The sequence below is a fragment of the Mercurialis annua genome, linkage group LG1-X (assembly GCF_937616625.2).
Source record: "Mercurialis annua linkage group LG1-X, ddMerAnnu1.2, whole genome shotgun sequence".
Classification (NCBI taxonomy): Eukaryota; Viridiplantae; Streptophyta; class Magnoliopsida; order Malpighiales; family Euphorbiaceae; genus Mercurialis; species Mercurialis annua.
This window is the reverse complement of record NC_065570.1, coordinates 69,622,177-69,683,124: the sequence shown is the minus strand read 5'-3', so window position 1 is coordinate 69,683,124 and position 60,948 is coordinate 69,622,177. Positions and strand designations below refer to the sequence as shown.

Here is a 60,948-nt window from a genome sequence, read left to right as displayed (position 1 = left end):
AGTGTGCTTAATAATAGTAATTGATTTGTTATAAATCATTGATTCATTTTGTTTTGTAGTATACTATTGGTCATTACTTGGTATACCGTTAGTAGCATTTTTGTACAGTTGTTATTTTGCAACTATTGTTGACAATCAATGAATAAATATGTTGTTATTGAAGCGAATTACTGTAAGATGTGTATTTCTCAACTATTGTATAAGTAAAATGATTATGTTAAATAAATAATCATGTGGTTAACCAAACAATGACCACCTAGTATTTACTAAAAATACAAGTTCATTTATACTATTATAAACTTATGTTATGTTAGAAAAGTTATCCAATGGTTAACCAAACAATGACCAAATATATACTGATAAACAATTGATATTGTTGGTATACCAACATATTACCAATTATAAATCTGAGAGTATAGCAAACACAATTAATTAAAAAAACTATCATGAATTAAGTAACATAAAATTAAAAAAAAAAAATCTATTATATCAAATAGTAACTGATGGTGTATTTTTGTGTTACTTATTTTTGTGAATTAAGTAACACAAAAATAAACAAATTTAACTGAACAATCAATGTTAATGAATGTTAAAGACCTGTTACAAACAAAATCATAATTAAACAAATAAAAAATATTTCAAAATAACAACTCATTTCATAAAACTCCAAAGTAGATACTTGTATGCAATCTGTTTAATCATTTCTTCGGTCTGCCTGCCTTCAGTTTCAATTATGGTTTAATCATTTACACTCCAAAGTAGATACTAGTCTGCAATCTGTTCAATCATTTCTTCGGTCTCCCCGCTTTCAGTTTCAGTTTTGGTTTAATCATTTACGCCCTCAAGATGGATAACTTTAACAGCAAAATGATCTGCAAGTTTAATATAATACTCCCCCGGTCCTACATTCAAAGCATTTATATAGACAAAAAATAAGTAAATACATATTTCAAAATGAAATCCGAATAACATCGTTTAGGTGAACCAGTAGATACCAACTAGTGTACCATTAGTAATAGTTATAAAACAGTTTTCGGCCAATGGTTCACCAAATAAAATGCTAACATCAAAAGCAAAAATTGATAAAGTAGGAAATTTCAAATATCAATGGCATAGATCATAAAAAAGAAAAAATAGCTACAAGTAAAAAATAAGTACAAACACTTTATAATTGCATTGGTTATTCTTAAACATATTGTTAGGAACTAACTAGACAACTGAATCACAAAAAACATACTAACAACAATTCAAATTTAAAATCAAATAAAAGAAACACTAATTAACCAATAGTCATCTGCTGGTTAACTATAACTCACTAACAATTAATAGTATACAAAAGAAATTAATATAGCACAAATAATTACACTCACTAATAAAAAATCATAAATTAATTACATTAAACAAAATCATAAATAAATATAAACATAAACTAAATATCAAACATATACAGTTTAAGAATCAAACAAAGACAATATAACAAATCAACATAAAAAGCAAACCTAATCAAACACACATTTAAAAAACAAACACAGAATTAAACTAAAGAAAATCAAAAAACAATACTAAAAATTATGAAAAATAAGAAAAATACCTTCGGCGAATCATTAGTATGAACAGTAGTGGTCTTGCTTCTATTGATGATTTTGAAATCTTCAAAATCACTATCTTCTTCATCACGATTACGGACTCTACGATTCTTAATGGATGACCGAACTTCAAAAAAATTTAGTAATCGAAAACTTCTTCGTTAGGAATTCTTTTGAGACTGACCTAGTTGCTACCACTGCAAAATTGTGATTTAAAAAAAAAACTGATTAGGAAGTTTGATTGAGGGTTTCCAGTTGTAGAGAGTGGAGAAAATAATGGAGAAAATCTCGGTTTCCTTTCAAAATTCAAATTGAATCAAAGACATGCAAAGTGATGTATATTATCTCTAACTGTATTTTTCAAATTATGAAAGTATAATTTTGAGATAATGAAAGTTATAATTGCGAATTAAAAACATAAAACCGTAACTTTCAAAAGAGAAAAGAAGGCCCGTAGTTCTGAGAATAAAATAGGCTAAGCCCGTAATTGGTCTAAAAATCTCTACAAAATATTCAAAATGCTTACTAAAGGCTTCTTTAAATAAGTACCCTACATGACTATAATTAATTAGATTTTTACTGTTGACCAAAAAAAAGTTGATGACATATTTTTTAAGTTTCTAAATTGCACAAATAACTTTATGATATTTGAGGATTACTGTCAACTATAAAAAAGGAAGGAAGTGGTTAAAAGAATCAAAATCTCCTACAAAATCTCAAAGCATAAATATATAGCAATTAATATTCAAAAATCTTTAATAATCCTTAATTATAGTAATTGATAATTTGAATTATATGCCATAAACGGAAAAAGGGAAATAAATAAATAAAATAATTAAAAAAATGAAAACAACAAGCATTTGAGAAACAAAAAAATCCAGCAAAACAAGAAATTTCATCAACTCATCATAAACAATCAACAAATATGAATACACAATATAAATTCATTTATTTGTAAAAGAAAATTGACATACTGTCAGTTTACATGTAGTTAACCATTAATAAATTAAATTTAATAAAAAAACTATTAACATCATAAAATCATTTTCAGATAAATCTAACAATAATATATCTTAAAATTAACAGTACACCAAATTAGTTACCTGTCAGTTAACCAGTAATCACTTATTAGTTAACTTTAACTAATAAAAAAAGATACTTAACATTATGTATTCATGTTTTAGATAATTAACACAAGTATAGTTAACTTATAGCTAACTGTTAGGAAACATATAATTACCCCCTAATTATTTTCAAAATTATTCAAATATAACAAAAAACAACTGAACATCAAATTTCAATTATTTTAAAAATAATCATACGTATAAAAATAACTGTTAGTTAACTATTAATCACAAATTAGTTAACTGTAATTAAAAAAAATTATCAATATATATTCATGTTTTATATAAAAAATAATACAAAGTTAGTTAACTATTAATTAACCATTAGAAAACATATAGCTAATCTTAATTATTTTTACATCATTGCTAATATCCCAATTACAATAAAAAAAGACAACAGCTTCCAGCCACCGCGCCTTCGTTCATCGTTCGCCTATCTTCGTCCCACTCCAACGACTGCTTTCTTCGTTCAACTCAATCCGCCTTCGTTCATCGTTTTTTTCATCAGTTTGACAGAAAAAAACTGCAATATAAAAAATAACAACGACGATTCAAAAACATTAGAAATGCTTGCAGAATTAAAGTTTCTGTTATAAGTTAACTAATAATGTACTAATAGTTACCTAATGGTTAACTAACATGGATACTGAGTTGCTTCGCGGACCTGATCCCCGATTCCGATTTGTTCATCATGGCGGCAGAAGGTCCTCCATCTGTAATTTTCTAGAAACGGAAAACTCTAAACAGAAAAAGAAGCGAAGATGACCGGTACGAACAAGGCGGCGCCAGATCTGAATGTAAAGAAGAATATGTTGATGTCAGAGGGATAGGTTGTGGGTCGCCGGATCTGAAGAAGGAGACGCTTCTATGAGTGGACTGTGACGATGGTGGCAAATTGCAAAGGGTTTATGGCGGCGTGGCGGACTTACTACGGCGGGCAACATCACAAATAACAACAATTACAAACATGGAATCGCACCAAAAAACAACAAAAAAAAAACAAAAAAAAAACTTAAACTTACCTTGACAACCATTAGATCATCACCATTAGCTTTCTTTATTTGATCTCGGCACTGAAAAGTTTTTAGTTTGAGATTTTTTTGACACAGATTTAGTGGTTGCCATTGTCAATTGTTTTCAACACAAATTCAAACTAAATGAGATTGATTTTGGTAATTGGATTAATGGTGAGGGTTAATGACGAGATTAATGGAAAAAATCTTTGAGAATCACAATCAAAGATACATGCAAATTATTTCCTAAATCAACAACTGTAATCTTGCATTTTATAAAGTATTAAAGTGAAAGAAAAAAGGTTAGAAATCAAGTAAATTAATAGACCACCGTAATTGTAAAAAGAGAAACTATCAACCGTATTTTTTAGTATAAAATGGTCAAAGACCGTGAATGGTCTAATTTTCTCTAAATAGTATAGATTAGTAAACAAATATGAGGGAAGTCCTATTCATCTTTTAATCCTCACATAAAAAATCATCCTTTCACACCTCACATAACACAATTTTCTTAGAGGAATAATATATTTGTATAGTTCGTCCATTAATATTTGGAATTAGTGAGAAAAATCATATACCTTACCAATTTTAATATACCACATAAAAGAAAAAAAAATTGGTTCATACTCTTTTTACATTCTAATTGTTTCTTCTATAAATACTAACTTCAACATTGAAACAAATGATTATGATTTTTTTTATTTTATTTTTGGTCTCAGGTCTTATATTTGTATCGAGATTACCTGAGTAATGTTGTTAATTTAGTGTCCGAGCAATCATAGATGAATTTCAACAATATTTTAGTATGTTTACAAAGTAAAATTGTTTTTTTATCATTGAGGAAAAAAAGTGTTCGTGGGAGAATTGAATTCACGATTTTAATAAAATTACTTAACATTTATAACATTTGAGCTGTAATTTATAGAAAGTAAAATGATATTTTTTTATATAAATAGAATTTCGATTACTGGAGTCTCAATTGTTAAATGTTAGTTATAGATGTGGGGTTGAACGCACCACCTGATGATACACTTGGGTTTTAGCCATCTAAGCCCTCATTGGAAGTATATTAGTAGCACATAGTCTTATCCCTATAAATTTTGGACTTTTAATTTAGGTCTTATTACTTAAAACCACCCATCTTGTAATTTTTTTCCATTTATATCATGACCTAGGAAAATTGTCAATTGTACCATATTTTTGAATTTTATGTTTCATCTCTACCTAATGAGTTGAATTGACCTATTTTCTTTTGAAAAAGAGTTTACATTAGTCCTTTATTTTTAACATATATTCTAATAAAACGTTAATGTTAATCATTTATATATTTTGCTTTTAATATTTTCATGTTTAAATTAATTAAATTATCAAAAAAAATTCTTTTGGGTACAAACGAAACATAAAAATCGAAAATAGGGTACAATTGAAAATTTTCCTAAGGCATGGTATAAATGAAAAAAAGTTATAAGGTGAGTGGTTTTTAAGTAATTAGACCTTTAATTTAAGCTAATGTTCAATGTGAGTAGTTTTGTTTTTTAAGGATGAAGATTCCGACAGTGCCAAAAAAAAGTGTCAATTTACTTTTAGTTGTTGGTTTTATAGTACTATTTACAGAATTTATTCGTACGATTTTTTTTTTAATGTGAAGGAGTCCTTAAAAGTTCCAATGATTATTGATTTGATAAATATTTAACATATTTTACTACAATTAACATTCAATAGTCATGAAATACAGTAAGACAAACAAACCATACAAGTTTTTACAAAATTAAGGACGGTACAAGAAACATTTCACGGCAATTGCTCCATGTATTTAGGGTTGTGATGATTAATGAATAATGATAACCAAGATCAACTAATAATTAATTAATTATTTACACACAAATACTTAATTAATTAACTAACATAATTAGGTAGGGAGTGATGATGATGATGGTGGTTGTTTGCATGAGCTACCTGATCTTCTTTGTTGGAATATTTGGTGTGATGGAAGGCATAATAATATCCTCAAGAACCAAATGCAACTGTAATTGCTGCTGCTGCTGCTGCTGCTTCCTCTTGTGTGTAGTCCCTATGTCCATGTTTTGGGTCTTTCTTTTTCTCATGCTTCTCATGCTCATATGTATCCAATCTACCATTTAGGACATCAATTAAATCTCTTAAAATAATTAATACTTCTCGTAAAAAGTTATAACAAGAAATACATATATTTATAGTCATGTTTTATGCTTCAAATATTTGCGATTTTAATTTTATTGATTTTGAATGCGAACATTTATGCCTTTCTTTTAATTACAAGAATTGATTATAAAATTTGATAACTAATGCAATATGTCCTATGATATTTTTAGGCCGAATGTCTTAAAAAACCATGGATTAAAAAAGCTTTGGACATGCCAAGAAAATTAATTATCAAGAGATGCTGAACCACACGTACATTCCGATGAGTTTGACGTTGTAAAAGTTATGCAAGGAACCTCATTTTCTTTGGTAAAGGTGTAACGAAATGCATGGAGTTTTTGTATCTTAAAATGTGTGTATTTTCAGTTAGTAGATATCACAGCTGATATGCTAATTAAGCATTGACAGTCACACATATAGAACTAGTCATGTCTATGTCAAATGAAATATAAAACAGAATGGTAAGAATTCATCCAGACATCATTCACATATAATGAAGAAGCAAACATAGAATTAGGATTGAAGATAACCAAAATCAAAACTTTATTTCTCTGCTACAAGTTCCAGATTTCACTGCTTAAAGCCATAAATGTGAGCTGATCTGTGTGTATCATTCACAGGCAGAATAACCTACCAGTCAATGCCGAAGCAGAACAAAAGCCATACTAGTCTACTACTACTGCTACTAAACCCTTACTGAAAAACTACAATCAAAAGCTTGTGTAATTCCAAACTACTTGTTTCAACCAATCAAAACATGATAAACTGATGATTCCAAGACTCACATCTCTAACCTTTTATTGAGCTGATTCAGAATTTAACTCCTCAATTTGATCCCACAGCTCATTTATCTTCGACTCCATTGCCTTGTAATCGTCCCCTTCCTTGAGAATCAGATGATCTCCTTCTCCGAAATTGAGTCCAGATGTTTCCAACAGTTCATTCACCTCCATCTCTAATTTCTTCAATACTTGTTCACATCTTTTTATGTCATCGGCTATCGGTAATGCAAATCCAATCTTTGAATTAGGAAGTCTTCGCTGCATCCAGAAAAGCTCCAAATAGCAGATTTCTCTCACTAATAAAAGAATAAGTTCGTCACTGACATCTTCTTCAAGCTCTTCATACTTATTCTTGCTTATTTTCATATCTGCTGTGTCAAGTAATTCGAGAAGCCTCCCAATCACCACAGAACACTCACCTTCAGAAACCCATTTGAGTGTATCTCTAACAACTTTGAATTTGGCCATTACATCATCATCTTTTGACATCAAGAACATCAGAAATATAACCATTTGAAACAGATTCTTCCCATGCTCGATTGCTCTGCCCTTTAAAGATTTCAAAAGCTCATAACCAGAATCGGATTTATCAAAGTCTTTGAAGAAATCAATGAAACTCATCTTGTCGCTTTCCTCTTTGTCAACAATATCATTGATCTTGAAATCTTGAAGATAGTCTTGATGATCTCCTCCATGCAACAGCGCATGAATCTTGAGTCGGAGTCCCTGAAATATGTTACTCTCTACAGATTGCGATGACTTGAAGCTGATGATCTTCTGATGGAGTTGTTTGATGTTGCCATGAAGAGGTGCACTGAATAAGGCTTTCAGATTCTGAGAAATGTCTTGTTTTTCCTGTGGAACAGTTTGGCCCATTACCTTAACAAACAAATCAATCAAGTCTTTGCGCGTCTTCTCACCATCTTGTATAGTTTGCATCAGAGCATTTAGCCGATCAGATTCACTTTTCTGCTTCTTCTGCAGTGCAGTGTCATTCTCTTTACTAGAAGAAGCAGACTTATTAGGTTTAGGATTCTCTTTATCTTCTTTCTTATGATCCATTTTTGATAGCATCAACAGCACAAAAAGAACCCAAATGACAGAAATCAAAATAACAAGCAAAAGAAATCAAGAATCCAAAGAAAATTTTAGGGCTTTTCTTGATTTTGGGAGAGAGATAGGCGTCAAGGTTTTGTGGGGTTTTGGAAATAGAGTTTGATTCTGTTTAAGAGACTCGTTCAGTTGATATTTCTGTTAAGGGCGGTTATCGTAGGTAAGGGGAAGTGATCATGTCACATGCGGGTCACCGTGAATTCTTTCTTGGGTATATTTGCAGGTAATCAGATCAGACTTACTTCATAAATTTCATTTGGGCCAATTGTATTTTGAGGAGCATTTGGGCCAATTGTATTTTGAGAAAGCTCAATTTGTTTTTTTTTTTGGGCAAAAAGTACATATTAACTCATGTAGTCCCAGCTTATGAGTATTTAGGCTCTTGAGGTGAACTGTTACTCAATTAAACTCCTATGGTAATCAAAAATGGTAAAAAAAACCACACAGTTAACTCTGTTAAATTTTTTATTTCTTTAAACTAAAAAGTGCAAATAATCCCTTGTGGTTAAAAATGACTATAAATTTCTTTCTTAAAAAAATTAATTATTTTGTTAATTATAAAATTATTTTAAATTAATGACTATTTTTTTATTTTTTGAATTTATTTTACTATAAAAAATTTATTTAAAGTTATTTTTTATTTACAAAAAGTTAAATTATTTATTATAATTACTTAGCATATTTTTTTTAATTACATAAGTATAAAATTAATTGTAATTATTTAATATATAATTATACTACATTAAAAAATTATTATTATATCTTAATTTTAATTTTTTTTTCCTATTGAATAATTTTTTTAATTACATAACTATAAAAACTTATTATTATATCTTAACTATACTACATTAAAAATTTATGTATGTCCCAATTTTTTTTCTTATGATGGATCAGATTCCTAGTTGTCATTTATTATTTAATGGGTGATGGGGTAATCAAATATTAAATTGGGACATAAATAAATACAAGATTAGCATCTGTGAGTCACTAGATGTTAACCATTTCATTAAAGTAGGAGTAGATCCATCTTCAAAGATGCCATGAACTCAAAACAAATTTATATCTTTATGCTTTTTGTCTTATTTCTAAAACTCACCTCACTTCTTGTATAAAAGACACATACTGTTGTTGATTAGATAGACAACAAATTTCTTGATCTCAAAAATTGGAGTTTGAAAATGGTAAATTTATCAAAGGAAAAACTTATGTTCCTGATAGAAAACAAGTATGATATTATGATGGTTGCATTCTTAACAATAGCGGTATTTGCAGTCTTGAGAAAAGCTTGGAGAAAAAAGATGAGTTCACAAGACAACATTCCTGGTGGCCTTGGCTTACCTTTTGTTGGTGAAACCTTTTCTTTTCTTTCTGCTACTAACTCTACAAAAGGATGCTATGATTTTGTCAGACTTCGACGAAAACGGTTAGTCTTTTTTTTAAAAGATTATAGCATGGATTCCAACTTACTGATTACTTGAATCTTTATCAAACAGGTATGGAAAATGGTTCAAGACAAGAATGTTCGGGAAGATCCATGTATTTGTTCCGACTACAGAAGCTGCAAGAAAAGTGTTTAGTGGCGATTTTAGTGAATTCAACAAAGGATACATCAAATCAATGGCAACTGTTGTTGGAGGGAAGAGTGTGTTTGCTGTACCTCTTGAGAGTCATAAAAGGATTAGACACGTTCTGTCTGCGCTTTTCTCCATGCCTTGTTTATCCAAATTTGTCCAAAAATTTGATCACATGCTCTGTCTCAGACTGAAGAATTTACAAGAAAGTGGAAAAACCTTTGCTGTTCTTGACTTCACCATGAAGGTAACTCATGTTCTATTCTAAATTTCCTGTTAATTGTTGTTGAATCAAGTGATTGTATCTCCTGCAAAGTTGTAATCTCTAGCATAGAAGTTATGACTCTATTCAGAAACTAATTAATGCTTCATGATCTCTTTAAGCAGCTCACTTTAGATTCAATGTGTGATATGCTGATGAGCATTACAGAAGAATCCTTATTGCAGCAGATACTCAGAGACTGTGCTGCGGTTTCTGATGCCTTGTTATCTGTTCCTCTCATGATTCCTGGCTCTACCTACTACAAAGGCATGAAAGTAAGTAAACTAAACATTATACCTCTTATATTTTTTCAAATTAGTCCTATCTTGTAAATGCTCAGAGTCTGTTCGAATTACTGTCAATTTGTTCGAGAACTTATCCAGTCCTATATTTTTGGGAGCGCTTCTAAAACTACAAAACCGTATATTATTTATAACAATCCTTGTAAACAAATGTTATTTTGCATTTTCTGCCTCAACTTTTTTCGTTTCAGTATTTACCTTTCCTGTGACAGAAACATTATATAAATAGTTGATCAAAAAAATGGTGACAGGCAAGGGAAAGGCTAATGAAAATATTTGAAAAGATGATTGCTAGACGGCGGAACGGGGAAGAGTATAAAGATGACTTCCTGCAGAGTCTGTTAGAAAAAGATTCAAACTCATCAAATGAAAAGCTTGATGACTCGGAGATTATGGATAATCTGTTAACATTACTCGTTTCAGGACAAGTTAGCTCTGCAGCGTCCATGATGTGGAGTGTCAAATTCCTGGATGACAACAAACAAGTCCTTCACAAGCTTAGAGTATGATTTATTTGTACAGATCAACAAATATATAAAAAAAAGTCTTTAAATGATTATAAGCCTGACATTTTTTATGAATTTACAGGAGGAACAGTTGGAGATTACTCAAATTTTGCAAGGAAATACAGTTTCTATAGAAGATTTAAACAAGATGTCCTATTGTTACAAGGTTAGACCATGAGTTTTAAGTTAATTGATCGATGTTTCATCAGAAAACGTAATATGCGTTGTTGACATTTTGAAGAACACACACAAAAAAAAAACAATAACTGTGCAGGTTGTCAAAGAATCATTGAGAATGTCAAATGTTGTGCTGTGGTTTCCCCGAGTTGCACAAAATGATTGCACACTCGACGGTACTATTTACTTTCTTCGAGAGGATATAAAAGTTCAAATCTTCTCAACTTTTAATAAATTTAATCAAAACTTTTAATTTTGACATAAACTTTAGTTCAATTTCAATTATTGACATAATAAATGTGTTCAGTTTATGAGATAAAGAAAGGATGGAATGTAAATGTGGATGCAACTTACATTCATTTTGATCCAACATTGTACAAGGATCCTTTGCAGTTCAACCCTTCAAGATTTGATGTAATGTTTCTTGTTTATTAGTTCACTTTTCTTCTTTATATATAATGAGATAATTAAATTAAGAGTTGTTAATTTTGGATCCAGGAACTACAAAAACCATACAGTTTCATACCTTTTGGAGCTGGACCGAGGACTTGCTTAGGAATAGAAATGGCAAGATTGTCTATGTTGGTGTTTTTATACAGGCTCACCAGCCAATACCAGTAAGTATCCTCTTGCTATATTATACTTCATTCATAATGCACATAAAAATTATCAATTAAACCGATCAAATCAAATCAAATAGTATGCGTATGTTTTGTCTGAGCCGTGCAGAGTTTAATTATTTATTAATAAATTAATTGTATTATTTCATGAAAGGTGGACAATTGTAGATAGAGACCCAAGCCTTGAAAAGACTACGCATGTGCCCAGACTGAGGAGTGGGTTGCCTATAACCTTGAAGCCCCTTCAAGATTAAGACTATGATCAACATTTCTATGTAATCACAATGTTTAAAAGTATTATGATCTGTATTATATTCTCTCTATATATAACAATATATGGAATTCGTGCCATTCGAGGCTATACCACTTCGTGTCGCATAGCATTTCTCGGCTGCATAAACATGAACCATATATTTTCGGAAGCAATAATGGAAGTTAGCAACAGAAGAAATTAAGGTCTGGAATTATGAAACATTTATGCTGCAGTGTAATTAAGGTCAAGAATAAAAGATGGTCGTAACAAGCACCAGTAAGAATAACATAAATACCAATGAGCTATAGAAATGGTATAAGCGTTGTGCAGCAAACTGTTATGTCGTGCAGTGGCCGACCCAAAAATATTTTATAAGGTGGTCAAAATTATATTGAAATTTTATAAGATGAGTAAAATTGACAACAAATATATTTTAAGGTGGACAAACTATATAATTTAAGGTGAAAAAATTATATTTTTCAATTCCATGTTAACGTTTTTTAAAGGACTCAAAATTATAAGATGAGCAGTTGACCACCATATGCTCTTCCTAGGTCCGCCCTTGATGTCGTGGATTCAATTTCTCCCACAAACGCTCCCATCAATCATCAAAAATTATTAGATTATTACAAGATGAACTGACAAATAATGTTGTGGTTATAATAGATTTTCATAACTATAAAATAAAGTGGATCCCTAAGAATTGAAAAGAGCTAACCTGGTTATGGCGCCAGAGCAGGAACTGAAAGCTCTTCTTTTTGAATCGAAAAGGAATTTATATGTATATGACTCGGCTGTTGTACACCATGTCGTTTTGATTTCTCTTGTGTTCGTGGCATAACTCATTCTAAAGTCCCTCTATTTTTATTTATTTGACTTTAGATCCTTATACTTTTATATGTAGAGATTTAGTCCATGCATTTTTTATTTTCTGAAAAGGGAAAACTGTACAATTTTTTTATTTTGTATTATCATATTTTTATAGTTTGGTTAGTTTTTATTAATTAAAAAAATTAAAATATCTCAAAATTGAGCGTCAAAATTTCTAATGGCAACAAACAAATTATGTACAAATTTAAAGTAAAATTTTACTCTACATATCAACAAATTTATAGAAAAATGTTTGAATAATGATCCGAAATTAACCAGCAGTTAACCCCAAAATATTTTAGCTCTAGGTAGAAATAAACTCGAGTAGCCCCAAAAAATTCGATATGTTGCTTTGTTTTTCGCCAAACTACTTGATTGCCCGTATTTTGTACACAATTTACCTACAATAACACCACCTTTTCAAATAGGCTAATAATCTGCCACGGCCCCTAATTTTTGGGGTGCCTTACAACAAACCCCATTTATATTTAAAAACAATCAGTAAATCCCCTAATCTTTGTGGCGGCGCTCGCTAAATTCCATGAGGACGAAAATGTCACGACCCGATTTCTCGAGCCGCGACCGGCGCTAGGGAATGGGAATTGTAGTTCCGAAACCCGTAACAAGCCTGAAATTTACTAAAACTTTTTCGCAATTATCATATAAACCTTGACCTTACAAACGGAAGCATTTAACAAAACAAAGATACATTTATATACACTAGTAAAGTCTTACAACTTGCTCGGGCTTATCGTTTCCGTATCAGGTACGTACTAGCCCGGCATAAACTACTAGTGTCAAAGTCACTTCACGGGTATCTACCTCCGTGGAACAAATACAATAATCGTAGCCAACAAAGCGTATATTTAATGACAACAACTATAGACATCATGAAAACATGTTAATATGCTAGGCCACGACACCGGTCAGAATCACACTACTGCAGCAACTACGAAAGTCGGGACTGAACATAGCCCAAAGGAACCTCTGGTCAAAGACGGACTTCTAGCCACGTCTAGAATCTAGGCACCTGAAAAACACACTATTTGGGGGTCAGCTATTAAGCTGAGTGAGTTATACTTTACTTACCATATTATCAAAATAAGCATCGCACTTAAAATATTTTTTAAAACAAATATATACAATCACATTTTCAAACCATTCCAACATATATAATCACAGCAATTGCAAACAATTCACTTAAGACAAGTATTTGATCCGATCGAAACCTTAATCTTAAACTCCTTAACCTCTCCTAATCCGAATCATATTCGAATCATATCGTCAGAGTGGCCGGGTCCCGAGATAGTTCGACCGAGTTACCCGCTACCACGTGGCATAGTCCCGAGATAGTTCAACCGAGTTACTCATGCCACTGCTTAATCCCAAATTGTGGGTCCCGAGATAGTTCGACCGAGTTACCCACCAGATACAGGTCCCGAGATAGTTCGACCGAGTTACCTCGTATCTGCCACAATTATAATCCTCCTTTCCGATACCCAAACATATTCCATTTCATAATCATAAATATGATCAATATTTAATGAGCTCATATCAACGTATCTATGTACGAATATCTAGACTTTCATAAACACCGGTGATCACACGGCCTATTGACGCCCAATAGGTAGCTCGTTTCTTCGGATCATATACAAACTCACATTGGCAAATAATCGACAAGTCTTAAGCAAAGTAATACAATTCATACATCAAACAAGTCAATCCAATACAATGTAGTTCACTCCATAAACAAACAAATTGAATATAATTCAATCATATACCAACAATCCAAATCAAACAATTCAACTCAAATAACTAATGCGATGCATTTAATAATAATAATATATAGTATATATAAAATAATTTTTAATACGATAATAAGAGTGAGTAAAATATACTCACCGCTTGCTATCCATAACCTTCGATAATAGTTTAGCGATGTCGCGTTTTGTAAGTTCCGGGTTCCATTGGTAGTCGCCTCGTCAAGTCTACGCAAAGTCGATAATAGCTTGAATCAATAACAATCTAACTATAATTAGTTAATCCAAAACTAGGTTTCTAGCCAACTTCGGCTATTGAAACCGTTTACTTAAAACAGTCCGACCACTAAATAAAATTGACATTCTTAATGTTCAGAACGTCGCCTACAACTTTCATTTAGGTCTCGGACTGAGATAAGTACCCGAAGATGTCGGAATTTGGCTCTAAAGTTAATAACTTGGGGCTGTCCAAATTTCAGAGCTGCTATACGCAACATAATGTTCTGAATTATTTGAGCCATTTCGAGGCCAAACTAGCAGAAACTTAAACTTAGACATTTATAGACGACATCCTTAAGTTTCCGTACCAACAAACGGAACTTAATTTGGAGCTATATAGCTCGAGATATTGCCCTTGCAATATGGCTGTTTTGCAGAACAATTTTCTGCAAAACGTCAAACTAGTTTACGTAAACTTATTTCGCAACTATAACATGTCAATACTAAGATCTTAACAAAATTATTATCTTGTGTCAATATAATGCAGCCCTCATAAACAACCATGAACACTAATAATCCTTGGTCTATAGATTAGTTTCAAACTCATTTTACATTAACACCGATTCTAGCTTCGTAGTGTTACGTTTAAACTCAAATCAAATACGTTCTAACTTCGGGGGAAGGAAAGTTCAGCCTCTTATTCTTGCCACCATACCCTAAAACATACACAACTCTCATAACTCTTACAACTCACAATCAATCCATCACAACTCATAAATTTATCTCATAAATACCAATTTTAGCATTTGAATCAAGTATCATCATTAAAAATCAACAAAACAGCCCCTATGTTCTGTAAACCGTAACTGAGAGTTGAGTTTTTTACCTTCAGATGTTAGTCTAGATCAGTAGGAAATTCTTCCCTCGTTCCAACGCCGCAAAAATCGCCCAATTCCGATATCAAACGAAGAATCTACAAGCTTTCAAAGATTTTTGAATCAAAACTCCATTCTTAAAATTCTAAATCGTAAACAGCCCTATAACCGAAAACCCTAACCAAAAATTGAGCTTTTTACCTTAAATTGATGAGTTAGATCAGTAGAGAATCTCTCTCTCGTTCCGTTGCCGCAAGAATCACGCGAATCGGACGAGAAACGAAGCTTGTAGGTGGATTTGAATTTTTGACATGAAGTAGGAGGAAGGAGATGAAGATGAAGCCTATCTCTACTCAATTCTGGAAATATGAAGTTGTGGTGATGATATTCATATGTAATAGCTATATATAGCATGTCAAAAATATCTCCTTAGGTCCTTTAAGTTGCCACCTCCATTCGTTTCGCTTTATAACTTTTCTTTCGCTCAATTAAGTCCATTAATCCGTTAATCATTCGATCTCGAGAAATTTTTGTATTATTTATGTCCAAATAAATAATATCACCTTAGTATCTCATAATTCTATTTCTGTAAGTTTATTTTAGCAATTTCCGGCTAAAAACGCTCAAAATTCAATTTTGAGCTAAAACGCACTTTTTCCAACTTTTTTGTCCAAATCTCATTTTAGTACTTATCGATAATCAATTTATCGATATTATTTTTATAAATACTAATTCCCCTCAATTATTTATTTAATTTCTATTTTCCGGGAACTAAACGCTTATTTTCCAATTTTGAGCTAAAGTGGACTTTTAGCCACTTTTCTCACATTTATCCTTTCAACCCAGTTCCATTTTCCTTGTGGAATATTATTATTAAAATTCCAATGTCGACCTACTCGGGTCTTCTTTTATTTAATTATTTCTCAATAATTCCCTTTTTGGCCGCTTTAACTGTTTAAATTTGGACACGTTGCCTGCCTTAGCAACGTCAAACATACGGGGTATTACAGAAAATACCCCTGCCGCCGTCTTTTTTGGTCAACTGACAAAAAAAATATTTGGTTGCGCCACGTCACCAAACCCTAAAAAATTAAAACAGTCAAAATAACCCTAAAACACCCAACCCAACCTAATCCAACCCAACCCAATCAAACATAATCCAATGAAATCCAACCAAACCCCTTCACCCTAATTGCCACCCACCTAGAGGTGGCCATGGGCCGGGTCAGCCCGTGAACCGGTCCAAACCCGGCCCGGTCAAACCCGGCCCGGAACCGGTCAAACCCGGAACCGGACTAAAACCGGCCCGGAACCGTACAAAGGGCGGTTCCAGGCCGGTTCCATATTTGTTAAACCGTGAACCGGCGGTTCCGGGTCAGAACCAGCGGTTCAAGGGTCGAACCCGTTGATAAAAAATATATATTGTATACTAAAAATATATATTATATCTTTATCATATAATATATTTACTTTTACAATAAAATATATGTTATATTTATGTTTTAGTTAAATTTTTGGTTAATATTTTAATTTTTTTTAAAAAAACTTTATTTTCTTGTAATACTATCTCTGTGAGTTATTTTATTGTTAAATTACATTTTTTAGTAATTAAATTTTAATTTTATTTTTAATTTTTTTTCTAAACCGTCCTAAACCGGAACCGAAACCGGAACCGTCCGGTTCCGAACCGTCATGAAACCGTCTCTTAGGCGGTTCCGGGCCGGTTCCACTTTTTCTTGAACCGTGACCCGGCGGTTCCGAACCGGAACCGCCGGGTTATGAACCGTGGCCACCTCTACACCCACCACCCCACCGTTCTCCGGCCACCACCATCCGCCGCCGCACGACCGGAATTTTTTTAGCTGTCTTTCAACGAAGAACATATATGAATTGTTTTTCGTTGAAGAACAGACATGGATCTGTTCTTCGTTGAAAAATAGACCCAGCGTTGAAGAACATATGACGTTGTTCTTCATTGAAGAACAGGACCTGAAACTGTTCTTCAACGAAGAACAGATTAAAAAAGATGGAAAAAAAAATGTCGGTCGTGGCGGCGGCGGGTGGTGGTGGCCGGAGAACGGTGGGGTGATGGGTGACGGTTAGGGTGAAGGGGTTTGATTGGATTTCATTGGGTTAGGTTTGATTGAGTTGTTTTAGATTTGGTTGGGTTGAGTTGGTTGTTTTAGGAATATTTTGGGTGTTTTAACTATTTAGGGTAGTTTGGTGACGTGGCGCAGTTAAATATTTTTTTCTCAGAATGTCAGTTGACCAAAAAATACAGCGTCAGGGGTGTTTTCGTCCTCAGGGGGTTTAACGAACGCCGCCACAAAAATCAGGAGGTTTACTGATCGTTTTTAAATATTAAGAGGTTTGTTGTAAGGTACTCTAAAAATCAGGAGCTGTAGCAGATCATTAACCTTTGAAATATGTTATTTCAATGGATGTCAAAACTAATTACATTTAAAACATAATATATATAATATGCGTATCAATAAAAAAATGTATTTTTATTTTTAAATCAATCGAAATTAGAATCATAAATTAGAACTAGCCCGTTTCCAACCGATTTGGACGGTTCCAAGCAGATTTCATCAAACGTGGAACCGTCAAATATCAGTTCCAAATCAGAATCGTGATTCAGAAACCGTGATCGCTCGTACTACATGAATGAATCGTGGAGTTTGTAACAAAATATCTTTAACATTTTAAATTGTAAAAATAAAAATTTTATAAGTACCATATCCTACTTGTGAAACGCGATTAATAAAAAAAAAAATCAAAGATGAGTGAAGTGAGGAAATACATAGGTAAACTGACACAACCGTCGTACATGTGAAAATTACCCACACATTTGCCAACTGAAGAATTACACATTTCTGTATCACAGCCACTCTCACTTACAACATTTCCAAACAACATTGTCCTGTCATTCTCACGGTACGCCTCTTTATAACTCCTCACACATAGATCTCACAGCAATCTTAGCTTTTCAATTCCTTTTTGCAAATTCTTTTGTTACCTATTACTCCTGCTTCCTTTGATTTATCTGAGATCTGTTTTGTTTTTCTGTCATGACCCATCAAATTGTTTGATTTATAGATGCCAAAGATGCCATCTTTTCAGGATTCTGTTATTTTGGGCATGATTTGAATTGAATCTTATATCTAATTTGGATTTCATGTAGATGGGATTGTGAGCTTTTGAAGTGAAGGTTTGGAGGAGAAAATTGGGTTAGAAATGGCACCAGTAGCTACTGATACGAAAGCAACAGTGGATGCAGCTGCATGGATGTTCAATGTGGTTACTTCTGTTGGCATTATTATTGTCAATAAAGCCTTAATGGCCACTTATCATTTCACCTATGGTGGGTGCCTCTTCTTTCCATTCTTCTTTGCTTTTATTTATGACCGAATTCGCAGCAACTGATCCAAAGTTCACATATTTTGATTCAAATAATGCTTTCATGAATCTTAATGCCTCAGCTTAGCTAAAAATATTGATCAATATTTCCTGTTTAAATGGGACTATGCTCCTTAAATTCTGTACAACGTTGAATCTCATATTTCTATCTGTTTTTATGTACATTCATTCATATCATTAAAGCGCAGAATAGCATTTAGATTACGAAGGCATCGATTAGAGGTAGTTAGGTAAGTCATGCATAGCTTTATTGTTGGGTCACATTGAAAAAGTGCTCCAGATTTTGCCTAATCCACAATTTAATTATGACGGGCTCATTCTCATTTCTCATGTCATGAAACATAATGCTATTGATATTTTTTTCCTCTGTCATAAATGACCACCGCTTTTCTTGTTGATATTTTTTCTTCTGTGATAAGCTAATGAAGAGAAAGATGTTATCACTTATCATTATGCTGTCATGTTTTAGTATGTACCAATTTAAGTTTAATGCTTATCATTTGTTTGTTCACATATTTTGTTACTTATGATTTTCTGCAGCTACGACACTAACTGGTTTACATTTTGCTACCACAACCTTGTTGGCTTTTGTTCTAAGGTGGCTGGGATACATCCAACCCTCTCATCTACCTATCTCAGAGCTTTTGAAATTTGTCGTGTTTGCAAACTTCTCAATTGTTGGAATGAATGTTAGTCTTATGTGGAACTCAGTGGGATTTTATCAGGTAAACTCTTCGTTGCGCTGGGATTTGTCATTGATTTCATCGTCATGCATTGAAATTTTACATCAATATGCTATCCACTGCCAGATTGCAAAGTTGACTATGATCCCTGTGTCCTGCCTTTTGGAAGTGTTGTTGGACAAGATTCGGTACTCTCGAGACACAAAGCTAAGCATATCAGTTGTTCTCTTGGGTGTTGCTGTTTGCACTGTCACAGATGTAAGCGTTAACACCAAAGGTTTCATTGCTGCTTTCATTGCCGTTTGGAGCACTTCTATGCAACAGTATGTAAGTTGTGTACTCAATAATTTCACAGCAAGTGATTATTCTATCTTAAATTGTCCGATTTAAATGTAATAGATGTGTGTATCTGTTTATTTACATATTAGTACTGTCTTTCAACTTAAAGAAGCTTTAGAAATTGTACTAATTAGCAGTGATTTAACTTATTCATTTGTTCAAAATTTTATCTTTTGATTCGTGAATCTTATCTTGTAAGTGCTTTTGATTGTTTATTTGCAGTATGTGCATTACCTTCAAAGGAAATATTCACTTAGTTCTTTCAATCTACTCGGCCATACTGCTCCAGCCCAAGCTGCATCACTGCTGGTTTTAGGTCCCTTTTTGGATTACTGGTTGACAAACAAAAAAGTCTACGATTATGCTTATAGTATAACCCCTGTGGTGAGTAACTTAATAAAATTTGATTTTTTTTTTGTTTATGTATATATCTTCTTACCTTGGTTGTTATCCTCATGGCAAGTAGATTGATTAGCTCAAACTTTGATGACTTAATTATTAAAAAATGGCACGAGGATGTGTTAAAAGTGTAGGTGCATAATGCTAGGGATTAAGGGAGGTGATTTCGAGCTCCTTAGTTTTCTTTTTTCATATCCCAAATGTCTAGCTTGCATGCTTATGACTTCATTTGTGCTTGTTACCCTGTGTTGCTCGTGAACTCCAGACCCGGCTGTAAATATAGGCTTGCAAGCCAGAAGTGAATGCATTCTGTCTGAACTTTCACAATTTAGGATGCTAAATTTGATAGTTTTCCATAGTTGTGTCTTCAGTTGTGGATTGGCTAAAATCCGATGCCGATGTTTTCTCACACAGCCTGCGAAGCAAAGAATATGCATTTTCACCAAGAAACAAAATTAAATAGTAACAAACATCCCACCTGGTTTGTATTGGTTGTAATTCCTTGCAGCCTTAGTCAAGTCTTTCTCTTAAAAGTACATTATCAGTGTTTGAAAGTTCTTTTCTTTTTCTTTCAGTTATATTCGTCTCAATATTTATGCATCAGTTTCCCTGTGAAAATATTTGAACATTTTTAATGATTTTTCATAAATGCCACACAACTATTTACTAGTCAATTTTGTAAGCTCTTAACGATGTCATTTTCTTGGATACCACTTGATGAAATGGATTGACATGCACTATTTATGAAGTAATATATATCCGTACTAGGGTTGTAACTGAGCCGAGGCAACTCCGAGTTACTCGAAATCAACTCGAGTTTGAGTTCGAGCTACTCGAGTCAACTGCCGAGTGGAGTTCTAGTATCAAGATACTTTGCTCGACAGACTCGCTAGTTTAATTGAGCTTGATTTTCAATTATTTTATCGAGTTCAAACTCCTAAAACAAAACTTGATTAAGTTAGAGTCGAGTTTTGAGTTTTGAATCAATAGTCTAGAATTTTGAATTGTAGAGTCTACCGGTGTTTCGTCTCGACTCAGCTCAATTACACCCACAATGCAGCTAACTGCATCTCTTCCATTTGGAATTTTGCCAAAAGAAACAAACTTGAATTCACAACTTGCTTTTATTGACATGCCATCCTCAGCTCTTACCTTGGTTTACATAAACTACTCGCTAATGATTCTGTCATCTTGATTTTTCACAGATGTTCATTATTTTATCATGCACCATTGCTGTCGGGACCAACCTTAGCCAGTTCATCTGCATAGGCAGGTTCACAGCCGTGTCGTTTCAGGTCCTCGGTCATATGAAGACAATCCTCGTATTGATGCTTGGTTTTACCTTCTTTGGGAGAGAAGGCCTCAATCTACACGTAGTTCTGGGAATGATAATAGCTGTAGTTGGAATGATTTGGTACGGAAATGCCTCGTCGAAGCCAGGAGGAAAAGAGCGCCGGAGCATTTCGCTACCTACACAGCAGACTGCAAAAACAACAGAATAGTTTATCAGAATCCGGTGAACATGACGGGGAGGTATAAGCATTTCAGGTAGGATACGTCAGAGCATACAAGTACAAGAGCTGCTAATTTCAGAAACTATTTGATCATTTGAGAGCAGTAAACTCAAGTTTTCGATTCTAATTTATTTCTTATTGATTCTATTATTCTCAGATTCCCCTATATTGAGTTCAATCAAGGGGAAAACGAAAGAGAGATTCATGCATAGGGTTAGGCTGCAAAACAAATTTCTTGTCAGGAATATAAGAGGTGATAATTAATATTAAAAGCATAAATTATCTTTCTATTTGAATCTATCTATTTAGAGTTTATCAGTTCTATCATAGTAAATATAAAAAAATAACATTTTCTGTATTAGAGTTATGGAAATAAAAAGAATATCTGCAGATGTTGTGCAGCATTCTTAATCAATTTACCTTGTTTTTAAAAAAATAATTAGAACAATTAATCTACCTTTCGTGGCCGCAAAATGTTGTAATATTCTCACGCTACCGTTTAAAGAAATAAGACCAGTAGTTGTTATCCATTTTTTTCACCTAGGGGTTGTTAGAATACAACCAATCTATCTTATCAAATTCATTATTTTGCATGTTGAATTTTGTCAATAATGAGAGTTTATTAATGATAATTAATCTAAACCTTTTTCGGAATGTTATAAAATAGCCTAAAATTTGATTTTTTAAATGCGGTTTTTTTGAAAAAAGTTATTATTATATGCTTCATATTTTCACTTTATATTAGCGAAGTATGTGCAATATATCTTTTTATAGGAAAAAATAAAAATGTGAAAATTGCAATTTTTTATTTTTTAGATAAAAATATATTTTTGAGCTTAAATCATATTCTTTAAAATTAACGAAAGAAATTTGGTAAAATTCTAACATTTTTTACACTACGTTATTATATTGGATGTGGTGATTAGTAGTTGATAGTGAGAAATTAACGTCCATATACATAAGGGTTATCTATAATTTAACTGAGAGTAAAGGATAAGTTGATCTTTCAATTTGTGATTCGGGCTCAAATTACTCTTTTCCATCATTTGAATTCAATTGTTTGAATTAATTAAGGATAATGTTTTTTATTTTTGGGCAAATTAAAGATAAAAATATACGTTATGAACAAATTCAGGGATCAGAATGATTCGATATTGTTCTTAACGATCTAAAAATAAAGAGTATTATCTTTAGTTGACCTAAAAATATAGTATTGTCTTGATTGATTATAATAGCTGAAAGTGAGTTATTTGACCCGAAATTATAAATTCAGCAATCAAATTGACTCTTTTCTTTGCTCATCTAAAATATTGAATATAAGAGGGTCAAGAGAGAATATAAATAAAAAAAAGTTCATTCATGAGTAACTACTGTGACATATCAATATTAGGTACGAACTCGGCCTACAAAGGTACAGAATTATACTAGAAATATAATTAGAAGTTTAAAAGCTTTAAAGATAAAAATTTATATTTCATGTGACTCTACAAACAATTTAAACAACTTAAAATTTATTTTCTCTCTGAAAAACATAGCTGCTTATAAATACGATTGTAAAAGTTTGATTGAAAAATTGATTGAAATGCACTTTGTTATCGAACCAATTAATAATTTATTTTTTATTTGTCTGTGTCATGTCAAGTGATGGAGTTCAGTTTTCGAATTTCTCCAATTTTTTTACAAATGTAACTGTTTCATATTCGATTTAATGAGATTTGATGATAAAAAAATAACCACTTATCACCGACATTAAATTAATCTTAAGAAATATTAGGAATCAAGTGCATGAAAAGTACCACTAATTAGCAATAATATGTCGAAATGGAAATTAGGTTAACCGATATTTAAATTTGTGATTCCGAATCAAATAACTAACTCTAAGCTATTTTGATCAATTAAGGACAATATTTTTTATTTTTATATTAATTAAGGACAAGATCATACAATATAAACAGATTCAGCGACTGAAATGATACAATTTTACTATCCCTAACTGACCTAGAAGTAAAAAAATTTGTCAATTGATAAAAATAAAATCAAAGTGAGTTATTTGATTCAGGATCATAAATTTAGGGACCGAGTTGACCCTTTGCTCAAAACTGTAGTTACTTACAATTAACAACACACTCATCTACGTGTCACCAAAGCTTAATCGTCATCATCAAATTTATAAATCAAACCGACGTAGTTTTAATCAGGCTAATAAACTGCATCTCACCCCTATATTACTTACCATGCATCTCCATCTTTTTGTCCTTCCCTATTAAAAAACAGAGACCCCCACAAAACACACAACACAGAAAACACTATGTTTCTCTCTATCTAATTTATTTAATAGTTTTGGAAATTAAATTGGGTGAATTAATTGTAATTATAAAAGTGTTTAAATCGGTGAAAAAAGTGAGTTTTGTTGTCGGTGTTGTTGTTTGAAGAGATGGGGAAGAAGAGAAAATCAACAGCGACGAGTCTAGACGAGGTGGATCGGACTATGTACGCGTCGTTTTGTAGCGCTGCTAATTCTTTATCACAGCTTTATACCCAGTCTATGAATCACCAGAAATTGTCCTTTCAGGCCGGTGAAAGACACGGTCTTGTAAGTTTTTAATTACCCCTCTATCCTCTGCTATTTCGTTTAAGTTTCTGTTGTTTTCTGATTTTGGATTTTGTTTTTATTGTATTGAGTATTTTAGCATGTGGGTTTTGCGGGGTTTTTGTTTTAGGTTCAAAAGTTTTTAGCTTTTTGTAAATTTTTATAATTTTTGGTGGTGCTGTTTGATTGATTCTAATGATTCGATTATCACGCTCTTTTAAATGTAACGAGTGACAGAATTGTTCAATTAATCGATGTTCAATGTGTTATATTGATAAAATAATTGGTTGTTTTATAATTTCTAGGTGTGTAAGCTTTGTTTTTTTCAGTGTTTGATAATTGGGTTAATGATTTTTAAGCTTGAAATTATGAAGAATGGAAGTATTATCTTTTAAGAACTTGTCTGTATTTGAAGTTGCTTGCCTGAGTTATTTTTGTTTGTATAATTCAGACTTTTGTGGCTGTTAAATCGAGTTTTAGACTAATGGTTGTACCGGAAGTTTTATAGAGTAATTTAATTTTGAATGATGATATGTCAGAGCAAGCTTAGTTGGAGTCTGTTGTGAGATGTTTTTGCAGAGAGTTTTATTCTTAATGATCCTAGTGTCTTAATGCAAATTTAAAGATAAACAGTCATTGGTTGTCTTTAAAGGAGAACTTGCTATTTATATAGTTAGGTGTATTAATAAATTTGTAAAATCATTTTAAATTACTCATAAATCTAAATTAATTAACATTCTAAGTTTACCTAAATCGGATCAAAATATTCTAGTGCTCAAGCTCAAATGTGCTATTACTCAAGCTTGGGTCCTGTAGCTTACAAGTAGTTTTACCTCTTTGCATTCCTTGTTCCAGCAGTGTTGCTTTGGCACAATAGGTGTATCATGTATGTTGAAGTTAAAGGGAGGTACACACATTATCCTAGACTGGAAAAAGAATTGAGAAGCAACCTTTATTTCATTCTTCTAGACATCTTGAATAGCTTTGATTCGTACATAATGTTTGACTGACTTTTTGAACTTGCACATTTCTTTTTCTAGTTCCTACCTAGCTCTCAATTGGAATATGTAGTGATTATAGGATGGATTCTAATGAGACTAAAATAGAACTTTTTCCGTAAGTACTTCGGGGTATCATATAGTTTTTATTATGGAGGTCTATTATTTAGCACTGATTCTGCTCTTTTGGTGTATTCAGCAATAAGTAGCTGTCACTTTTTGATGTGTACTATGCATTATTAGCCGCACATTTTATCTGATTCTATTTAATTTTCTGACATGCCATATTCACGTTGTTTTCAGGAAAAACTTTATCAATGGATTTGGAGACAACAAGAGGGAGGATCAAGAGTGACTACAGTTGATATACTCAATTACATTCAGGTGTGGTTATTTATTTAAATTTTTCTGTTTTTGTTCTTTTGACTTTATGTTTGGGTGGTAATTATGAGTCATAGTTGCATTACCTCATACCTTCTTCGTTTAATATCTGATGTCTGTTTTTCTGCATTTATATGTTTGTTTAAATTATTTTGACACTACACCTAGCTATGGATGTATTGATATCAAAATTAAGTTTAAAATTACACTTCTTTTAATTACATTTGTTTTTATGTAATCATAATTGCATCTTCATAGACAAAACGGGTACTTATAGCTCTTACTTGGATTATTGTTATTTTTTTATTATTAATGCAGGATTTTATGCAATTTACTCTAGGTTTAGAATTAAGGAGAACCCCGTTGGCCCGTTATATAATATCATGTGCCTAAATACAACTAAGCTTGCACTACAACATCTGAATTGTTTTCTTGTAATATGCCCACGACTATATTAATAGTACTGAAGCAAAGCATACCGTGCTGATTTTATATTCAGATATTGGCTGTTGTTTGTTATTGCGGAGCTGATTATGCATGTATTGGGTTGATTATCATCTTTGCCTGAAAAATGCAGTGTAGCGTGATTTACTGATTCAGAATTTTAAGTATTGAGCGAGCTTGTGCCATTGTTTATCTAACAACACATGTAATGATTCCAAGTATTTTCTGTGACTGGAAACATTGAAAAGGTAGGTCATCGTGATTTTACATTCAGTTTAAGTAGGTATTGCATGTTTTCCCATTCTATGATTCTAGAATATAGAGGGCATAAGGAGGTGTGCGTTGACTACATGAAAGTTTTTAGAGGAATTTACATAGGATATATTGTTTTAAAAAAACATTTTTACACTCATTTGTTGGGTCTTGATGACTCTTGCATTTGTACACCTTTTTTTTTGCATTTTTTACGTTTTATTAGCTATTTTCATTGTGTTGTTTGTTCTTTTCAATGTTTTGTTGTGTTTTTCATATTATGGCTCTTATTTCTGATCACCTTGACATTTTTTTATTTCTTACTTTTATTTTTTTATCTCTTAAAATAATATTGAAAATAATTGATTCTTTATAAGATAAATGTTAAAATAATTAAATTTAACATGACAATCCTTAGAATAATATTATTTAAAATTATATTCTTTTTGAGACTCTTATGCTTAGGTACTTATTCGATTTATATTGATGTTTGTCTTCTATAGTGTTCTTATATATTTGTCTTTAGTTTTTATTTTTGTGACGTGACAAATACCATATAAGTGAATTTTAAATAAAACTTTTACAAATTTAATTTTAAAAAATTAATTGATTGATACTTTTTAATTATTAAATAGAAAAAATTTTCTTTTTTATAGCGATATGTCAAGACACTTGTTCTTTTTCTTTGAACACTTACATTTTACAATGAATAAGTTGTCATTTTAAGTTTTTATTATTTAATCTTTCAACATCATTTATTTTTATAGGAGTTTATGTGAATAACAAATAATAAAATATATTTAGCTATGAAACTTCTAAAATAAATTGCTACTTTCATGAAAGTTTCATCCTTTAACCTTTCTAGAAATATTATTTATATGATAATTTTTTCATTAATTAAATAGCATATGTAATACTGTTAAACACTATTATCAAAATCGTGTGATTCACAATTCGAATCTTATGATTCGATTCGGTTCACCCCCAAATTGATTCAAATCTTTGAGTGAATTGCATAAATTATTCAAAAAATGTCTTTTCATATACCATAATTTTAAAGAGAAAACAAGTAGAGTTTAATAATGGAAAGAATTTTAAAGTGCTTATCACTTACTTTCTTAAATTAAAATAACCCTTTCAAAAACAACACTAAACCTAGAGCTTTTAAATTTATAATTTAGATAATATAATAAAAACACGTTAAAATAATAGAATTTGTTAAGCACTTTTGCTAAAATTATTTTAATTAATCGTGTTAAGACTTAAGACTTTTATGTGTTAAATAATTAAATAGTTTAAATTTTAGAAATATATAAATTTTTATATATAATTTATGCAAGTATGATACTTTTTAAATAATATTAGAAATATAAACTGAATCTTACGATTCACAAATCTAGCATTTTGACCCTCGATTCACTAATCAAGCATTTCGATTCTCGTTTGAATCTTGATTTGACAACTATGCTGTTAAACAAATTAGAGGATTAGATATATAATAGAACTCTTATCTATGGTATGGACATATGTTCAGAATATTCAAATATTATATTAATATTACTCTCTTCATCTGAAAAGAAGTCCTCCACTATTTCATTATGGAATGTCCCAAATTATTAGCATGCTTTTTAAAATTTGATGTATTAGAATTTTTTTCTTTAATTCCTCTTATTAATTTTCAAATGATGTTACAACCTTCAAATAGCAATTGTTAATATATAAATGTAAAATTAAAAAATAATTTTTTTCCGTAAATTGACTGTAAAGTCAAATATGATATTTATTATGGGATAGAAAATTTATTATTACTTAAGGGGTATTTGTTAACTATTATATTGGAGATTGAAGTTAAAACATCACACTGATGAGGACAAAAGAGGCTTGTTTGTCTAATTTCATACATATACACATTTGATTCTGGAGGTTATAGAAACTTTCAGTAAAAAATGACAATAGAACCTTGTAGTCCAAGAAACTTTATAATTTAGATTTATGAGCTGTAGGGGGGAAGTGCATAGGGAGGTGAAATTAGCAGCTAAAAGACGTAAAAATGTATTTTTTTAGTGTTAGGCGTAAAAATATTAATACCTTCATGAATAGAGGAATTTGTGTAGAAGACCCAAGTTTTATAGTTTACATCACGCTTAAATCTGTTTAAGTACTCTATGCAAGTGATGAAGAAAGATTATGACATTCTTTTGTAGTTTTTATTCTCTTAACGTTTCAAGAAGTAACAAATAAGTGATTCTAACAACGTGTATATGGACTGTATTTACAAGATATATAAAAAGGGAAATATAGATGTAGAAATAAGTTTTTGCTGATGGATAACTAGAATTGGGGGCAGACAGATGTCGGGGAAATGATCAGCGGCTAATTTTCTATGAGAAGGCTATTTCTACTGTTACCACAAAAACGTAGATATACAGTGCTTTACACACTTGTCGAGATCAGATGGAATTTACTGTATCGCAAAAATACACGATTGAAAAATGATTTTTTGCTAATAGTAAACTGGCTGTGAGTAGGCTTTGTTGATTACAACTTGAGCCATCTACTAGTGTTGGCTTCATTTTTGTTTTACTTTTTATTTCTTTCAGATAGTGAAATTCACATTCGTGTAGTTGTACTCATAGACGACCTTAATTTAAATCTGAAATTGTGGAATGCTTTGTGCAGAATGAGGTAGACTATAGTGGAGAAGAGCCACCAGCGTCGCCTAGAGCGCCACAGCACAATCAGAATTCACAGCCTATTCAAATCACAAATTCCAGCTTCCTTTCATCAGGGTCGTCTGGTCCAGTATCCGCAGGCCAGGTTGTCCGCTCTGAACAATGTGATCAACCCCCAAAAAATTCAGTGTTCTCAAATGCGTTGTCAAGCCCCATTCGGAGGAGCCTCCAGAACTATCACATTGCACAGGGAGGTTATTATGCAACTGGTGGTCCACCATCCGGAAATGGACACCGCAGTAATGATGCCAGCTTTGTTCAGAACCAGAATCGGGATCCCAATCCTCCAAGTTCCAACGATTCTTCAATGGACATCTAATTTAAGCAGGTGTTAAGAAGCTGTATGGTATGCTGTAGGTAGACGAATTGGATGGGGTTTGCAGTTTCATTATCTTACTGTTTAGGCACATGGAAATGGTTACTTCATACAAGAATAATGGCGCTACGCTGTTGACTTGTATGAGTGTGTGGAGAAGAATAGCTAATCGTGTGAATTCTCTTGGGGATGAAAAATGGCATATGATGGGCACCATAACCTGTTAGTTTTATATCATTTATCGTCTTTTGAATGCTTAAGTTGCATCTTTAATGTCATGTAAAGCTTGTGGTTGAATCGACTTTGCAACTTATTAAATGGTAATATTTGTTACATTTAATCTTGAAATTTGACCAGGCGTGTTCTTGTTCTTTAGAACAATTTATCTAACTTTGTAAATTCATTGCCCACCTGCCTTATATGGTGCTGTGCTATACAGACTAGCTGTAAATTTGCTTTCATTAATATGATTTCTTGAAGAATTCTATATTGTTTGCGTATCTCTTAGGAACTGGGGCAGCCCGATGGTTTCGAATTGTGGCAAGATACTTATGTGAGTTCTTGAAACTAAAACAATGATTGGTGATTAAGCAGTAGCAGACATGTGGCCGCTTGTTTTGCAAGTAGAAGAGGCATTATTGATGGGTCCAGACCAGAGCATGGCAATCTCACATGCACCATTCTTTTTTGCATTTGGCTTGACTATCACACAGTGTTTGTTTGGGAATCCCAAGCAATGTGTTACGCTATATCAAGAATTTAAGTTTCACTTTAAGTTGATAAATTATTATGAAAAACAGTGTTCTGCTTAACCATGCCACTATGCTAGAGTAGTGAGGCTATTCATTCAAAATAAATATCTTCATCCTATTTTTCTTCTCCTTATGGAACCGAAGGTCTTTGGAACTGATTGATGTTCCTTTCTTTATGTAAGTTTCAATACAAAACCCCTTGGCTCCTAACCACCTTCACATATCAACGCTATTTTGCTTATAAGACCCCACAGGTTTCTTTTTGGCCAAAGCTCATATGTTGTATTGTATATCATTTTAGAGCAGTGGCAGAACCAGAAAATGAAGGAAGATGAAGCGGAAAAGGTAAAAAAACTGTTGATGATAATAGAAGGAGCGGAATAAGACGATAAAAAGAAAAAAATGAAATCAAACGAGATGCAAAGACGATCAATAACTGACAGTTAGAAAGCGGCCGTCTATCCTATTCTTTAGTTTCTCCTAGAAAAAGTGGCTAAACATAAATGTATTTCGACTAATGTGGTTAAAAATTTTCATTTAATTTGGTTGATTCAGTTAAAAAAAAGTTGGTTAGTTGAAAGATGGAAAGATTTATTCCACAAACATTAGCTTAAAAAACAATTAAAACAAGCATTGCATCTCTAACAAAGGCATAAATTTTAGATCATGCTTTAATGTTTTATAGGATCTGTAGGTTCACAAAAACTAGTAAAGCTGTGCCTTTTTCTTTCACTTTAGGCGCTCATTTATCTTCAACCACGACATCTAATAAACTGTGAAAAAAATGACATTCGGTGTTGGTAGTGACCCAACATCTAAAAAATGGTTATTAGTAATGAATTTGTCGCAGTTACTTTATCATCTGAACTTTTCTCATTCAAAGGAAATTGAAGCTTAATGCCATCATTTCTATGGCCCCAAAATAAGAAGGGACATTGTCCTTTTCATTATTAATATTAAACAACACCTAGAACCTAAATCTTTCAAATTTTAATGAAATTTATATCAAAGTATTTTTTTATATTAAATAAATTGTAAATATGATTGAAGATAAAGCTCGAAATATAAGCATTTAGAGAGGATGAACGAAGACACCTTCATTTGTAGAAAAAGGAAGTATGTTTCTCAGCAGCCTAATAAAGCTAGACATTTTATGTCCATATTCACTCATATTTTTAATTTATTTTTGAAAGACAAATTGCAATGCTTCTTTTTCTCTTATCACCAATTTTTATTACTGAGTGAAATTGAGATAGTAGTTGACCAAATTTTTGAAACTAAAACAAAAATTTAAGATGAACTAAAGATTATTGTTTCATTATTTACATCGAAACAAATGCGTATTAGCAATGAAGCTATTATGTTCTACTTGTCGAAGATGAAAAATCGGAGAAAATATATTAAAATATACTTACATTCATTTATTGATTTTTATAAACAAACTGTTATTAGGTTATGCTTTTTTAGTTTAGAAGTGTATTAAATTTTTATTATTTTATTTAAATTTGGACCCGTAAATAAAAGACAAACGAAAAAACAAAATCTCAACTCAGATTATTTATAAGCATGATTATAATGGCAGACTTTGATCAACTTACGAAGTGGCGTATAAGCTTATTACAGTTTTTTATATTTACGTAGTCTCATTTTGTATGAAATGAAATGCATTTGATGTTTCACGTAAATACAGTATCTCACACCCATGATTCACTCATTTTACACGAGTTTGATTTCTTTCTTAAATATGCATTAAATTATTAGCATAAATTAATAAAAATATTAAGACTTAATCACTAAAAGTTCCTCATCTTGTCAACCATTTTAATTTTTTTATCACAAACTTTTAAAAACGTCAATTTCTTCATAATATCGATTGTATATTTGCAGTCAATTACTCAATTTTTTAAAAAATTATCATTTTTACATTTACAGCTATTTCTTCAGTTATATTCTAACTTTGATAAATATCTTTCTATTGAAAAAGGAAAATATTGGATTATAATTTAAAAATTATTTTTTATAAATATGTCTAATTAGTTACAATCAAAATGCTTTTTTTTTTTCAAAACTCGGCCGAGATTGATGTTTTTAAAAGGTTGAGATATAGTAAAAGGTTATAAAAGCAAAGCAGACAACAAAATCTAAATCATTTAATGGCATGGAAATTAATCAATCAGACAAACAATATGATGTATCAAATACTCCCTCCGTCCCGTTTAAGAAGGGACAAATGACTTTTTCACATTGATTAAGAAAGCATTAACTAATATAGTGCTTTTTTTTATTTTACCCTATTTATGATAGTGTTGTATTTTATGTATAAACTAATAATCATTAATTATGGAAAGAGAAAAGGGGATAAAAAAAAATTCATATAAATTGGCACAAAATAATACGATATGGCCTTCTTAAGTGGGACAAATAAAAATGAGCAAATCTATTAAGTAAAGCAAATATAAAGCTAACAAAGAAGAATGAGAGGGAGATTCAGCAACTCAAGACCTAAATTATAAAAGTAAACATCAAATTTTAGAGGTTATAAAATTCAAGAACTGTTTGAAAAAAATTAGATGTTGAATGAATTGAGCAACTCTATTTTAGAGGTTTTCTGCTCCCAAGATTGATGTTTTTGATATATCTTGAGCTACAAAGCTCCAAAGCAAATATTTTTCTGATTTTACCGAAACTATGGCCAATTTATTATAATTGTTATTTTTTGAGTTTGATCATTTTCAGTTTCGTGCATAGCATGAGAGTCTATAATATTTTGTTGTATTGTCCATAAATACAGTCCAATAGTGTGTCGTTAAAATTTAAATAACTTATTATATAGATATCTAATTGAGTTGGTCCGTAAATACAATGATACCACTTTTTGACTACATGTTAAAGAATGAAAAAAATCATAACCTCGCATAATAATTTACAATTTTAAATTTAACATGAACAATTTTTGTACCATTTAAGCAATCTAAGTGTAATATTTGAACAATTAAATTGCCATGCTCTAATGAACATGAGATATTCTCAAAATACAATACAATCCTGCATTAATAAGCAAAGGAAATTAAAAAATTCATACTTAGAGTTTACACTACGTTTTCAAGTATATTATCAAAAATAAATTTTTGTATCTAGACCAAATTCATAAAAATTATATAAATCTAATCAATAAATATTAAACAAATGAAAAGTTAAAAAATGTGTATTTTTAATATTTTATTAATTAGTTTTATTGAGAGTAAATTAGGCTCACCACCAGGAAATATAAAATAATCTAAAATGTACAGTGCCGGCGAGAAATTTGCAAATTTACTTCCCCGTGTCTCAACTTTACCGGTGAATTAATTACAAAAACATGTTTTCGAATTGAAAGATTACCTTTTAGTGCATATTCTTCTGCATCATCACCATCATCAATATCTCTTTCTCTACGTAAATTTTTGTCAAATGCTCTGACGCTGTCTTCTCTCAGCCGATAAGCCGTTGGAGATGCTATCACTGTCTCAGTCTTCTTTAATGGCGCGCCCGACACATTTTTTGTGTTGCTCATATGATTAAGAGTTGTTAATTTGCAACATGATAGACATCCGATTCGATTCTTTTTAACTTTTGATGTTTTTTCTTTCGAGTTAATAAACATAAGGTCTTCAATAAAATTTCTATCTAAAATATTACATATTTTTCATATTTTGAAAAAAAAATGTGTAGACGTGGTAAACCGACAGTAAACTGTTAGTAAACCAATATTAAACTTTTTTTAGTAATCTAAAAGTATACAAATTAAAACTAATTTTAGTAAATTTTTTATAAGTCAGCATGAGTTTTTATAGCCATGAATCGACTCATTGTTAACTCTAGAATATACATCTATTTATTTATTTTGTATTTACATAACCATGAATCAACTTATTATCAACTTTGAAGTTTAAATATAATATTTATTAATTTATCATGTGTTTTTGTAACCATAAATCAACTCGATATAAACTCTAGATTTTACTGCTTCATAAATTTTGAGCAGTATTTCTTAAATAAGGTAATTAGAGAAATAATAAGAATATATATTCGAATTTGATTTTTTTATCACCTTAATAAAATAATAATTAATTGACAATCGCAGAAGAGTTCCAAAATTATAGTTAGTTATTAAAGTTATAAATCAAATATTAGTTAATTTTAATTAATTAATTGAAAGAGGAGTGGGACTTAAAAAAAACAATCAATTGACAAGCAAACAAAAGGAAGCTTTATCTTTTTCCAATTACTTTCAAAGAAAAGCAATTAGTGAATAAAAATATTAATACTAATTTAAATTTAAAAAAGAAAAAGTGGGGGCTGTCGCTATCATGCGCCATAGAGTCACTGTCCCCATCATCCTTTTAAATAATTCTAAACCTTTAATTTTGCATTTTAGTATATTTTTTTCAAAATTTAATATCCTCTCCAAATAATCGCCGATTATTTAGAAGCCTCGATATGCCGGCGCCGCCGATTTAAACTCTCAGATCTGCAGTAGTTTTTACTACTTCCCCGTCACTTTAAGGTACTGAACATTTTTTTATTCTTTCTTTCATTTACTTTATTGAGAAAATAATTCTCAGTTTTTTTATCAGTTAAACCAAAAATTGAGAATTTGAAAGTGAAGAGAAAATGAAAAGGTGTTATTAACTTAGCTTAATGCATGTCAAGCTAAAGGTTAATTTGGCTTTCAGTTGGTGATTTTGTAATTTGTTGCTTAATTCGCATTTTTAGATCAGTTGTGATCTGTTAATGAGAGAGCTTGTGTTTTTGCTGCTGTTTTTAGTCATTAAACAACTTAATTTCTACTGTTTCTGATTAATGAATCTTATTTTATTAGTAGGTTTTGATTTTTTTTAATGCACTTAAGTAACTGTTGGAATGGTCCAAGTAATTTTTAAGAACTTTGATTATCAGTTTAGTATTTGTTGATACATTATTGTCATTAATTATTAAGTGGAGTTTCTGAGCCTGACTGATTATGTGATATAGGGGTGTGTGAAGGTTTGCTTTGGTGTGTTTGTTGGTTGCTGCAAAAGGGGGGCTGGGATAGCTGCATTGAAACTCTCTGTATATCTACTGATGTTGTGATGGGCAGATGATTAGAACTGATGTTATTAGCAGTAGAAGGAGGAGGGTTTTTCTCTTCTTCAGCGTCCGGGTATAGTAAGGGTCTCACCCTTCTTCTCTTGGGTCAGAGGCAGGAAGACAAACCCATGAGAGTTGCGCCGTGGAATCAGTACCAGTTGGTGGAAAACGAACCCGATCCTGACCTCCAGCTGGCTTCCTTGAAGAACCGTCTTTCCCGCGGGTGCGCTACCTTTGTTTGCTTTGGTCGCGCTTCCGCAGGGCTTGATTCTCCTTCTCCGTTGAAGGTAGGTCCTGCCCAGCAGCAGGATGTCTTGCCAGATTCTCTTGTTGCTGATAAGGACAAATGTAACACTGCTGAATGCGAAGGTGATAGTAATGCAAGAAGAATTATGCTTAAGAGTAGTTTGAAGAAGCCATCTAGTAACATTCAACTACCTGTTGAGAATGCAAATCAACACAATGCAATGGGTGAAAAAGGTAGCGATATACCTGGTTATACAGAAAAGAGAAAAGTGCAGTGGACAGATGTTTGTGGGAGTGAGCTTGCTGAAATCAGGGAATTTGAACCAAGGTACGGGATCATCAGTTTCAAATTTAAATGCCATGCACGTTGCTTTTTTGTTTACTACATCTTTTATCCTATCAATGAGCAGTTGTCTGATGTATTTTGTTTGTTGCATTTCTTTCTGCATGTTCATGGCCATAATTTTGTACATAGATTTTGTAATAGCCGATTGCTGTTATAATTTGTAGGTTTACAACTTTACATCTGCATATGAATTGTTGTGTCTATCAGTGTAATCTCTTTAGAAGTTTTAGCAAGTTCATATCTTATTTTATTAGGATTTCTTGTTAAGGACAAGAAGTGAATTGCTTATTTACTATTATCAGGATCGCGTGATTCCTGCTTGTTGCTTTTAGACATTCGTGTGTTTTTCTCTGGCGCACAATGAGGATCTATTTGGATTTATATACTTAGATTTTAGGAGATGATTTTGGAGACTGAGTGTGTACAAGTTGGAGGATGAGTATGGTCATAATGGCTGTTTTAGTTCTCTTGTGGATGATGTTAAGCTTAACAGCTAGTTTCTGAGGAGTGGGTAGCTTGTCTACAACACAATTTGAGGATTTCCTTTTCTTGTGATTTATGGTTGGCTTATTACACGTATTATTTGGAGATAGATATGACGTTTTCTTTTCATCCTTTGCGAAGAATCATGATATTTTTACCCTATGACAAAGGAAGGGATAAGATAAATTATCTTTTTAATATCCAAGGTTGGGAAAAGGGGTTAAATGTTGGCGGAGTGGCGAAGATATGGGGCTGAATTGGGGATCATGAAATGTTAAAATTGATTCATTTTGCAATGAGCTCGAATAATATTGTAAGACACCTCATGAATTTAAGCAAGGATTGAAGCAAATACACTAAGCAAGATTGAAGCAAATACTTGTAGAATCTCTTCAACATCTTTTCAAAGAATTATGCATCAGTTAAGATGCATGGCTATATATATAAGAGAGTCCATATAGCAAAAATATAGATTATCCTTGTTAGATACCATCTTAAAACCAATTGGTATAAAGGTGGAGAGGCCCAACTGACAGATGTGGGATTATCCCACTTTAACACTTCCCCTCACGCATCGAGTGGGCTGGCCCAGATACAGATTTCAGATTTCGGATTCTGTAAATGGACAAGGCTTTGATATTATGTTAGATTCCATCTTAAAATCAAGGCCCAACTAATATATAAACACATGTCCATTCACACTTATAACAGATGTGGGATTATCCCACTTTAACAATCTTCTGACAATAACTATTAACTTTGCAACTATTTTCCTTTATTTTCATTTTGGTACAAATATCACCCGATTCACCCCATGCATCGACGTCAACTATTTTCCTTTCAAATCCTTTTCCTTTATTTTTCTTTGTAATTCAACTTTTCGAATTTGAAATCATAATACCATGGTTTAGTAGTCAAAACAATGGTTATTGAAACCATTTACCATCATTATTAAAATTATCCCGATTAGTTCCCTACTATATAGAGTCATTGGGCTAGAATAGGCTCAAAACTTCCCTTTCTAGGTAGGGCAATTGTCAAGTCCTGTAACAGAGGTTGCAGAGCCATAAATAACTCATCATTCATTGTTAAGACTGGTATTTTGTTCATTGATCCATTACTTTTCTGATGTATAGCTATGTTCTCATCCCATTATTGAAGTGGGCATTAGAATGCCTGATCTTAATGGAAAACAAACCATGAATTGAAGTGCTAAACCTGAAATGCCAATGTTAGCTGCAAAACAGCATAAGATCTTGATGACACCTTGTATAAATAAGAACTTCAAGGCACAAGGCTAATGGTGCCCGTGGATGAATTGCAGCATTCCTGGTATCTGATATTCTAACAAATGAATATTGAAGTTGACGTAGATGAACAAGTGGGTAATGTATTTTAAGTATCAAGTGTGACAGAGAGGATATAGAAAAGAAAAGAGACTAATTGAGAAATGGCTTTGCCACATCAGCGGTTTTTTCATCCTACCTTAACTTTCAGTTGACGTCGATGCATGTGTAATTGCACTCAGTGAAGTCATGCAAATTGTTCTGTTAAATATTGCAAGAATAGCTGTTAGATTTGTTGAAATGGAAGTAGAAGTGTGCAACTAACTAAATGGTGACGGTTCAGGGGCATGAAAATGACCCATCTAAGACTTCATACTGATGTATTCTCCTTATAGGCACCTCATAAAATGCACTGTGCTGTGACAATTTAATACTTATTTCGTATGAAATGTCAATGAGTAGCTTTTACGATTTAAAAACTCAAGTTAGAAAGTACAAGGAAAACAAAATTTTGAAAGCAACAAATTCTGAATCTCAGTAATACTTTATTTGCGTTCCTATTAAAATGCTTTTTAGATACTTTTTGGTTGTATAATCAATAATGGGAAAGATGTACTTGCATCTCATGTGAAAACTGATAATAAATCTTGAACAAGGTGATGCATCTTTCACAGTATTTTGCATTTGTTCTTCCTTCCACTTTGAATTTATGTGCTGTTACTTTTCTGTGTAATTGATGATTTACCTTCAATTATTGTGCTGAATGGAATCTTGATCCTATGGCAGTGAAACGAATGGATCAGACGATGAATTTGACAACGGAACTGAAAGAAGTTGTGCATGTGTGATTATGTGATTGATTCTATTAGCAGAAGATTTTGTGTTCTTTGTTGTCCTGGAAAGTGAAAATGTGACTTGCAAATCGCTGCTAACGGAAGTAATACACTTTATCCCTGGAATTGATTGAATTCGATAGGGAAACACAACCATACCTATATGCCTGTTGAACATTAAATCATTTGTCTATATTTAATTTATTAGGGTTTCAATTTTGGTACTATGATATCTTTTTTTGCCTTGTTATATTATTTTCTTTGTGATCGCCTTGTCCGTGTAATTTTGTTTTCATCTTCATTACTATGCTATATTTATTTGTACTCCCATTGTTACTTGATGTGAATTCCAGTATTTCTGTTAGCATGCAGAGTTATTTGGCATTGTATAGCAGAGATAGAAGAGTCTTACTTTTTTTAGTTGGGACTGTATATATATCTTCATTGGTCCATGCAGATAACTAGATTAGTTGTTATTTTATTTTAATTATCAAGAAATGTCCTTTTCTGTACCAAAAATGATAAATATATTACGATAAGATTTGAAATTACTTGAACCATGACATTTTAAATAAGATGGAACTGTCATACCATTATGCTATGCCAAGTAAGGAACTTTGTGTAGTTTTAACTTGGGGTTACTCTTATCCTTATAAGTTTCCTCCTTTGTTTTTGAAAATTACTATTTATTCCTTGATTTGTTTGTTTTATATAAGGCTGTTATTGAAAAATAATCCACCTTTTTTTATTTTTTCGTTTGTGCTACAAACTTTCAAAATCTTAAATTTTAGCCTATTTCTCAACTTTTTATTTTAATTATAGCCATTTCATTTGTATAAATTGAAGTTAGAAAAAGCTGAATATACCCTCATATTGCTTCTTATTTAGAATTGTAAGATTTTAAAAATTTGGACTATAAATGAAAATGTTGAAAGTTTAAATATGTTTGGATGATTAAGCTTTTATACAACTGAAATCCCTTTGCAAATATACAACTGAAATCCCTTTGCAAAGGAGAACTTTAGCTAAAAAAATTAAAATATGAGAGGAAAAATACTAAATTTATAAAAATTCATGAAAAGTTAGTAGTAAATATATGTATATTAGTATAAATTTATTATTCGGTTAGTTTGATTCGGTTAGTTTATTGTTTATAGAATCTGAAATTAAATCCAATCTCTATTTAATTAAATTGATTTGATTCCATTGGTTATTTTAATTTGATTGAATTGTGCTAGTTCGTAAATTCTAAATACCAATTTGGTTTCTCTAATCTGCATATTAATTCGAATTAGATTCCTATAATTATTTCACACCCTTTGAGTCAAACTGAATAATCGGACATATAAGTCTTGGTTTGGTTTTAAATTCTAGTGATAATCAAATAAAAAGATTTATTGAACCGACTAGTTTGGCTTGAAAATATTTTATTTCTTAAAAATTGATTTCGGTTTGGTTTTGAAGAAAAACAACAATCTAATTTGGTTCGGTTCAGACCAATTGCACAGCTTGGCTGGCGCCAAAGCCAAGTAGTCCCCAATATAGGAAGAAAGATTAAGCATCACCAGCATTTGAAAAACTTGGCAGCACCTTATCCACACATACCTAAGCTTCTCATAATACTCACATCCAAGAAAAAGAAAACTGAGTCCAAGTTCAAGAAAAACAAGAAGAAGAACAAAAATTTGAGTAAGAAAATGTCAGTAGCATCCTCAATCCCACATATCAAAATCCCAAACCCATCATCATCATGTTCGTCTTCATCTTCACCATCGACAACTTGTTCTTCTTCTTGTTTTAGACTTTCAACAACCACATTAAAGCCTTGTACTGTGACTATCAGGAGTTATTCTCAAGCTGAAGGTCCTATAAGGAGACCTGTGGCTCCTTCTCCTTCTCTTAGAGAACCTTCTCCACTATCACCTCCTTTGAAGCCTGTCCCTCCTTCACCGCCATCTTCTCCGGCGACTCCTCCACCGCCTAAGCCTGCATCTGCTGCTCAGCTTGCTTTGGAGAATGTCATCACTTTGGAGTTTCAGAGACAAAAGGCAAAGGAGCTACAGGATTATTTTAAACAGAAGAAACTTGAGGAGGCTAATCAAGGCCCTTTCTTTGGTTTCCTTGCCAGCAATGAAATTGCTAATGGAAGGTAAACAAACCATTTATACTGATATTTTATTGATATGTTGTGTATGATTGATTAAAAAGAGAAGGAATTTGCAAGTCAATCTAGGGTTTTTGCATTACCAAGTAGTCTTGAATAGTTTCTTTTATTCATGACCTCAAAAATGTGCAATTTCTATTCATTTTGTTCAAGAAACATACATTTCAATGAAGTTTTGGTATTGAAAAGATGGTAATTGATATGGGTTCTCTTGGTTGAACAGATGGGCGATGTTTGGTTTTGCTGTTGGGATGCTAACAGAGTATGCAACAGGATCAGACTTTGTTGATCAAGTCAAGATCATTCTCTCCAATTTTGGAATAGTTGATCTAGAATGACTCTATTCTTCACCACCATCCATACTTTTTTTTTTAATTTTACTTCTGTAATTGCTTTCTTGATCCTTTAAAGCTATTAATACATTTTAAATTTATGTAATTGCTGTATCACATCCAATAGTGTTCAATTTCTTAAACAGTCTGCTTTCTACTTGGTTATAATTTACCAATTTTCTGGGGTTCAACGTCTCAAGCATGCTTAACTTTATTTTTTTTAACCTTCTTTACTAAATAGGATGTCACTCCTACACCATGGTGACTCGTATCCAAGATCTATTGGTCTTAGGTGGAACGCTCACGCTATTACGATTTGAGCTAACCCATCTTGTCATAAAATGCGACTTTCGTGATTTGTATGGTATGCCTTGATGAGCGTGGAGAGTTTTAGAGTGAACGATAACCCTTAGTAGTTACAGTATCTGGGTGATTATAGGGATGGATCTAGAATCTGAAAAGGCTGCATCTAAGTAACAGGGAAGTAAACCTTAACTGCAGAGTTAAGAGTCTCGCTGCTATCGGACAGACCCGCAAAACTCGATTAGCTTACTCTTGTAATGATCAATCATTATCATAGGATTGTTCCAAAATGGCAGGAGGAACGTCACTTTTTACAAACAAATGACTCGCCATGAAGAAAGTTCAGTTTTCTTGCTCTTTCCCGTATTTTATCTTCTAAGCAAAAGACGAGAACATGAGGGCTTACCTTCATTACCGCCAGCCTATAACGTTGAAGATCGAAGGTTCTACCGTCAACAATCAAGCTGTCAAACATTATTCTTACAGGCTTTGTAACACCTCTCAAGACATCTCAAGCTAACATTTTCAATTTCATTTTCTTTTGTTCACGGATGGAAAAGCGGGTTACGTCATTCTCTATGTTAGAAGTTAAGATTCTCAATTGCATACAGAGCACCTTCTAAGTGCCCACCTAATTATGATCAGTGCAACTAAAAGTCTACATGCCTACAAATAGTTAGTGATCATTTCTAGCCTTAATTTGCATATAGCATATATATGACCAAAATCAACACAGTATATATGAGCATTCCCATCTGTAAATATGACATCCTAGCCTCAAGCCTTCCCAAACGAACTTCAATATTTGCAATTCGAGCCTCCAACATTGCCATTTGTGTTTCCCACCTTGTTACATGTTCCATGCCGTTTCTTCTATGTCCATTATTATCCACCAGTGATGAATCGTCTTCCCATGTCTGGTAGCGGCACATTTCTGTTCATGGAATATATCACCATAGTAGTCAAAAAAATTACCAAGTGGGTAAAGAAAATCATTATAGTAGTATTTCATCTCAGCCAGTTTGAATGGATTAGTCAAATCAAAACATGAATTACTCAAATCAAACTAAGATCCTAAAGTTCTGATCAAGATCAACCAAGACAATCAAAAATAACATTCGGCTGTGCTTTGTTAATGATGCAAACAAAAATCAAAGCAAGCCAGTATGGCTTAATCATATGTAGCGTTGTATCGGATTTTTTTACTTCTCTACTTCGTGCATAAATTTGAATATCCATAGTAAAAAACACTTATCTTACTAAGGACAATAACTTGGGTTTCCTTACCAAGTTTTAGGCACAAACTTATCTAATTACTGAGTAATTCATCAAGAAAACTCCTGATTTCCTTCAAATCTTTACTCGCACATAGCACATTAATGTTAAATGAAATGCTTCCAGTTGATTTTTTTTGGTTGATATACCCTTGATAAGCTTAAACATAATGCCTAAGAATATAGCTAGATCATGCATCAGAATATGAAGCATAACTCAAATCAAACACGACATGAAATCAGTGAACGAAACTCGAATTTAAGAACAATGTGAACTTGCTAGCCCTAACGCGACAAAACCTTTTCGCAAACAAATTAAGTAACAATTTCAGGTCAAACCAAAGTTAACAAAAAGAAAAGCTCATAAATTACATCTGATAAAACTGCCAAAATTGCAGTAAAATACTGGAATTCTAATGAAATTTTAGGCCTTTTTGCTACAGTTTTGAGTAAATCCCTAACATTATTGAACAAGCACATCCAAGAATTGAAAGTGCATCTATTCTTGAACAGACTAATGAATTGCCATCATGCACAAGAAATGCCCACTGCTAAATTTATCGAAAAAAACCCTAAAGAACAGTTCTTAGTAGGAAGAGCGTATGAACATAAATATAAAAAGTTCAAATAATACCTCAAAGAAATGGGTTAGATACTCCTGATTCTAAAGATCCACCTTAATAAAGTTTCCTTCTTTTCTTAAAGAACGTAACTGAGACTTAAGAAAGAAATTAAATTTCTGTGTGTTCAAACTCAGGGATTGCTAGTCAGTCAAATAGACAAAGCCCACTCATTTGATGACATGGCATAATTTGCTACGTGGCAAACACCCAATTGGTCTTTACTCTCTAGCTTCCCAAAAAATAAGTTCCCGCCATAAACAGAACTTCAACCAAGATTTTCCAACTATATAATTCATTTTGCAGATACTGTGTTCACTTTCTTGAATATTTTTCTAGCGAAGATTACAAGAATAAGAAACAAAAAAAGAAGGAAGATTCCAAATATACAATTTTCTAAGAATAAATTGTAAAAATATATTTTGTTTCTCTCAGTTTCTTCCATAACATCAAAAATTTCAAAGAAAATTGAGGCCGGCTAAAGCCGGCAAATCCTCTGTCACTGTCATCCATTCTGTAGTCTTTACTTTTTTTACTTTCTCTCTCATTCTCAAATCTCACCACATGTCATGTTTTTTTGTCTTTGATATTGTCTCTTTTCTTGTTATTTTTATTAAAGAACCATCATCACACTAAAGCTGGATTAGATAGAGCTCCAATGGGGTGTGCACCCAGTAAATCTTCAACTAATTCCCCCTCTAATCAATTAAACAACCTCAAAATGGCAAATGGGTACGTCTCAAATGGAGAACTTGTTGGTCATAGAAGATCCACAGGCCAGAGGTTGAATAAATCAGACCCACCTCCCAATAACTTCAGTGGTGGCGGAGACAGGAAGTTGAGTGATCAAACTGCAGATAAAGATGGCATATTTGGCGGCGGACGCGGCGGAAGGGGAAGAACTTTACTTGTTGATGAAAGTGATGAGGTGGTTGATGGGTGGCCTAAGTGGCTTACTGATAATGTTCCAAGAGAAGTATTGGCTGGTGTCATTCAAAAAAGTGCAGAGAATTACGATAAGATTGATAAAGTTTGTAACTTTCTAACTCACTTTCTTGATCTTAATGTTGCTTTTTGATTGCTAAAACTTTGTTGTTTGGTTGCAAAATAGGTAGGTCAGGGTACATATAGCAATGTGTATAAAGCTAGAGATAGAGACACAGGAAAAGTTGTTGCTTTGAAGAAGGTTAAATTTGACACTTCAGAACCTGAAAGTGTCAAATTTATGGCCCGAGAGATAATGATGTTACAGAAGCTGGATCATCCAAATGTGGTCAAGCTTGAAGGAATAGCCACGTCCAGAATGCAGTACAGTTTGTATCTTGTTTTCGAGTTTATGCAGTCCGATTTGGCAACCATCATTACCCGTCCTGAAGGAAGCCTAACGGAACCACAGGTCAAGTTGTACATGCAGCAGCTGCTTTCAGGACTGCATCATTGCCACGAAAGGGGAATTCTGCATAGAGATATAAAAGGGTCTAATTTGTTAATTGATAAAAATGGAATGTTAAAGATTGCTGATTTTGGGCTTGCAAATTGTTACTCTTCGGATCATAATAAGCGTCCTCTTACAAGCCGAGTTGTCACACTGTGGTATAGAGCTCCTGAGCTGTTGCTGGGTTCTACAGATTATGGAGTAGGTATTGATCTTTGGAGTGTTGGATGCCTCTTGGCTGAGATGTTTGCTGGCAGGCCGATCATGCCTGGACGAACTGAGGTATTACATCTGTTTTAGCCTCTCTTCAGTTTTTGATCATCAATGAGTAGTTCTCATTTGAAGCTGTTAGGGTGATTTTTAAGGTAGATTAAACATGTTTGATGATAAAAACTTCAAATAATGAAAAGTAGTGTCCGGCTATGTTGTAGGAAACAAAAACGCTGGCTGAAACGGAAAATGCTGAAATGATAAATGATGGAATAATTTTTTTTTTAACAGGAATCAGATTATAAATGTAAAGTTTCCATGTTTGAGAAGCATTTTCAAAATCATAGAACTCGATAAATTTCTATGCAACATAGGTTCCTGAGTCATCCGTAGACAAAATCTGAGTCTAATCTCAAATTATCATATAGGTTGAGCAGTTACACAGGATTTTCAAGCTATGTGGTACACCATCTGAAAACTATTGGAAAAAGCTGAGACTGTCTACAACTTTCCGACCACCAAAATCTTACAAGCCGAGTCTTTTTGAAGCTTTTGGAGAGTTCCCTGAATCATCATTAGGTCTACTGAGCACTCTTCTCGCTCTAGATCCTGCATACCGCGGTTCTGCAGCTTCAGCTCTGCAGAACGATGTAAGTATTTCAACGATCGATGCCATTGTGATTACATAATTCTATTTCTTGACTATACAATTCAAATTGGATTATTGTTGTGCAGTTCTTTTGTACAAACCCTTTAGCATGCGATCTATCAGGCCTGCCTGTATTTTGGCGAGAGGAAGATGAACTTGCTCAAGCTAATGAGCTGAAAAAGTAAGTTTGTAATGCAGTATGATCAGTTATGATTTCACTTTGCTGTTTCAACTTGTTGAATATCATCTTACTTCTTGTAGATTGAGGAATTCTAAAATGAAACGAAGGTCTCGAACATATCGCGAGCAAAGAAGAAATGATTTTATACCTGAAAGACCAAAAGAAAATTCTACACTTCCTAAACAAGATCCTGCACATTCTATAGAGGTACTACTTCTTCTTCTACTCCATGAAAATTTCTCCGGTCTTACATTTACGCATTTCATTTCCATTTTCGAAAACGCTTCAAATCAGAACCTAATTAACCAAAACATAATCTGTTTCAGGAGGCAGAGAGTTCAGCTTTCTTGATGTCTCCACAAAATTCAAGTTCTAATAAGCAGAAGGTGAACTCAAGAACACAAGGGCTGCCTCCATTACCAGCAGCATATAAATTGAGCAATTATAATGAGGGCAAATACAGGTTAAATCAAGTGAATAGATCTGCTTCCACTAGAGAATTCAGAAAATTAAACCAAAGAAAACATATAGAAATCTTTGCCGTGGATAACTAATTCATGGTTTGTTATCATTTAATTATTTTCAGTTTTGTTTTCTCCTATTGTTAACACTCGAGAAAATTAATAAATATAGTATATCATTGCATCAATTAATTAATAAAAATTGTAATTATTATTCACCATGCAGGCTTTAGTTTCACCTCTAGTGGTAATCATTCATTATAATTTGTCTTGGTGTCTTTAATAACGGTCCCATTTAACTTCTGATTAATTTAAAATTAAAATAAATAAGGTGTTTTCAAAGTTGGACCAGTTGATATATACAGTTATACACAATTGATGGACTAAAATTCATTCTTAACATGACAATTTACCAAAATTAAACTAATTTAATAAAACCCTAAGTCGTTCATAAATAAAAATAAATAAAATAAAACCCTAAATCCCTCATTTTTATTTTCAATATAATCCAGCTCATTTTTTTTAATCTTTGGAAAAAAGAAGGGAAGCTATATAGGACTCAAGATCCAGCACATAAATTTTGTTTTAATTTTTTTTATTTAGATCCGATTCATAATTTATGAATCCGGCCAATCAAATGTTAGAAAATTTTATATATTTTTTAACATTTGATTAGTTTTCGTTATAAATAAAATATTGACCCAGTCTAGGTAAAAAAATTATCGGTTGGTTCAATTTTGAAATTGTTACTTGGAATAAGATAAATAGCTCAAATACCTGATTGTGAAATCTTTGATTTTGTTCTTTATTAGAAAAACAAACTATTATTTTACTGATTAAAATGGGTTTAAAAAGTAGAATGGAAAGGGATTAGGAATCTAATAATCTTGTTGATTAGAGGAAAGGTAGTTAATTGTAATATTTTTCTCCAAATGTTGTATAATAATGATATGCCTAGCTAAAGAATTGATATAAATATGGGGCGTAAAAGAGAGATGTTAACAAATCAACTCCTCATCTTCAACCTATGCTAATTGCTTCACCTTGTTATGTTTCCACAACTGGAATATTTAATTGGTTGAGGAATACTTTCAGACCAGCATTTAGTTCAGACATCTAGTCACATAAATATTTAATCTTGCAATTAATCAAGGTTTAATGAGGTTCAAATATTGCGTCTAATCTTTAATATTTTCTCTGTTATTAATTAAAAATGAACTAAAAATTGATTTTATAAAAGAGGACACACTAAAATATATGCTGATATTTAAATTTACATGTCTTAGTATAATTTCAGCCTCAGAAAACCAAATGGGATGCAGCCACACATTTAGTTTTGGATTCGGCTGGCCATATTATTTTGGATTGCATACCAGCTTTTATTTTATTTTCATACCTGTAACACTTCCAAATAATCCTGCTTCTGCCCCATATATTATACTGCACATGATCATTAATTTCCTTCTCTAATAAAAAAAAATGTAGAAAATGGATTGGTTTCTCTATAGAGTTCTTCATTTATACTTATCTCAAAAACAAAAAAAACAAGCTCAAGAATCAGGATTAAACCATACTCTATCGGAAAAAACATGAAAGCAAAGCCCTATAAAGGGCAAAATTATTTTTTAAATTTCTTCTTCTTTGATCAACATACAAATTATCAAACTTATATGATTGATGCATGGGCTTTATCCATTTGAGAAAGATTACCAGAAAGAACACAAAACGCTGAAAAACTAAATTTCATAACCCTTCTGCTTCATTCTTGAACTTGTTTTTTCTGGAATTAAAATCCCATCTTCTCGTTGATCCCAAAACTAAAATAAATATGTACTTTGATGCAGCTGTGATGATTCTTCTTTCATATACCATAACGAGCATCAGTAGTAGCACTAAACTTGTTCTTGATCCACTTAAAGCTGTTCCTCACACTAGATTTAAGTTTTCCTTCCATTGTAAATACATTATAAGATGCAATTCTCTTCTTTCTCTTTATTTCTGGATCATTTGATGTTGCAAATCCGCTTCCCTTCTCATACGGCCCGTTGAAGTTATACGAACTCGACCCGAACTCGCCCGAGAAAGACGATGAGTATTGAGGATATGACTTGCTCTTCTCCATTAACAAATATGAAAACCTAAACCCAAACTCAAACTCAGTTTTTTGTTTTGTTTTTGTTGCTTACCTAATAGACAAATTTTAATTGCTTCTAACCTCTATATATATAACATGGTAGGGGTGTATTTAGCTATTTATACAAATACATTAGAGAAAATTACATTATTAAATGTTCACATGCATGTCAATATAATTGGAGGGGATTGAACAAAGGAATGAAATGAATGGTTGTGATTTTGTACATCATGATCTAGTGTGGTGCAGACCATGTGAAGATGTTGGAGATAGGAAACATGATAGCTAGGAAGGGTATGCAAAAATTGAATAAAGCCAATAAATTTGGTTCAATTTAATAGAAAAAAAATAGTTTTTCCGATACGGTGTGATTATAAAATTAGATGATTTAAATTTTAAACTGAACCGACATATAAATCAAATAGACTAGTTTAATTCGGTTTAATTTTAAAAGCTAAAAATTTCAATTTAATTTAGTTTGATTAAAACAAAAACATGCTAATAGCTAGTTGTCATGTTGATGAGATGAATGGGAGCTAGTTGTGAACAAAGTTGCCATCATTTCATTAGTGATGGAAATAACATTATAACAAAAGGGTTCACATGGTAATAAGGGTCCTACTACTAAAACCTACCAAATTGAGGATAGAGAGAGGGACCCAGATGAGGATGTTTAGGCTTTAAACAGGATAAGTTGATTAAAAAAAGATGTCGAGGGGCTGTTTTGCAAAAAGATAAGAGTCCGCAATCATGTGTAATCTTGAGTCTATATTTAATAACTTTGCCTTTATGTAAAGCATTTACAGTCATCTTCCTCTGTTTGCCAATATTGCTGGGGCGGCTTAGTGCTTTGTGGGGCTTTGATGTTGGGTAAGAATGTAGTGTGAATGGCATCATCAAGATATTATTCAATACATTCACAAGTATTATTACAATGACACCCACATATATAGAGCACATTATTCTCATATCTAGTACATTATTTATAGACGTTTCATTAGTAGGTAAACTTTAGGGTGATTGTTTCGACTATTCGAAATACCAATCAATTTTTCTATAAAAACGGAACTGAACTAATTTTTTTTTAAGTTTAGATATCAAATTAAACCCATTGATAATCGAAATATTAATAAAATTGCTTTATATTTTTAATAAATTTGACTAGAAATTATAAAATTTAACTAAAAATAATAAATATATGTGCTAAATTTCAAAACTATAGCATTTTAGAGAAGATATAACCATTAGATTATGTAAGAAACTTTACTCACACATACAATTAAACCGGAATTCCACTTAACTAATTTAATTTGATTAATTTGATTTTTGGTTTACCCCATTAAACCCTAAATATATAGCTCTAATATTGTTATTTAAACAAAGTGATTGATGAATTTGGTTAGAACAAATTCTCATGTATACGTTTCTATTTCTTTTTAATATCTTCATCTTTTGATTTTGGAAGATCATTGATAGATATAAATGTAACTACTATAAGACATGAATAACCCAAAGTGGGTGACCGTTATAGTCACTTTATAAGAATTATGAATGCACAAAAAATTGTTTTGGTCCTTCGAACTTGGACACAAAAAAATTAAATAACTACATATTTAGTTTCGGACAAAAACACTCAAAATTGAGATTTTGGTCCGTTTTACTTTTTCAATTATAGTGGTATGAAATTATTAGAGTGCGTATATAAATTAAAGTTAAGTTGACACAAAATTATTGGAGCATTACGTATAAATTGGAGTTGAGGAATAAAACTAAAACTCCAATTTTAAAAATATTTTTGTCCAAAAATCACAATATTGGCCTTATTTGATTTATTTTTTTTTATCAAATTCAAAAGGTAAAATAAACATGTTTAGAGTGAATTTTGAGGGGAAAAATTTATTTTTGTGTGGAGGATTTAAAGTCTAAATCTTCTTTACTGCATTTTTTAATTAATTGTAGAAACTATTATTTTTTATATACTAAAATAAGAAAATGAACTGTTCCAATTATTTAGTTGGCCATTCAGCAACAAATCTAGGTTGGAAGGTGGACAATGATTCATACAATTTTGTGAAATGGATACTTTGCATGTGCATCTTTCATTTCATGGTATGGATACAGAAGATTAAATCAAATCTTGAAATTGGAATTGATTTGAACGGTTGAGGTATATGTTCATAAGAAGTTGTTAAAGATGGGCCCTTCAAAATCCAAAATCCACTATTGGAAGATTTTGGTGTTTATGCCATTAAAACATATATATGCAAAAAGATGATACAATTAGAATTAGAATTAGAATAGAACTGAGTTCACTTCTCTTTCGTAAAATACTGCATGCCTTGTTCCATTTGTTCTCACTTTGGCAAACACTTATGCATTATTATGATATTAATGTGATTCCGGAGATAAGAAATCGGAGTTTTGTGGAGCCGGAAATGCCAGTGGAGGATTGTTTGGAGCTTATGAAGCAGTTTGATAATATTTGTTTTGTTTTCGTTAGATGATCTGCGAATCAGGCAGCGAATCAGGCAGCGAATGTTCTATCACAATATGCCAGTTTCATTTCAGGTCATCAGAGGCAGACTTATCTCTTCTCTGAATTTTTTACAACTGTAACTGCTTCTTATATGATTTAATATAATTATTTTTTCCCTAAAAAAAGAACATCTAAGTGATGTCTTTTACTTTTAGAAATTAATAAACTTAATTTTATAATAATTTGAACAGTAATGAGTCTATCAATTTTAGTATGAAAACATCTTATATTAGTTTATGTTTTTGGTTCAGTTATCTAATAATTAATGACCTATGGTTAGTTCATATTCTTATTTAGCATATTCGAGTAGTAATTGTTAAATTATAAATTTACTGACACAAATAAACTTTCTATTTAAAATAGTTTTGATACTTATTTGGTATAGTAATCAAAAGAAAAGATCAAAGATTCTAAGAATAAAAATTTAGAATTTTAAAATAAATAATCAATAAAAAATTAATATCTGCCTACTAAAGAAACCAAAAAATTAAACAAATTAGCATACAAGAAAAGAATGAAATATCTACTGTTTAATTACTTTAAATAGGAGTCTTATACTTTTGAAAGTATTAATTTTGTGAAATGAAAGAAGCTTTACTATAGTTTATAGGCCTAATTATTTAAAAAAACCCCACCTTGTAACGTTTATACCCTCACCTAGAAAAAAGTTTATTTCTACCCTTTTTTTGATTTTTCGTTTTCATCTCTACCCTAAAATTAAATTTTTTGACAATTAAATTAATTAAAGGATGAAAACATTATTAATAATTAATAATATTAATGTTTAATTAGAATATAAACTAAATATAAAGGATCATTTTGAATATTTTTCTAAATGAAAAGAGGTCAAATTAGCTCTTTAGGGTAGAGACGAAAATGAAAAATCAAAAAAAGGGTACAAATGAACTTTTTCCTAGGTCAGGGTATAAACGAAAAAATGTTACAAGGTGAGGGTTTTTTAAGTAATTAGGCCTAGTTTATAAGAATGTGCATAGACCAATTAACTGGTCTATAAGTTTCCTTTACAAACCGATACATAGTTTTTAAATTAAAAAACTATACCTATTACCTAAGATTTGAAATAGTTCCATTTAATCGGTTGACATTTAAAATAGTTTAGATTTTTAAATTTACAGTGTTTAACTATTTTTTTAATACAAAAAACTGTTCGAAACTAAAACTCAAATAATATCATAATATAAATTCTTAGGTATAGACTAATAGGAATCTAAAATTTATTTCATTTAATTTTGTTTAATAATAAAAATTATATTTTGTTGCAGGTTTTTTACGTCCTTGAAATAAAAAAAAAAAACTATTTTACTTTAAACATTTTGAAGAAATATCTATGATTTAAATTACGGGTGGGCAACAAACCGGCCAAACTGAATTAATCAAACCCAAACCGTAAAATCAAACCAAAAAATGTGGTTAACCGGTACAATAATTTAGGTTTAAGTTTTAATTTTTAATTTTTATGCTTAATGGTTTAGGTTTATATTTTTGAGTTTTAAAAACCGTGGTTAACCTTTTAACCAATTTATAAATAATAATAATATTATATATATAATATTTTGAAAGAACTTTTGTTTTTCTTAATAAAATATTTATCTAATTGAAATAGGAACATATAAGATTTATATTTTTATAATTAAATAAAATGAAAATTAAAGTTCAATTATTAGACTATATATAAAATTTTATGTATAAAGTTTATCTTTTTCGTATTTAATTTTTTTAGTGGTTACATGATTAAAAATCGCAAAATCGAAAAAGCAAACCGTTTTAAATGGTTAACCAATTTAATGATTAACCGTCTAAAATTGTAGGTTAAGGTTTTTAATTTTAAAAATCATACTATTATGAACCGGTTTATAAATTATCCTCGTATACTGGTTAACCGGTCCATGTCCATCCCTAATTTAAATATATAATTCCGTAAAGAAGTACTCCATCTATTACACAATTATAGAAATTTTTGTTATTTTTTGAGCTGTACATAAACTAAGAAATGTCATTTATGCTACATATTTTTTTTGCAAAATCTCTTTATAACCCTCAAATTTATTGTCTTAGTAAATTCTAATTAACTAAAATTAAAGTGCCCATAGGAACTATCGATATTACTCCATAATTATGCATACCTATGAAAATAAATAAGTGTATTTTTGCCAAAAATATAAAGGTTTAAGCATCTCCAATGGTATTCTTTAAAATAAAGAGCATCTTTTGTAAAATAAAGAGCATCTTAAAGATAAAGAGTGATATTTAAAATTTTACTCCAATGAACTCTTTAATATCAGTTTTTTATTGTATATAATTTTAATAATTAATAATAAAATAAAATTATTAAATAATAATAATATTAAATTAATTGCCTCTCTAATATTAAATTTTAATTTATTTTGTTTTCATAAAAAATATTAATAAAATGTTAAATATTAATAAAATAATTTTTTATTTAATTTATTATTCATTTATTTATTCAGTTTTTTTACTAAAAGTAAAAGTATAATATTTAAAAGTAAAAATAACCACCCTAAATATAAAAAATAGAGAGTCCATTGGACTCTTAATTTATTGTCAAACTCTTTAATTTAAAGAGTTTGACAATTTTAGAGAATCCATTGGGGATGCTCTAATGTCTTAAAAACCTCTGACTTTTTTTACCCCTTTTCGATCCGATTCCAACATTGAAAATCACCAATTTTACTATAAAAATATAATTAATTAGCCGTGATTTTTAAAGCTTCAATTCTAACTTCTAAGCCTATTCAATTGTACTGCATGATCAAAATTTAATTTTAATTTTTTAAATTATTTTATTGCAGCGATTAAATTTAACCACACATTTTAATTCGATTAGCAACGACTCTATTATTGATTATGTTTCTCATGATGTCCCTTCTAGCAGTGTGCTTCCTTGGCTTGCCCATAATCTTCATGGTATCACATATACCAGATGTATTCATAGAAATTAGCTTCTGTGTTTAAGGCTTTGCCTCTCTTTTTGTACCAAAACAAAATTGTACTGCATGATCAAAATTTAATTTTAATTTTTTAAATTATTTTATTGCAGCGATTAAATTTAATTTTTTTAATCATCAAAATTGTTTTATTTAATCGAATTGAAATTTATTCATTAAAAATAATAAATTAAAATTCAGTATTTAAAATAAATTTGGACTTCACTTGGTTGGGAACAGATTCATTAAAGAGGATATATTTTTTTTTTGAAAAATAGCATGTTTTTTTAATGGATACAAATTTAAATGAACTTGAAACAATCAAGTTCACGATCTACACTTTTTTTATAAAATGAATGGTGTAGATCAATTAAACTAAACTTGTACTTTTTTTATCTACACCATCCATTTGGTAATTAACGGTGCAGATTTAATAAATTTGACCCATCAAGTTCAAATGAACTTGAGGAAATCTCGATCCTTTTTTACTTGATTCATTTTTGTCATTCTACTTTTTAAATAGTTGAGGGATTGACTATACATTTGATTATGGAAATGAATTTTTTAAAAACGTTTAGATAAGTTTTACTTCCCTATTTAAATTAATTAAAATATAATTATATTTTTATATCTAATTAGTAAAATTAGTCATTAAAGATAATATTATTTTAAAATTTTCATTAATAAAAAATAGAATACAACTTTCTAATAAATTATTAAGTAAACTAAATAAAAAAATATCAATTTTTTTCGTACTAACTTTTTCAGCACATAATTAGGTGGCCCATTGATGGTCAAATACGTTGTTACTATAATTGGGTGGCCCATTGATGGTCAAATAAGCCCTTGTGGATGACTGTTTTTACAGTATCATCATTTTTTTTAGACTGACTCACTCAGCTTGTTGAGGAGTCACATATTTCTGTAATTCTAACAATTCTATCAATGAAGATTAGCCTTTAGTAAAAAAAAAAAAAAAAAACTTTTTCAGCACATCAATTAATTAATTTTTTAGCAGTTGAAATGAGACAACAGTCACAACACGGACGAGCATATGCCAAATTTTCCTAAACGAGAAGTCCCAAGATAAATAAACAAGATGGGCCACTCTCGACTAAAACCCATATATTATCAAGATGAGGATGGAGCCCATTGTATTTTCTAAGCCCAACATGTTGGTCCAATGTTAGATTTCATTTGAAAAAAGAATTATAAAAGATACTCTTTTTTCTAATAATATATTTTACTGCCTCAATAAAAAAAAATTGAAAAAATACTTCATCCTTTTAATATTGTTATTTTTTTATTGTTTACACTATAGTTATACCTATTTTTTATTGTTATTTTATTTTAATTATATTTCTTTTACCCCAAGGACCATATGTCACTTTTTTTCTCTTTTTTTCTTTTTTCTTCACCATTTTTTTTCACCTTTATCTTTCATTTTTGCTCTTTTCTTCTTCGTCGTTCTTTCATCGCTCCGTCGTCGCTCCGTCGTTCTTTCATATTTGATTTTATAGATTGTTTCTCTTAATTCGTGATGATAAATACGATTTATTTTAACTTTCAAATCTAAATAAAATTATTCTTGAATTTTTTCAAATCTAGATTAAAAAACTGCACAAAGAAACGATTTTATGATGAAAACACAATTTTCTGCAAAAAAAAAACAGCATTTGATTACCATATGAGTATCACTGCATTATCATATCATTATCATAACACTATAGAGAAATGTTTTTTTTTAATAAAAAAGCAGCGTCTGATTATCATATGAATGTGACTGTATTATCATGCAATTATCATAACATTGTAGAAAAAATAAAGATTTTCTACAGAAAATAATGTTTGATTATTATATCGTTATATGATACTGAGATGATAATATTTATGATATCTATATGATAGTGTTACGATAATAATATTTATGATGTCTATATGATAATGTTATGATAAAACAGTGTCTGATTATCATATCAGTATTACTACGTTATCATGTTGTTATTATAACACTACAGTATGATAACTAGATGATAATGAAGTATGGTAAGGTTATGATAATTGTATGATAACCTACGTAAAAAAATTAATTACATAAGGATCTATGATAACCAGATGATAACGGAGTAAAATCATAAATATTTGAATACCCATAGTAAAAACATAAATTTAGGGCAAACATGAGGGATTTTCTGTAAATTTTTTGTATTGAGATAAAAAGTGCAAATATTTTTATTTTTAAGATAAATACCTAAATTTCCTAAAAGGAAAACATTAGAATAAAGGGGGTTTTACACAAATACCGAAAAATAGAAAATATTTATAAAAATACAATCTCAAAGTTTTCTTCACAAAAAATACAATATTTTTAAAAATATTTATAAAAATACAATTTTTTTTGTATATAAAAATATAATTTCGTATACATTTAATACAAATTTCATATATATTCAATACAAATTTCATATATATTCAATACAAAATTTCGTATATAAATCTAGATGATATGTATATATAATTTTATTGTATATAATCCGTATATAATATAAATTGTATACGAATTATATACGTTTTTTTTTAATTTTCAGATCTGAGAATATCAGATCTGAAATTTCAAATTTGAATTTTCAGATCTAATAAGGGGTGGCGCTGTGGAGCCAGGCGAACAGCGGCGATGTGAAAAAATGGTGAGTGGTGATGACGGCGTGGAGGAGCAGCGGGCGGCGGCGTGTAGGGGCAACGGGCGGCGGATGCGTGCAGGGGCTGCGGGCGGCGGCGGCGGTGTGGAGGAGTTGACGGGCGGCAGAGCAACAAACACACAGTAAAGGGCGGTAGCAAGATTTAATAGGTGAAGGTTGATGGTGGTGGTAACATTAATGGAGAAAGAGAAAGAAATTAGAGTTTGAATGATAAAAGGAATGAAGATGATGAATAAATGATATTTTTATAAATATTTTTTTAGAAAAACTATTGTTTGTAAAGAAACAAATGAAGTGGTATTTTCATAAATATTTTGTCAGTTTTTAGTGGAAGGTGTAAATTTCGCTAGAATAAAGAGGAAATAACACTCCTTACCCTGTTTTATTTATTTTTTGCAAACTTACTCTCTTGAAACCTATGTATGCAAGCGTGCGCCATTTAACTTTTTGTTTTTCAATATTACGCTTTTTTTTCTGAACATACATGACAGCTCCACTTTTTTGTTTGTTTATTAATTGTGAAATGTTATTTCTTATTGTATCATACACACATCCACTTAAATTTATTTTGTCTCACTACTTTATATTTTGTCTTATTCATGTTAAATTATATCAAACCAATGTTTTTGTTTTGTTTTTCTTTTCTGTGCTATTTTTATATTTATTACAAATATTTATAATTCTTACTTATTATATTTGTCAATTAATATTGTTATTTATTATATTCATTTTCTCTTTATATGCACTTTTGTTTGTTAATAATTTTTTTATATTTATTACAAATATTTATAATTCTTACTTATTATATTTGTCAATTAATATTGTTATTTATTATATTCATTTTCTCTTTATATGCATTTTTGTTTGTTAATAATTCTTTTCCAATCTCCTTTATTTTGATGTTTATTTTGATTTCCTTTATTTTGATCTCTAGTAGTGGAAGTTGATAACAGAACAATTGTTGATAAGCTGAATAGTAACAATTTTCATGGCTTTCATGCTAATATCGCAGATGCTATCCGAGCTTTAATGAGCAATGAAGTTTTAATCACTCACGTTGACAGAGAAGCTAACTTTACAGCGAACCACCTCGCATCTCTGAGTAATGATCATATAGCTGGAGTTATTTTTCATTATAACACTCGAAGAAATCTTTCGCAATGGTTGATGCATGATGAACATGGAGTAGCCTACTGTAGAAGGATTATTATAGATTAGTTTCAGGCTTATGCTTCTCATTTTTGTAATAAAAAGAAAGTGTTTGGTTTATAAAAATTGCATGCACAAAATTATTACAAATTAAACTACGTAAACTATTTGTATATATTTATTAATTGCTATTTAACTGGTTGAACTTCTCCTGCATCCCAAAAATTTAAATAAGATGGACGTCATTTAAAAAAAGGATAAAAGAAATCAAATACATAAGACATATGTCTATATTTAGACGATAAATTCCTATATGGGAAGAATAAATAATGAATAACTAATAATCAACTAACGAGCAAACAAAAATCAACCAACGAGCAACCAAAAAGCAAACAAAAGAGCAACTAACGAGCAATAAAAAAAATCAACGAATAAAAAAATAACCAATGAATAATTAAAATTGAAATCAAATAAAAATATATGTCTAAGTTTAGATTATAAATTTCTATATGTGAAGAATAAATAATAAGTAACCAACAATCAACTAACGAGCAGCCAACGAGCAATCAAAAAGCAACCAACGAGCAATAAAAAAAAGGGCCAAATGACAAAAAAAAGCCAAACATTTGAAGAAAATTTCACAAAAATTTAACCTTTCAATTTTATCCAATTTGTCCTGAAACGCATGATTTCGTTTCAATTATATCTGAACTATATAGCCAAGAGAAAGCATGAACCAGAATAAAAGAGCTTGCCCTACCCATGATTAAATATTTCATACTCTAAATTGGCATTTTTTTTTATGTTGCACCTAAGTGGCGCTGACATGACATAACACACATATATCACTATGGCAAACATTAGGTAAAAAGCGCAAATTAGTTCTTAAAAAGTGCAAAAAGTGTCAAACCTCTAAGGGTGTAATATTCTTTTAAAAAAATTTAAAAAATTTATTTGCAATTTGTACCTAAAATTTGCCATAGTGGCATATGTGCGGCATGCGACGTCAGTTCCACATAAGTAAAATCACGTGCCATTTTTATTTGGACATTATTAAAACGAAAATCATGTGTTTCATGACAAATTGGATAAAATTGAAATATTTAGATTTTTTGTAGAACTTTCATAAAAGGTTTAGTTTTTTTATTATTTGGCCTAAAAAAATCAACGAGCAATAAAACCAATAAATAATTAAAATTAAAATTAAAACAAATTTAATATTCACACATATCTTCCTTTTTTATTTTATTTTTAATTTACAAATATATTTATAATTTTTATTTATTAATTTGCTTAATTTTTTTTATTTAAATCATTATGGTAAAAGAAATATTAAATGAGAAAATTTTGTTTTAAGATGAAAAACATAATATATTTGGTTGATGCTAACCCTCCTAATACTAATAAAAAATTAAGTAACCAATTAAAATAGATTAATGTCAGAGTTTGATTTATAAAGTTTTTGCAAGAGAGTAATATAATATGCATGATAGAATATGAGTGGGTTTCTTACATAATTAATGAATAAGAGAGCACGTGTTAAGATGAGTTAAAAAACAAATAAAAAAAGAATGTACATGTGCAAACTAAAAGAAAGAAAAAGCGTATAAATGCAAATGTTTTATGTCTAGCGTATAATTGCTATATAAACTATTTATTCAAGCATTTTTGTACAAAGTCCTACAATAAAATGAAAGTAAGCCCATCACTGTGAATTTGGAAAATATTCTCACTATTACTAATACAGTGGAAACTGGTTTATGGCAAAAATACAATATAATATTTGTACTTTTCATCTTTGTGTTTGAGTCTTATAATTAAAATACTATTTCTTAAACTATAAAAATATGGTTTCATATCCAGCAAATATTTTTTTTCTCTCACACATTTCACTCAGCTAGAAACCTCATTAAAAAACGATGTCAGTGAAGAAAACATGTCCATTAGAAGATCTTCATCTCCACAAAAAAAACCTCATCAACAACCTTCTCATATTCGGCTATTATTTTCTAAATTTGTTTTGTTTTTCTTTTGATTAGTATTCCACTCAATTATTTTTTATATAATGTTCACTTTCTCATATCTCTCGTCTTTTTTTTCTCTTTTCGTTATTTTTTCATCATTATAAACATTTCATTTGTTGTCTATTTTTCTAGTAAACTTTTTCGTTTTGATTTCGTACATATCTACAATACAGATTGTAAACTAATAGTAAACTAAAAGGAATAATTTACTACAGTTATATAATTTAGCAAGTAAATTTATAGCTTATGATTCTTCAATATATTTTTAAATTGCATTGTTAAAGTGTAAAATAAACTCATAATAAATTTATAGTAAATAAAATTTGAAAGATTAAAATTTAAAATTTAATTTCATATATGTAATAATACTGATAATAATGAACTAAAAAAAATAGTTTAGTATTATTTTATAATACAGAAAGAAACTAAGAAAATCTATCTAAAATAATTTATCAAAGATTTATTATACTAAAGGGGCTATTATATTCAAAGGAGTATGAATTATTATTTTGGTATTTAATATGTGAAAGTTTAATGAATTTGAATTGATTTATATTATTATTTTGAAAAATGTATGAAAAGTGCTTGAGTAGATGTTGTTTATAATGAAAGGAGTATAGATTTGGATCTATATAAATACTTAATTATGGTAAACCTTCTATGTTTTGATATATTGATTCATTGTTAATAAATGTGATATTGCTTTTTGACTATTGGATCATTTGAATTGGTGAAAAAACTCAAAAAAGTACTTTTTTTTATAAAGTCAAAAATATACAATAAAAAAACAATTAGTAATATTGCCTCCATTCCAGCCTTCGAGGGAAAACCATTTTTCAGATGGAGTAGTGCATCTTTGTCTTGAAAGCCTGTCCTATAAATAGGCACTTATTGAAAATATTTTAATACAATATAACACATCCAATGAATAAGCCTAGAGGTAGTTATTTTTTTCAATTTGGTTACCAAACTCTTCAATTTTGTTACCAAATTTTGATTATTATTTTTTTAAATCTATCAAACTTTTTTTAGGTTGGTTACAAAAGTCAGTTGCCACATCATTTTTTTTTTTGCCTAAAAATTTTAGTTGAAATAATTTTAAAGTTTAGCTACCAGAATAAAAAAACAATCAAAATTCGATAATCAAAATAAAATATAGCGATAGTTTAAATGCCCCTGACAAGGATCTCAAAATATTACTGTTCCTATTTTTTTTAGTGTAGACCTTTTCAAAGTTTTTCAAAGAGCCAATGATTTGGGGAAGGCTATTGTCATTTTCATCACATGTTCACCAATTTTGAATTTGAAGAGCTCATACTCATAAACAAGAATTTGTACCTTCTTAACTTTTACTTAAGTTGTATTTTCATATTGATTCTCCAAAGCAGTTCATGTGTCTTTGATGGTTGTGCAATGAAAAACTTGTCCTCTTTCATCTCAAGATAAGGACTAGGAGTGGTAAATTATTGTTCTT

The 60,948-nt window shown here is 30.9% G+C and overlaps 5 protein-coding genes and 2 long non-coding RNA genes across 11 annotated transcripts; 5 read left to right on the top strand and 2 right to left on the bottom strand.

Annotated features, from left to right (window-relative positions):
- Positions 1–9,030: 9,030 nt before the first annotated feature.
- Positions 9,031–15,581, bottom strand: LOC126666305 (uncharacterized). 2 transcript variants are annotated; one of them, XR_007637855.2, is made up of 6 exons: positions 15,416–15,581; positions 15,226–15,319; positions 14,263–14,348; positions 9,457–13,402; positions 9,267–9,357; positions 9,031–9,179 (listed from the first exon to the last, which is right to left on the bottom strand). It is a non-coding gene; the product is annotated as an uncharacterized LOC126666305 (long non-coding RNA). The 2 variants fall into 2 exon arrangements; XR_007637856.2 differs by having other exon boundaries at positions 15,226–15,312.
- Positions 15,582–18,002: 2,421 nt separating this feature from the next.
- Positions 18,003–21,859, top strand: LOC126664285 (UDP-rhamnose/UDP-galactose transporter 6-like). 4 transcript variants are annotated; one of them, XM_050356600.2, is made up of 6 exons: positions 18,003–18,151; positions 18,399–18,578; positions 19,175–19,359; positions 19,444–19,644; positions 19,879–20,040; positions 21,261–21,859. In XM_050356600.2, exons 2-6 carry the CDS (start codon positions 18,452–18,454, stop codon positions 21,555–21,557), a joined length of 972 nt encoding a protein of 323 aa, XP_050212557.1. In that variant the 5' UTR covers positions 18,003–18,151; positions 18,399–18,451; the 3' UTR covers positions 21,558–21,859. The 4 variants fall into 4 exon arrangements, with proteins under 4 accessions (XP_050212557.1, XP_050212559.1, XP_050212560.1 ...); XM_050356602.2 differs by lacking the exon at positions 18,003–18,151 and having other exon boundaries at positions 18,178–18,578; XM_050356603.2 differs by lacking the exon at positions 18,003–18,151 and having other exon boundaries at positions 18,471–18,578; positions 19,233–19,359.
- Positions 21,860–23,827: 1,968 nt separating this feature from the next.
- On the top strand, positions 23,828–29,630 carry LOC126664287 (uncharacterized). Its single transcript, XM_050356606.2, has 3 exons — positions 23,828–24,162; positions 25,461–25,541; positions 28,914–29,630. The coding sequence occupies exons 1-3, from the start codon at positions 24,004–24,006 to the stop codon at positions 29,283–29,285; spliced, it is 612 nt and encodes a 203-aa protein (XP_050212563.1). The 5' UTR covers positions 23,828–24,003; the 3' UTR covers positions 29,286–29,630.
- A 4,806-nt stretch (positions 29,631–34,436) lies between these two features.
- On the top strand, positions 34,437–38,661 carry LOC126664286 (uncharacterized). The gene is made up of 3 exons (XM_050356605.2): positions 34,437–34,580; positions 35,048–35,717; positions 38,291–38,661. Exons 2-3 carry the CDS (start codon positions 35,167–35,169, stop codon positions 38,358–38,360), a joined length of 621 nt encoding a protein of 206 aa, XP_050212562.1. The 5' UTR covers positions 34,437–34,580; positions 35,048–35,166; the 3' UTR covers positions 38,361–38,661.
- Positions 38,662–39,900: 1,239 nt separating this feature from the next.
- LOC126664288 (light-harvesting complex-like protein OHP2, chloroplastic) lies at positions 39,901–40,976 on the top strand. The gene is made up of 2 exons (XM_050356607.1): positions 39,901–40,486; positions 40,725–40,976. Exons 1-2 carry the CDS (start codon positions 40,035–40,037, stop codon positions 40,837–40,839), a joined length of 567 nt encoding a protein of 188 aa, XP_050212564.1. The 5' UTR covers positions 39,901–40,034; the 3' UTR covers positions 40,840–40,976.
- A 761-nt stretch (positions 40,977–41,737) lies between these two features.
- On the bottom strand, positions 41,738–43,376 carry LOC126664290 (uncharacterized). Its single transcript, XR_007637388.2, has 2 exons — positions 43,045–43,376; positions 41,738–42,070 (listed from the first exon to the last, which is right to left on the bottom strand). It is a non-coding gene; the product is annotated as an uncharacterized LOC126664290 (long non-coding RNA).
- A 179-nt stretch (positions 43,377–43,555) lies between these two features.
- LOC126664284 (probable serine/threonine-protein kinase At1g54610) lies at positions 43,556–46,154 on the top strand. Its single transcript, XM_050356599.2, has 6 exons — positions 43,556–44,060; positions 44,142–44,747; positions 45,104–45,325; positions 45,411–45,505; positions 45,586–45,712; positions 45,832–46,154. The coding sequence occupies exons 1-6, from the start codon at positions 43,689–43,691 to the stop codon at positions 46,057–46,059; spliced, it is 1,650 nt and encodes a 549-aa protein (XP_050212556.1). The 5' UTR covers positions 43,556–43,688; the 3' UTR covers positions 46,060–46,154.
- Positions 46,155–60,948: the final 14,794 nt, after the last annotated feature.

Bases quoted from the DNA above. Each gene is read 5' to 3' on its own strand.
- LOC126664284 (XM_050356599.2), top strand. From the start codon at position 43,689: ATGGGGTGTGCACCCAGTAAATCTTCAACTAATTCCCCCTCTAATCAA. The intron at 45,326-45,410 runs GTAAGTATTTCA...ATTGTTGTGCAG, and splicing joins CTTCAGCTCTGCAGAACGAT to TTCTTTTGTACAAACCCTTT. The intron at 45,506-45,585 runs GTAAGTTTGTAA...TACTTCTTGTAG, and splicing joins CAAGCTAATGAGCTGAAAAA to ATTGAGGAATTCTAAAATGA.
- LOC126664287 (XM_050356606.2), top strand. From the start codon at position 24,004: ATGGGGAAGAAGAGAAAATCAACAGCGACGAGTCTAGACGAGGTGGAT. The intron at 24,163-25,460 runs GTAAGTTTTTAA...CGTTGTTTTCAG, and splicing joins CCGGTGAAAGACACGGTCTT to GAAAAACTTTATCAATGGAT. The intron at 25,542-28,913 runs GTGTGGTTATTT...TGCTTTGTGCAG, and splicing joins ATATACTCAATTACATTCAG to AATGAGGTAGACTATAGTGG.
- LOC126664286 (XM_050356605.2), top strand. From the start codon at position 35,167: ATGTTATTAGCAGTAGAAGGAGGAGGGTTTTTCTCTTCTTCAGCGTCC. The intron at 35,718-38,290 runs GTACGGGATCAT...ATCCTATGGCAG, and splicing joins ATCAGGGAATTTGAACCAAG to TGAAACGAATGGATCAGACG.
- LOC126664288 (XM_050356607.1), top strand. From the start codon at position 40,035: ATGTCAGTAGCATCCTCAATCCCACATATCAAAATCCCAAACCCATCA. The intron at 40,487-40,724 runs GTAAACAAACCA...TTGGTTGAACAG, and splicing joins AATGAAATTGCTAATGGAAG to ATGGGCGATGTTTGGTTTTG.
- LOC126664285 (XM_050356600.2), top strand. From the start codon at position 18,452: ATGGCACCAGTAGCTACTGATACGAAAGCAACAGTGGATGCAGCTGCA. The intron at 18,579-19,174 runs GTGGGTGCCTCT...GATTTTCTGCAG, and splicing joins CACTTATCATTTCACCTATG to CTACGACACTAACTGGTTTA. The intron at 19,360-19,443 runs GTAAACTCTTCG...ATCCACTGCCAG, and splicing joins ACTCAGTGGGATTTTATCAG to ATTGCAAAGTTGACTATGAT.